The sequence below is a fragment of the Benincasa hispida genome, chromosome 4 (genome assembly GCF_027475165.1).
Source record: "Benincasa hispida cultivar pf3 chromosome 4, pf3_genome.v1.1, whole genome shotgun sequence".
Taxonomy (NCBI): domain Eukaryota; kingdom Viridiplantae; phylum Streptophyta; class Magnoliopsida; order Cucurbitales; family Cucurbitaceae; genus Benincasa; species Benincasa hispida.
The window spans coordinates 64,005,470-64,077,558 of NC_143481.1; the positions used below are offsets into that span (position 1 = coordinate 64,005,470).

Sequence of the window (72,089 nt, forward strand, 5' to 3'; positions counted from 1 at the left end):
TATGATTTATATCAAGTAGAGGAGAAAATACTATAGTAGATATGTGATATCAAACTATATGATAAAAATATAATATGATTATATTTATTAATTAATTAGTTGGTTAATTATATGATAATTAATCCAAAATTCACGTTCGGACGTGGGTTAGTGAGGAAACATCGGTTATTGTAACCGATGAGTTAAAATGAAAATGGTTTTCATTTTGATCGGTTGTCCAAAAGAATTCGTAAGAGCGCGCGCTGGAGAATAGAGAACGATCGCTTAAGAAATTCGAGAGCCTATACGATAGACGCTCTTCATCTAGACAATCGTCTACATCACGCCTAAACGATCGCACACTCTTTCCTACACGATCGAATAGCTTCTCTAAACGATCATATAGTGTGCCGATTTTACTAAACGATCGTATACCTTTTCCTAAACGATCGTTCATTAAATCCTACACGATCGTGTAACTTCTCCTAAATGATAAGCATTTCTGCTATGCGATAGCGGCTTTTTCCCTCCCACTTACTTATCGCCTACACGATTTGTGTTTCCTCCTTCCTCTACCGAATTCACCAAAAACCACCCTTTGGGTTTTCACTCCGAGAATACTCAGGGCTCTTTAGTGGTGGTGTCGTCCCCATGGTGTTCGTGTTTGCGATTGTTCGTGCTACTTTTGTTGAGTCTGCTGATGGGCGCTGGTAGATCGCCTGGAGGGTTTCCACTGCGTTAGAGTTCTGAAGTGTGAAGAACGTCTTCAACTGGTATGGAATTCTTTCCCTTGTTATTTTCTTGTTCAAAGCATGCCGTTAATTAAGATTTATTTGCATGACTGTATGTATTGATTGTATAATATGTATTTCAGTCACGGTGAGATTGAAGCGATTCGAACGCACTCATGGAACTCTTAGATATGAGATCCTTCAAATTTATCCCTCCTCTGATTTGAGACATTCTCAACCAGTCATTAATATCAGAAAAACTCTTGCTCCTATGACGACTAGCCATCATTGATTTGGTTAAGAAATCATTAAGTTACTTAACAATTTCCCGTAAATATGACCCGCCATTTTAGGTCCTAGAGTTCCGCCCCAAGCAGCCAATCCGAAGGTAAAAAATCTGATTGGGGCAAAAACTAAAGTGACCCTATCCATTTCTGGAGTTCACCTTGATATTGACCAACTGCATAAAACCCATCCGAAGGGGGACGCTTCTAGGGCGTCACGAGGGAGTGCAAGAATGATCTCAACGTGCGAACCAATGAAGGAGACCGTAGGACGTGTTGACACACACCCTTTACCCACTTACTATAAATACTCTCTCTGTCCACCTTGATATTGACTCATGCAAACACCATCCGAAGGGGGATACTCCTAGGGCACCACGATGTCAAGCATGAATCTCACGGTGTGAACATTCAGGGAGAAACGTGAGTGGGATCATTGACATAGCATATACATCTCTTCCTCCCACTGAGTATTTTATAACCTAGGGTTTAGTTTACTCAGAAAAAACACGGCTAAGAATTTTAACAAAGTGACTTTTTAGGTTTGCCAAAGAGTAACTTTTACCTTGGATAGTTGAACAACTTTTGATCATCATTCATTAAACTCTTTAACGGAGTCTTTGACCAACTGTCACATGCTTGCAGAAAATCTATCTAATTCACCTTTCTAGGTAGGTTCCCAGGTAAGGGTGTTCCGTTTCCGTCAGCTGTACCCTAACCTAGACAGAACCTACCTTAGACAAAAGGTCCTTTATAGATAGATTTAATACAATTTTAATCTTTTATGACAATCAATTTAATCCTATTAAACCGATTTAAAAGATTAAACTTAGGATGCAAAACCCATTAGAACCTTGAACTTAGGTTTATCTCAATCCAATTTTAAAACCCTTTTGAAACATGAGTTCGCCTAAGTCCACATTCAACTCTTTCTTATCAATTTTAGTTCTAATTGCTATATAACGCTTATAACAGAAACAACCAAAACCATTCACAATGCAAAGCAAACATATAAAAAGCATTCATAACGCTTATAAACAACCTAAGTGTCATGCTCCATGCCTTGTTCATTCATTGCTACGTTTATATAACACTTGTACAAAACAACAACGTACCAAGCAAACATGCTTCCATTCACCCTTATACTATAACACTTATAATATAAAGATGATGCATGAATATGCTTCCTGCATGCATAAATGTAACTCTTATATTTCATAATGCATGTGCATGCTTTCTTGTAATTTCATCATGCTATATTATAACACTTATAATACATGATGCATGAATAATTGCACAACCTAAGGTGGGTTTCAAGACAGCAACACATGAATGCTCTAACATAACGATCGCAACATAGCACGATCAATCAACAACCACGAACTCAACAATTTCCAAGATCATGAACCCAACGAACGGTCTCCAAAACCTCAAACTTAGTCGAGTTGAATAAGACACCACCACAATGGCTACCTTGGTATTCTCGGTATGAGAATCCAGAAGTGGGGGCTCTGTGTAGACTTGTTAGAGGAAGAGACCGGAGGAATAACAATCGTGTAGACGATTGAGCAAGTGGGAGATGAGAATTGTCTATCGTATAGATGAATGCTCAATCGTTTAGAAGAAGGCAAGCTATGTATAGCAAAAGCCCCGCGATCATTTAGCTATGAACAGCTGAGCGCACTATCATATAGTGTCACTCCAGGATCGTTTAGTCTCTTTGTCAGCTATCATTTAGTGAAAACAAATCTCACTTGACAGCGATTCGTGAGTACTTGAATCATTGAGCTACCAAGGGGACCTTATGGACCTGTAGCTGGAAGCTCCAACGGTATGTGAATAACTGACTAAACTCTTTAGTCACTGAATCCACCATCTGTTAACTGCCAGGCATTCCACTAAAGACCAACAGCTACACTCTTCTGACTACATATATATTTTGTGTCCATATCAACCAATCAACAGTGCGATAACCCTCCATAGATCGCTCGTAAGTATAGCTGAGCCAATAACTGTTATGCCCCTGTAGTTACATCTAATTCCTTAAGCACCACTGATCCCTCTAATGAACATAAGTCATAGTTCTAATATGACTGAGTCCTTTCTTCCAAAGAGAAGTTGTGGCCACTATGTTCAAGATCCGGATCAGCCCTTAAGGGAGCAATCTATCTACTAACCCCTACTTTGGGGAAGGAGTGAATTCCATCTTGTGTAATTGAATTCCCAGCTCCCAAATCAGACAAATCCTCAAAAAGGTAGGCATGTTGACTTGACGATCTAGCCACTCTCACCCATACTAATCAAAGGACCGCTCAAAGGCAGGAGTTCCCAGAACACTCAGGATTGAGTTCATGTCACCTATGGTCGTTTAGGTGAGATGTAAGTATCAAGTATCAACGGCGTTATATAAAGAGGCTAGTCATCTCGTGGTCCGGTCTGATACAAAATCTTTGTATAGGATACTCCCGCTCGCATGTCTCTACATGAATGGTCAGGATCTATCATCTGTAGTAGTTTACAACACTTGCAAACCTCTACAAAGCGGGTCATATCTGCAGTGTCACCAGGATCAGGTATCCCTCCTTAATCCTTGTACTACAGACCTATTTAGGTTATCACTTAAGGCATGATCCACTTGTATATGTCATATACATGCTTAAGTTTACATACAATAACCATGGAGTTTTATTTATTGGATATGAGTAAATGCCAAACAAAATAACTCTTATTTTATTTGGCATTTACTACGAGACTCCGAGAGAATTAGGACACCAATCCCAACATATAGGTGACTTGACCTTAATCCAGAGCTTGAACAATGAGGCGACTCACCCTCTCCTGGCCCGAGAGGGTTCGATCATAGGTTGACTATGACTAATTATTCATTAGAGGGATCGTTGGTACTTAAGAAGTTAGATGTAACTATAGAGGTAAAACGATAATTTAACCCAACTATACTTACGAGCAATTTGTGAAGGGTCAACGTGCTATTGGTTGGTTATATCTAATGGACACATAAATATATCTATAGTGCAAAGAATTCAGTTGTCGGTCTTTAGTGGAGTGACCGATAGTTAATGAATGTTGATTAATTTGATTAAAAGAGTTTAATAAATTAATCTTGTATCATCGGAGCTTCAATCTATAGGTCCATAAGGTTCCTCGTTAGCTTAATGAGGACTGATGAGAACCAAATTAATTTTGGTTTAATTTGAATTGTTCAAATTAATTAAAAAGAATTAATTGTATAAGATATAATTAAATTATGTATATTGACACATTATATAATTTTAAGAGAAAAATAAATATTTAAATATGATTCAAATATTAACTATAAAAATATAATTCATATAAAATTTATGCTAAAATTTAATATGAATATGATTCATATTAAATTTATATAGTTTTCTGAGAGAAATAAATTTGAATATGATTCAAATATTAATTATGTGAATATAATTCACATAGAAACTATATGTTATAATTAATATGAATATGATTCATATTAAATTTATATAGTTAGTTCAAAGGAGTTGTTATTTGAATGTGATTCAAATATTAATTTATATGAATATGATTCATATAAAAACTATAGGTTAAAATTAATATGAATGTGATTCATATTAATACCGTAGGTTATTTGAGAGAATAATAAACTATAGTTTATGTTATATGTGATATAACATTAACTATAGGTTATATATGTAATATGTGATATAACATATAGTTTGTATATATATTAAGTGGTTAATATATATATATATATACATATATATTAAATTCAAAATTTTGAATTTGAATTTAATTTTATTATTACTAAAGGGGAGGGAGTTATAACTCCCTATTTCTCTTCCTCTTTCACATAACAAATTGTAGGAGGAGAGAGAAAGGTCTTTCACTCACTCTCTCTCTCTTATTCACCTTCTCTCTGAGTTTTCTGCAGAATAGTTCTGACAAAAAACTCTCTCTCTCTAATTCACCTTCTCTTTGAGTTTTCTGTAGAATGGTTTTGACACAAAACTTTCTCAATCTTCTCCTTCCCTCATGCCAAAATTAAGTGCAAGTCCACACCTTTGCACGATTCTCATCCCTGAGAATAACGAGGAAGACCCCTTAGTGGTGTCCGGTTGCAGTATTTGTGAGATCGGGAGAAGATGACGTGAATTGGAGAGGAATGTGAAGAATTGGTCTTCAAAGGTATGTGGTTCACTTTATATCTTTCTTCTCTATTTGTTTAACACAATAGTTAGCATGCTTAGGTTTATGTTTTTCCATGGTTTCCGTCATTCTGAATTATGTTGTACGTTCTATAAAACGAAATCTAAGGATTGATGCATCTAATTGCTTCTGCTGCGGGGAATTCCAATCTCTTCAACAAGTAAAACTGTATTTAAATCATCAGCATGCGTTCATATTCGACTCTCATTACTTAAAACATACATTGAGACATCAAGATAAAAGTAACTATGCATTGGAAATTCATATGCAAAACACTTAGCAAATATTTTGAAAATTAGTCACTCACTGTCTTTGAGTTATATCGTTAAAGGATTGTAAGCCTCCCCTATACACATCTGCCTTGTAAGAATAATAAGAGCCATTGGTTATTGTTTTTAGTCCCTCTTGATCTTAACTTACTATTCAAGTTGACACATGCTAAGCCTCAAACCTAGTTCAATGCATCATCTCATTCCTTTTCTACTCGATGCATCTTCAGTATATTGGTATTTAATGCATTACCACACTTAACCAAATTTTTATGCGTCTAACTAGTGTGTGGCAGCTCGGACAAGATACTTCTAGGCGTCAAAACGTGCTGGTTTCGCCTATGCGACGGATGCTTGTCCACACTTAGCCTTTGTTGGTCAGCTGCTTGCTTATACGTGGGTTACAATTGCCTGCTTGTTCATCCAACCAAAATTCCAAATTTCACTTTCAGTTTGAATAACTTAAATTCCAAACTTAATCTCATGAAATTTCCTTTTAAGAATTCATTCCTAAACGTCTTAACTAATTTACCTTAAAATCTCATCCTCTGATTCTTCTTCACGAGCTTGGAACTTATCAATCTTTTTTACTTATTCGTGTAACCTAAGATTCTTGAACACTGAAGAATTTCCTCAACTTTCAAACCGATTTCATGGAAATCTTCTCCCAGTAGCCTTAGATTAGCTTCTTCACAGCTCAAGTGTCAATTCGATAGTAACTCACCTTCCTTAGCACGTTAAAAAAAGGCCTAAACTGAGCTTCTTCAACTTCAACTTCCTTTTATACTAAGGTTGCATGCTCATAAAGCTTTCCCAAAGTGACAGTTGGCGCACTAACCCATCTTTATGGCCTCTAAGCATGCCACTTAGCCCACTAATTGAGTGATTAAGCTGAATGCTTAAGTCCTTCATCATTGGCTAGGTTTGCGTCCCATCTTATCTTTCTTCTCGGCCAACGCATACCTCGACTAACGTCGTATTCTCTTGCTCATGCATCACCAACCAACGCATATGCTGGCTTTACCCTTAGATACTCGTGCTTAGGCCTGCTGCTCATAAACGCCTCCTTTAATTTCTAATATGCCTCAGCATCTATCATGCGTTCACTTAGGCAGACTTAATTGTTCGCATACTATCCATCCTAGGCCTTCACTGGCCTCTAAAGGCTCTTGACGCATACCTCATGTTACACTTAGCCAATTTCTACCCTTAGGCTCTTAAGCTTACAGATGCTCATGCATTCCTCACTTCTACGTTTCTAATTCCCTTCTAAGTGCTAGCTCTCTTATCTTGCCCGAGAGCACAACTTTTAGCAGTTAGGCAAATTCATACTTCCCTTTCAACCTAGCATCGTGCCTTCCTTCATCTGCCTTAGTTTTCCCAAATTTTGTCTAAACATTGGTTGCCCTTTGCTACCCGAGAGCATCCTCTTTCAAAACGTAGAATTTTTTTTTCTCATTTCTACCTGACACACATACTCATATAACTTCCATATTGTTTCAGCTATTACAAACATTATAACTACATGCTTATAGAGATTAAAACACATACTAGAGTAATTAAACATGTAATTAAGAGGACTTAAACATGATTAACTAGTAAAATAATTATTGAGAATTCACATGGACATTCATTGAAGAGTCAGAAGATACTTCAATCTGATGATTATCATGTGATGCTTGCTTTCAAGGCTAATTAATAATTAGACCATCACCAGCTAAAGTAGAAATTGAATCACCTGCATTTTTTGAACGAATCCATGATGATATATGTGGACCTATTAATCCACCAAGTGGACAATTTAAATATTTTATGGTATTAATAGGTGCATCAAGTAGATAGTCGCATGTTTGTTTATTAACAAGTTGAAACTTTGCATTTGCAAGATTACTTGCTCAAATTATTAAGTTAAGAGCACATTTTTTTAATTACACAATTATGACCATTCGTCTTGATAATGTTGGTAAATTTACCTCCCAAGTTTTTAATAATTATTATATATCTATTGGAATAAATGTTGAACATCGTGTGGCTCATGTTCATACATAAAATAACTTAGCATAATCATTTATAAAACACTTGCAATTAATTGCTAGATCATTGCTAATGAGAGTTGAGCTTCCTACATCTGTATAGGGTCATCACTTGTGCATATTAGGATATTTTCCATCTGAGAATTTTTAGATGTGCAATATATGTTCCAATTGTTTCACCACAAAGTACTAAAATGTGTCCTCAAAGAAGGTTAGGACGTTGGTTTTGATTTCCCATCAATTGTTAAATATATTGAACCCTTGACATGTATGTATTTATTGCACGATTTGCTGATAGTCACTTGAATGAGATAATTTTTTTTCTAACATTAGGAGAGGAATTAAGAAGTTGGAAAAATAAATTACATGGAATGCATCGTTATTGTCTCACTTAGATCCCTATATAGATCAATGTGAACTTGAAGTTCAAAAAATAATTCGTTTGCAAAATATAACAAACTAGTAACTAGATGCAAAGAAAGTAACTAATTCACATTAGGGGTGTTCAAAAAACCCGATGACCCGAAAAAATCGATCAACCCAACCCAACCCGTGTGGTTTGGGTTGGGTTATCAACTCATTTGGGTTGGGTTTGGTTCAAATAAATGAAAATTTTATGGGTTGGATTGGTTCATGGGTTCACCTAATATAACCCAAACCCGAATTTATTATTAACTTTAAAATATATTTTTTTATTACTTACAACACAATTATTTATACATATATTGATTTTAATTTTATTTAATTTCAATATTTTATTTAATAATTTATTCTTCAACAACTCTCAAAATTAGTTTCTTTACACCTTAGAAAGAAAATTTTCACTATATAAATTCAAATTGAGTTGTTAATCTTAATTCAATATATGAAAATGATTAAATTAGATTTTTAGATATTTACGTTTTGCTTCTTTTTAAAACAAAATTTTAAATAAATGACCCGATTAACCCAAACCAACTCAACCCAAATATTTCATGGTTGGGTTGGGTTGGGTTCATTTTTTAATAAGGGTTATTTGGGTTGAAAAAATTTACAATCCGAACAATTGGATTAGATCTAAAAAATCTTTCAACCCAACCAATGAACGTCCCTAATTCACATATACCAACTACATATTACAAAAAAAAAAAAAAAAATTGATATCCCATTGTCAGTCATTCATGAGTCTGGAATATACCAAATGCGTAGTTGACCAGTAGGTTTCAAAGATAAAAATCCTCAAAAAAGAAAAATAACTAATGGTTAAAAGGATTTGGTTAAGGATATAAATACCCATGAAGAAATCCTTAACATGATTAGTAAAGAAAGTGAAATGCCTAAAGATAATAATGAGATTTCAATAAAGTATGGTCATGATAGAAAAATGATGGAACCAAACTAATGTAGTTATTGACAATATTTTTGCATATAATTGTAACGACTCAACAGTTCGAGACTATTAATAAAGGCCATTACTCATAAATGCATATTTAAAATCCAAACATTTTTCCCTTGAAGAATAATTATTTAAAAGAATATAGACAATTTCCAAAAAAAAATCTATAAATTTAACAAATAAAAACATTTGTTCGAGGCCCGTGAAACAGCTAAGAAAAATAACAATCAAACGGTTAAAAAAAATACCAACATTGAGTTCCAAATCACAACTTTTAAATAACTTGAAAACATAAACTGAGCGGAAGCGATTTTCTTATCCTATATCACATGATCACAGGTCCCGCTTGTCAATCGCCGGTCTGTTCCTGTCCTTACCTAAAAAATATAAAGTAAAAAAGAATGAGAATGAAATATTTGGTAAGTGATCTACTATTAGGTCCTCTAGGTAATCATGTTAACCTTCCTGACTAGGCAATGATGCACAACCTATAGCATATTAGTTGTGGCGACCCAAAAAGATCACAAATTAGTCGTAAACATGATCTTGAAGGAGCACATATCAGTCATAGACGTGTATCCCGAAGGAACACATATTAGTCGTAGGTGCGATCTCGAGGGTATACATATCTGTCGTGGGTGTGTAGTGAAGGAACACAAAACAGTCCAAGGTGTAAACCCAAAACAACATAGAATAGTTATAAAGAGTACACCACCCAATAAGAAGGCTAACATACACCATGAATACTAACATGCATCAGTCAACCAATAAATCTTATATCACAATACGTCACATAAACACATTCATCACATTCAATGAGCAGATAATAAACTTAAGATTCCACATCATGTTCACAACAATATAACCCATAGGTTTCTAGAACACCCTCAACAGTCCATCCATTAACAAACCATAGCAATCATTCAATCACATTAATATCATACCCGCACATATGTTCACAGTCTTAACATTAACTTGGTTAAGACGCCTGATTCAAGGGTGAACCAGTTGTAAACCACTTATCTCAAATATCGTTTTCCAAGCAAAACAATCTTTTAACAAAAGTTCGAATTAGAACCTACAACATAAATCCAAATTTCAAACTCAAACCTTTTGGTCGAATTTCATTCACCAAAAATCAAATAACTCTAAGTAATTTTACCCAAAGCGTGGCTTATTTCGAACCCACCTCCAACCTTCCAATTCAATTTGATTCTAACCGAAACAGAGAATTTCAGGAGTTAGAACTCAAATTACAGTCAACATATTTAAATTCAAAATAATTACCTTTGACAAATTACCTTTTGAAAATAAATTTATAGATGTGGTCGCTGTCAGTTTGGAACGATGTGTACTGAAAACTTTTTATCTAGAAGGGTTTTATTTTGTATTTTTTTTTCCAATTACAAAGGGCATTAATTGTTATTGTATATACATATAGTGTTACACGATTAGGTTTAATGGCTCGTTATATATGTTTTAAAGTTTAATAAACTAAACACAAAAGTAAAAGTATAAAGACCCTAAACACTTATTCCCCCCTTCCCCCCACCAAAAAAAAAAAAAAAAACATTAAACACTTTATATTAAAAACTAAATAGTGAAGTTTATAAACAATATCGGTAACGGTATATGTTATTACTAAACATTTTCCTAAAATTGAGATTAAAAAAAAAACGTGAACTTTATTATTTGTTTATTTTTTTAGGTTAAATTGTTTAGTCCATATAATCTTCCATAAATGTCTAATAAATCTCTAAAAATTCAATTTTATATCTAATAATTTTTTGAAAAATTTAAAAAATTAAATATAAACAATCTATTATAATATGAATTTAAATTTTGTATCTTTTAAAAAAAATGTCAAATGAAAATTAGGTAAATATTGTAAAATTGAGAGTTAAACGAGATATCACGAAAACACGAATAGTGAAAAACTATTATATAAAAAAAAAAAAAAAAAATTGAAACATAAAAAGTGAAAATTATGGAAATTAAAAGTGGATGAAAATTAAAAATTCTCTTTAAAATTTTCATTTTCATCTCTACAAAATTCACAAAAAAAAGTCATTATTTATAGGTAATTTGATAATTATGATGTGAAACCACTCGGATACCAAAAATATGTAATCATAACTCATAAGACACATAAATATTTTAGCATTGGACACATAGACAATATGCATTATTATATTATATGTAAATTTAAAATTTATGTCATTTTTAAAAAATAATAACAAATAAATAAATAAAGTCAAATGAAAATCAGGTAAACACAATTTTCAAAATTTTAAGACTGATTTTGTAATCTAATATATACATTTTTACTGATTATTATTATTTCTAAAATTCTAGATCACAAGAAATGTTTTCTTGCCCTTGGTCAGAGAAATGATACAAAAATTCAAAATCAAAATCAATTCGAAGAAAATCACAAGGGCATTTGAGTGTAGCCGTTAACCCATTTTTATGTGGAAACAGAAAGACCTTGTCCTTGACATTGCCATTTGATGACCGTTGAAATTTCAAAGTCTTCTGCTCTGCTCTGCCCCTTACCCATCAAGATCTATCACTCAAATTTCAAACCATCTCTGCAAAATTCCATCTTCTGCTCAAAAACCCACATGGCAATCTCAAAATTAGAGATGGGTTTTCAAAAGGAAGAGAAATCAACGAAGATTTTGAGAGCTTTGAAGATCCTCTTCTTCTTAATCTCCATCTTCATATCTCTGCTTTTCTTCTCTGCTCCAATTCTTCTCGCCATTGCCGATGCTCTTCTTCCTTCTGCTCTGCTCTCCGCTTTCCTTTATCCCGATTCCCTTTCCTTCAAATCTCTCTCTTCCCATCTCCAAAACTACCGTTTTGCTTCCTCTTTAGTTGACATTCCACTCATCTCCATTTCCAGATCCGCCATTCTCATCTGTAAGACATTTCTCAAGCTTAAAAAAACAGACGAATTGAATTTGAGTTGAAATCGGATGGTTTTAACAGTCCTCTGTTTTTTTTTTTCTAGGTTTTTACAGTTTGTGCAATGGCCCGAAGCTATCTCGAGGGCCATATTTAGCGGCGGTGATGGCTTGTTCTTTGGTGTCGCTGGTTTTTGTTTCAATGAAAGCTTGGTTTGTGTTTGGTGAAATAAGGATAAAGGGAGGAGCGGCCATGGAAATGGCGTTGTTTTCTTGCTCTCTGTTTTTGGGTGTTTCCCATATTGTTGTGGCGTACAGAGCTAGTTGCAGAGAAAGAAGGAAGCTTCGGGTTTATGAAATCGACATTGAAGCTGTAAGAATCTCTATCTCTTGCTTGCAGTTGTGTCTGATTTTGAATTTCTGTCGGTTTAATATTTTTACTTCAATTTTAGTCCTCTGTTACTTTCTAATTTCTAATGTGAAGTATTATTGGGATTATACTAAAAATGGGGATTTAAGCTAACCATGGATGATCCATTTTCAACTCAATGACTCAAAAACCTTAAAAACCTCAGAGCTAGTAGCTTACAATAATTTAAGCGTGTCTGGTAATCCTTTCGTTTTTTTGTTATGAGTTTTTTAAAATTAAACTCCTACAATGTAATCAAACAAAACTTGAAAACTAATTTTAGTTTCTTAGAAATGTATTGAAAAAACTTTAAACAGTTATTGTGTTTAAAAGTACAATGTATTTAATTCCGAGGAATAAATGGCAAATTAATTTTTTAAAGTTAAAATTACATTTGGGTCCTTTTAACTCTTTAAAGTTTGTTTAATTTTAGTGTGTCCAACTTTTAAATCTTAAATTTAGTCATTTGAATTCAATTTTTATTGAATTTGACTAAATAAATACAAATATATATAATATATGAACATGTTTTCAAAATTTTTAGTAAAAATGCATAGCAATAATAATAGTAATTAACAATAAAGTTATAAACTAATAATATGGACTAGATTTAAGATTTATGACAAGACTAAATATAAATGTGTTTTAAAAAAATAAAAATAATTATATTGGGTAGCATTTTTAGGATAAAAAATGTATAGTAACATTTTAAAAGAATTGTAAATATAGCAAAATCTATCGGTAATAGACCTACTAGTAATATAGTCTATCACTGATGATAGATTTCTACTAGCGATATGATTTATTATGGATAGATTTCGAAACCAAAATTTAAATTTTCTTATATCTTTTGCATTGTATTATATTTATAAATATTTTGAGACTAATTATTATATTTGTAACCTTTAACTGTTACTCCTTAAAATGTTACAAAAAAGAGTCATAATTTATTTGTCTTGGAATTTTCTCATTGAAACTTGAATAATGATGTTGTTGCCTTTATCTGTAGGTTTCAGCTTGCCATAAAGGGTTCCTACACTACAAAAAGTTCAGTTTGGAGGCCAAAACTGTACAGTAAATTCATGGAACGCATGTTAATTGATACGTTACTGATGATAGGCTTATTTAAATTTGGGAGAGTTTTGAAAGTTAAATAGGAAAAAGGGGTTTCAAACTTATTTAGGGGAAATGAAGATTTTTTTTGTCCCCATCCGAATGCGTCTCTTCCATTCGGGAATATTTTATTATTTTTTTCCATATTAAATGTATCTCTTCAAGAGACCCATTCGAGAGTATTTTATTTTTTTTCCCACACTGGAGACGCATTCATTAAAAGAAAAAAAATTAAAAAGATGTGTTTCTTGAAGAGTTGCATCCCTAATAATAATAATAATAATAAAATATTTTTGCTATTTTTTTTTTCATTCTTTTAACAACCGAAAACCCAACTCTTTCATTACTTATGTTTTTTTACAGTTAATAATATTTCATTTTTTAAACTCTAAATCATTCTTACCTAAAATCAACTATTTCACTAATCTCGTTTTTTATTTTGATAGTAATATTACTAGTTTTTTAACAGTATAAACAATAATGTTATTTTGAGATTAAAAAATTACTATGATTGATTTGATATACTCAATATTAATTTTTAATTTCAAATTATTGTTTTTGTTTAAAGTTGTTAGAAACGTATGCAAAAATATAGATATTAACTTTCGACTATGTAAATAATATTCAAGGTTCTTTAGGATCTGTTGTAGACTGCAAGTGCATTTTCGTAATTAAATTTCAATAATAAATTTAATCATATGTACAATGTTCTTCATTCACGACTAGAAGAAGATCCTCGATTAAGCGTAGATCGATCATGTTGAGTAACATAGTGTCCACGATCGCCACACCCTCTTACACTTGGTGATTGACTTTCCTCTGCAAAGTGTATACCCTCACTACGTTATCGATATATCACATACTGGTCATGGATATTTGGATGGACATGTGAAGTTTGTCCTTCTTCCATGTTGTACTGAGGGTTGTTGGAAAGAAAATCAAATGTTGAGGGAGAGAAGATCATGGAAGTATGTGTAAAATGATCGAGTGGTGTTGTTGGATATTCATTTCGAACATTAGGTCGAATAGGAACATCCTCATGTCTTGCTGGATTACCTTGTTCTTCCATTGGAACATCACTATCGAAATATCGCACTTGATATATCGAGATGAGTCTACACAAGGCTCTTTGAGCAGATATTGGCAAATTTGGAAGCTCGGCCTGAAAAAAAAAGAATTGAATAACAAGTTAATGACTTTAAAATTTATTTTGGTGTGCAATGGAGAAATAAAATCAAACAATCATAGTAAACAATAAACTCGTACCAACAAGTGATAGGATGCTCCTGCTTTAGTTATGTACCGCCTGCTCACAGTGGAATACCATTCAATATATTCAGGCTCGGTACCTACATCGTTGTTAACAGGAGGACCATTAACAACCAAACTTTGTTAATTTTCCCAGATTGTAATTTGAGGAGAAATATGCAATCCAATCTCGCTCATGCCTGCCCCTTAGATCGTGTGAATGAAGTCAAGTGTTCGTGTTGCAAGGTTGAGGAATTTTTTGCAACATTCCAAATTGATGCATCACACGATCTGGGTGATGCCACTCCACAACGAAGAAGCATATGAGTGAGACATCTGGATGTCCAAATCTCATTACCATCGAGACAGTATGGCGGGAATAGTTGGATAAGATGATTATATAACTCCCAAATAATCTGCATGCATATGTGTCAAAAAATGAATTAACTAGAAGATTGAAACATTATGAATATATGATATATGAATGAATAAAATATTACTTGGTTAGGCATATATGTATCAAGTATGTGTCTATACTGTACTAGAACATGCGTAGGTACTCTAATTACAGAATAGTTGTCATTCCATCTACAACAATCAGAAGTTGAATTTTAGCTATTAGTATTTCATAATGAACACAACAATAATGAGGTAGATATGTTTACCTTACTGCAACTGCAAGTGGTCTGTCACCTAAGTTATTCTCGTATCTATGGAGTCGTCGAGGCGTCAAAAGAAGAAATCGATCCCATGCCCAAATTTGTAGCAATAAAAGTGGGCTTGCAATATCTTTTTCATCTATAACTGCACCCTTACATAGTTGCCTTTACAACCATGCAAGACATCTAGCGCCCCAACTGTAAGTCCTAGCAACATCAAAATCCATCAAGACAGGAAGATACATCAAGTGCACTCTGCTGTTGGATTTGTCAGGAAATACCAATCCTCCAATCAACGTGAGAATATATGCTCGAGCATATCATTGCAGGTCCTGTTCATCTGTATGATCTGGTAGATGGGCGAAGTTGTTAAATTGACCAGCTAACCATGGCAGGCTTAGACGACCTCCCTTAAGAACGGCATCATTCATGGTTATGCCTAAAAGAAGGGCACAAAGTTGTTCCCAGTCATAATTTAGAGACCCAATCAATGGTCTTCCATTAATCGGGAGTCCAAATTGGATGGCTACATCTTGAAGTGTAATTGTACACTCTCCATGCAACATGTGGAAAGTGTGTCTTCTGATGCAATCATTCCACTAATGTCGTTATCAGATGCCAGTTTAGTTGTATAAATTTTATACAAGAGACTCCGTAGAATCCTGCAGCTCGTAGATAGTTCAATATACGAGGGTCTGGATTCTCGTGCCTGCGAATAACAACCTCTCTTCGCGATAATGCATTGTATCGATATGCTCGTCTTCCCAAAAAACCTCGGATCTATGGTTGTATTGTAAGTACAAAACCGAGTCGTTGTATGGTCCTGTGGTAATATCCCCGTCCATCTGATCCCATAAAAACAATATTAAATTTAACTTAAATGTCTAGTAAAAATCAATGTGATTAAAATCAACAAATACAATGTCAATTAATAAAGAATGCACCCTTCATTGTATAAATACAATCAATAAATACAATGACAATTAATAAAGAATACACCCTTCATTGCATAAATACAATCAATTAAATACAATGATAATTAATAAAGAATAAATAAGTAAAAGAAGTTACAATCAATTAAATACAATGACAATTAAAAATAAATAACTAAGTCGCATCACGAGCTCGATTGGGACAATTCTGTCTATTATGCCCTTCTTGTCTGCAAATTGTGCACCGTGTCTTGTAACGTTCCCTCCAATCCATCTCGTTTTGCATGCGAGAAGTACACGATATGCTAACCTTCCTAGCTCGTGATTTGTCTGGATAAATAGTTGGGAAGTTAGGATCAGGCCAACATTTTTTTATCGGGGATGGGCTCGAACTGGGGTGAATAACATGCCAGATAAGTGAGAATTTTGTAATAGTCTTCAATGTAGTAAAAATAATCTACCCCAATGGTCTTACACACAGCCATAGCGTGAGAACAGGGGATTCCAAAACTCTGCCACTTATTGCATGTGCATGTTCTTTCACTTAGTTTTACTCGGTGTGTGTTTCCACCCTTTAGTGTTATTGGATTGATTGAGGTGGTGACTTTACACAACCCTGTTCGATGGTCAAATATATTGACAAAATGTTTGGTTGCACATTGTTTCCAACAAGTTATTTTCTTTACCGTATACCTATGACAAATACGACAATTACTCAGAATATCTCGACAGTCAGTATAAAAATGTGGGCAACTAAGATGTGAATAATTTACCTCGTGAAACACTCTCCCGATTCAAGAGCAGTCTCTATTTCTACACGACGAACAACGAAATAAGAAATAGTTTGATAGAATGTTGCTTGGACTAGTGCAGTGATGGGTAGCTTTCTGGCTCCTTTCAGAACAACATTTGTACTTTCGGCCACATTCGTGGTTAGACATCCATAACGATTACCACCATCATGTGACTGTGTCCATTTCTTAGGATCTATGGAAGCAAAATATCGTAAGCAATTAGAGTTTTCTGTTTGAAGTTCGGCCATACAGTCATTAAACTTCCGAACTTGAAATTTTGATCCTGCATTATATACCAAACTCTTCAATAAACTATTTTTGAACTTGTCGTTAAAATTACTTGCCACATGTCGCAAGCAGAATCTGTGGTGTACTCCAACCCAATCATTGTTAGGGTTTCTGACTACAGATATAATGTCTTTGTGTCTATCTGAAATTAAACACATTTCCTCTCTTCTATGCACCACATGATCTTATAAATTCCTCAAAAACCAGCCCCATGAGTCAACACTTTCCTCTAGTACAATGGCGTATGCAACCAAATAAACGTGACCATTTGCATCAACTGAGGTAGCTATTAACAATGTTCCTTCATACTTCCTATACAAATGGGTTCCGTCAATTTGAAGTAGCGGCCTACAATGCTTGAAACCCTCAATAACAAGTCCAAGCGACCAAAACACGCTACTGAACATTACAATCCTTTCATCACAATCCACCTCATTTAGCCTCCAATGGACGACTGTACCGGGGTTTGTGATTTGTAAGATATTCATCCATTTGGACAACAAATTGTACGATTCGATCCAATCTTCGAATATCTTCGCAATTGTCTTTCTTCTTCTGTCCCACACTTTCCAGTAACTGACGGAATAACCATATTTTTTAAAGATAATATCTTGTAATGTTTTGATATCAACTAATGGATTTTTTTTCACTATGCTGCTTACCTCAGATGCAATTAGATCTGAGTCCAATTGATTGTGATCCTAACTCAATCTTTCATACACACAAGAATGTGGACCATTGTATTGGGTAATTTCAAATCTACCGTGTTTTTTACGGCAAACAACACAAAGTCTCCACGTGCACCCATTGCCATATCTTTTACACCTGACATCCCATGTTGTTTTCTTCGACTCAACAACTTCAAAATTTTGATGTCGAATGATTGAATAGTTTTTAACTGCATTTTTTAAATTCAATTTGGAATTGAATATTATCCCCTTAAGTAATGAATCAGACCCCATATTACTGTCTTCCTCCGTTGTCGAATCGGGTTTAATGGTCATCTCATTCAAGTATTCAGTAAATGTTTCGGGGACTTCATGTATGCCATAAAATTGACCAGGTAGTTGATCTAGATAGATATCATCATCGTCTATTTCAACTTCTTCATTGTTTGTGGCAATAGTTGGATCACAATGCTCATCCTCCACATCATGACTTTCCAACTCAACAGTAGTTTCAACTTCTTCTCTCGTTGATGCTGGACTTGGGACACTGAGTTGGAATATATACAGTTCAACTCTATTTGGAGGGTATGGAGCGTTGCTCATCATGAACCGTACATCAGGAGACGCATTCAGGGGAATTTAATTAGGGAAAGGGGGAGTTAGGTTATTTGGAATACATTTTCAAATGATTAATTTAAAATTTTTGAAAGAAATTAGAACGTTGTTTGGAATACCACTCAGAATAACTTTTCAAGTATATTTTAATTCGTTTTTATCATAAATGTTTAAATAAAAATGAGTTTTTTTTTTAAAAAAAATTCTCAAGTAAATTCAAACACACGATTACTTGATACAAATATAACTAAAATTTTTGGCAATAGGTACACAAGATGTTCAACTAAATTTGCAATTTGTATAACATCTATGTGTAGGAGTGGGTGTTAGGTTTGTATGCAATGACATTTTTAGGCTAAATTATAGACATAGAAATACTACTAAATTTTGAACTTTGTTTAAAAAATACAACTTTCAAAACTTTTAATAATATTTTTTATAAACTTTTTTTAAAAGATAATAATACCTATTAGTTCGGGATGGAAACTTCAAAATGACCAAGACTTTCAAAATCTTAAATAACACCCTTAAGTTTTAAAAAAAAATCCTTTTTAAAAATAATTATCGTTAGTATATGGATGGAAACTTAATACATCATTTTAAAAATACTCTTGAACTTTCAAAAGTTGCATTAATATTCGTAACTTTGAAAAAAAAAATCAACTTTTCAAAAATGTTTTTTTTTTATAGATAAAATTTAAGATTATTATTGAAATTTTTAAAAGTTCATAATTATTGTTGAAACAAATTATAAAGAACAGTAATATTTTATTTATAATTAAGTCTTTTTTATATTGCTAATGTTAATTTCTCTCTCTCTTGTTAAAAGTCAATACTTTATCAACTCTAAAAGAATCAGGGGTAATTGCAAATTTAGAAGGAAAAAAAGAAAGAAAGAAAAACTGACAAAATATCAATGAAATAGTGACTAAATAATTTGAAATATTGAAACGTTAGATTATGAAAATCATTATTATATTTAATTACAATGACTATTTTTTTTCAATCGAGAAAAAAAAAATGACTAATTTAATTATATATTCAATGAATATCTAAATTAATCATCAATTCATTTAAATCAATAACTATTATATAAAATCGATTGTTATTAAACCTCTAACTTGATGGTAGAGAGTATATGTTTGTTATCCCTCCATTTATTTATTGTAAAACTAAAATAATATTATCATTGTGTTAAGTTAACCAATGATTTAGAAATTTAAAAAATAATATATTATTATTAAAATTTAAAATTCTTGTGAAATTTGTAATGGTTGAATTATAAGTTTGATCAGTAAATGAGTGTGACATCAAATATATATATCTATACATTTTAAAGTGTCAAATATAAACTATTAAACTTTATACAACTTAATAGAAATTTTAAGAATTTAGCATCTTATTAGATGCAAAATTTAAAGTATTATCTTTAGAGATTTATTGGACACAAAACTTGAAATATTGGAGACATCTTTTATATTTATTTTTTAAAAAAATTATTAGAGGTAAAATTGAAAGTCTAGAAATAAATTAAAACATTTTAAAGTTTAAGGACATATAAGACAATATTTGAAAACTAAGGCTCCGTTTGATAATTATTTAGTTTTTGTTAATTTTTAGCTTTTAAAAATTAAGTCTATGAACACATCTTCTACCTTTAAATTTATTCCTTCGTGATCTATTTTTTTATTAATATTTTAAAAAACTAAACCACGTTTTAGAATTTGTTTTTGTTTTTTAAATTTGGCTAAAAATTCATTTCTTTTGGTAAAGAAAGATACAAACCATTATAAAAAATGGAGAGAAAATAAATTTAATTTTCAAATATCAATAAAAAAAAAAAAAAAAGACACATGGTTACACAATGCTGCCTAGATTTATAATTAGCCTCCATTAAAAACTAAAGTTACATTTTAAATTTTTTTAAAAAAAGTTGTAAAGGAAAGGACATATTATTATGTTATAAACACACATATATTTGTACAACATTTGAACAATTAACCTCTAATCTTAAAGTTTGTAATATAGACTCATATCTTGGCACATATTAATATTTTCAAATGAAATATACTACCATGCATAACCTATCATCTTTCTTATTGTTATGTCATTATCATTTTTTCTTAGGATAAAAGTAGCTTTGGTTTAATTTTTCAAACGTTTAATTTTAAAAATAAACTATTTTGTAAAAAAATCGAAGTGTTCGATAATCACTAAAAATAACTTCTGAAACACTTATAGAAAGAATTTAAATAAAAATGACTTTCTTAAAAACTTTTTTTCTCTAGTCAATCCAAACATGCCCTAAATTATTAGTTGTATCAACTTTATAGTAAATGATACCCGTAATAATATAACTAACTAGTTTTTTTTTTTTTTTTTTTTTTGTGAGAATATGGAGGACCAAACCACAGAACAAGGGTTAATCGTATAAGTTCATGATCATGTCAGTTGAGTTATGTTATGTTGACCATAATTCATCTAGTTAATATATAGGAAAAAACCTTTTTGGTCCTTAACTTTTGGGTCTAGTTGTTATTTAGTCCTTAGGTTTCGTATTATATTAGGGGTGTTCAAAAAATTCAATGACCCAAAAAACCAAATCAACCCAACCTAACCTTACGTTTTGGATTGAGTTATCAACTCATTTGAGTTAGATTAGATTCAAATAAATGAAAATTTTATAGGTTGAGTTGGTTCATGGGTTCACCTAAAATAACCAAAACTAACCTGAATTTATTATTTAATTTTAAAAAGTATGTTGTTTTTCCTTATGATACAATTATTTTTACATACTTTTATTTTATTTTATTTCATAATTGTTTTGGTTGATTTATTCTCCAATAACTTACAAAAAATTTTTTTAGCAATATCTGGAAGAAAATTTTTATAATATAAATTGAAATTGAGATATTAATCTTAATTCAATATATGAAAATATTTAAATACAATTTTTACATAATAACATATTACTTACTTTTAGAACAAATATTTAAATAAATGATTGGACAAACTCGAACCAACGCAACCCAAATATTTACGGATGAGTTATTTTGGATTCGTTATTAAGAAATTTACCATCCGAATAATTAATTTAGGTCTCAAATGCTTCAACCCGACCCAATTCAACCCACGAACACCCTTATATTACACATTTAGTCTTTAAGTTTTAACCCTATTTCAATTAGTCCATAAGTTTCAAAATGTTACAATTCTACCATTGATATTTGAGTTTGCTTCAATTTGGTCTCTATGTTTCAAGATTTACGCTTTTAATCTCATTATTCATTAAATACTCATTTTCCGTCTTTAGTATTAATTTATGTTAATAAATTAAAACCCATTAAAAGAACTGTAATTATTTAAGTTCATTGTTTTTTTATAACTTTTAAAATTAAAATTAAATTAAGTTCATTGTTTTTTATCACTTTTAAAATTAAAATTAAATTTTTACTTCATAATTATTTTTAATTAATTAATAAAAATTGACATCATTAATTGAAAGTGAGTATTTAATGAAATTTGAGATTATAAATGTAAAATCTTGAAACTAGGGACTAAGTTGAAACAAAATTTAAATCTAAAGGGTAAGATTATGAAACTGAACTCAAAACTTAAATACTAAATGTATAACATTTGAAAACCTAGGAACCAAATAGAAACTAGACCTAAAATCTAAAGACTAAAAAAATATATTTTTTTCTAAAATATATTATATAAAACTAGATTAAGAGTGTGTTTGGTTTAACTTTTCAAATATTTAATTTTGAAAATAAGTTATTTTGAAAGAAAGTTGAAGTGTTCGATAACCACTCAAAATAATTTTTGAAAACTTTCAAAATTTATTTTTAATAGTTTTTATCAAAAGAGTTTAAATAAAAATAACTTCTTTTAATTTTTTTTCTCTAATCAATCCAAATAAACCTTAAATATACAAATTTCCATAAAGGAAATTTAACTAGAGTTAGCATACTTAAGCTTAAAGTGTTTATTTGTAGATCGACTTGAAACCAAGGGCATGGAGTCATTTTGTAGAGTTGGAGATCATCCCCATTCTTCAATTGAACCTATGTGGGACAAATTGCACTTGTAATATTTGGTTAGAAACTCAACCATTTGTTGTGAAACTAAAAAAATGGTTATCATTGTGTTAAGTTAAACAATGATTTATAAACTAAAAAAAATATTATTATTATGAATATTATAATAATAAATAGATGTCCATTGGTTAGTATCTCAAAAGCTATGTGTCACCCTTCATATTGTCTATGTATCTTATAGTATTCATGCTTGGTGTCCATGTAAGTTCACAACCTACTTGCCACTTTTTCTATAAATAATGGCATCTGATGGATCTTAAAGTCACACCCCCATTGATAAGAAATCCATTTCAAATTTCACTAAATTTTCCATTACCCAATTTTATAATTTTAGATATTTCATTATTTTAGTTTTTTTAAAAAAATTATATTATATTATTATTATCATATTATATTTTCTCCATATTTGTGTTCCTGTTGTGTTCCTCAATTTCACAGCACGATATCAATACTAGATCCTGTCGTTTTCTCCACTAATGGTAGGTCCTAGGTTTTTCTCTCTTCGTTATAATTAATAAATTAAATGTGACATCCCAATTTTTTTCTTCTCTTCGTAATTTAAATTCAGTTATTTTGTACTATTTGAGGAAAATTTTGGATTCTTGGAGGTTAAATTGAATTATTGTGAGAAGATAATTCAATTTTAATATTTGATTCAAGGAGAATTTTGGAATTTAAAATTTGATTAGGAAAAAAATTTGAAATTTATGTCAAATAGTTTCAATTTTGATTTAATTTGAGAAATTGAATTAAAATTGGAAAGTTTGGTTTTAATTTAGAATTTTGAAAAGATATTTGGATTTGAAATCCCAAAAAAATTTGGAATTTGAAGAGGAAAAAGGAGAGGGATTAAATATGTTATTTTATATTAAGAGTAAGGGAAGCCAAATAAGCCACTGCACAAATCCCTAGGAGGTCATCTTTTTCCTCTTATCTTTCCCTCAACCGACCCACACTCTTCTTCTCTCTTTCTCACTGTCGACTGCAACCAGGTCACCGTTAGGAGTACCTACCGACGGTCGCGTTCTACTAAGGCGCCGTGCGATCTGCTGTCGTCGACCGTCTACTCATCGGCGCCGCGCATCCAGGTCGAAGAGCGCGTGTCTGCAGCTGGCAGTTGCAGCAGCTGTTCGCCCCTAGTTCGGGTCCTCGCCCAGCGCACCATCACCGTCGAAGGTCTCCCCCCACCAAACTGCTCTTCACCGCTGCTGGACTTCTGCTTTTGCTCGCCGGATTTGTGGGTTTCGTCGGAAAGCTTGGTTTTGGGTAAGATGTTGGTGGGTTTTATGAATTTTCTTGAATGGATCTTGTTTACCCATTTGATTTTGGGTACTTTTGATAAAACCCATTATGTTTGGGTCATAGATTCGAGTTTTAGCTGAGGTTGAAAATTGAAAGCATGTTGTACGATGTTACAAATGTTTGATTTTGGTTTGGTAAATTTTGGTACCTTTGGTCCTTTTGGATTTGGAGTAATTGTTGAAAATTTAGTATTAAATATTGGTTTTATTTATGCTTAGATTGGACATGGACACATAAATTGAGCTTTGGAACTGACTTTGAACCAAATCACAACTTTGTTAAGCTTAATTTGGGGACCTTTGGAGGGATTATGGTCTTCCAATAGTGTTAAAGAATTCATCCCTTGGGTTAATTTTCAGAATTACGATTTGAGGTAAGTAATTTTACTATTGGAACTGTCCACGAGCATGCTAAATGAATGTTATGGTAGAATGACAGCATGATAGACTGATAGTATAATATGACCAAATATGTTCTGGTACGAGATCTGAAATATTTAGTTGTGCACATAGACACTTGAATGAGATGGTATGTGATTCCATATGGTTGTATTTGATTTGATGATGTTGAGGTATACATGTATGTTGTAGAACCATGATGTTGAGGTATATATGTATGTTGTAGAGCCATGAGGTTGAGTTTTATATGTATGTCATAGATTTGTACACTGATGATTATGATGTTGAGACTGTGCAAATGTCCTTACTGATTAGTTAGATGCCCATTAGATTTTGTGTTTCCTTCGGGATTCACCAGTTCTTGTTTCCTTCGGGATTCACCAGTTCTTGTTTCCTTCGGGATTCACCAGTTTGTGTTTTCCTTGGGATTCACCAGTTTGTGTTTCCTTCGGGATTCACCAGTTTTTATTTTCTTTGGGATTCACCAGTTTGTGTTTCCTTCAGAATTCACCAGAGATAGTGGGCATACTTAACTACAGTAGGATAGAACTCAGTCTTCTTTTTGTTTCATGTGTACAATATTAACAGTAACCACCTAGCAAACGGTTACAAGTCTTTTGGTCCTTTAGTGGCAGAGTAGACGTAAAGCTATCTTTAGAGGATTTGACCGCTACCTGTGGGGAAAAAACAAAACATTTGAAAACGGGGTGAGCTTACGCCTAGTGAGTGACCAAGAAAATATAGTAAATTCTCATCCATGATTTCAGTAATGAGTTTTTAACTGAAACATAAACTTTTACAGTACTTGTACTGCATCATAAACATTTTCCAAGCGTAAAACATATAAAGCTATTTTAATCATAAAACAGTAAAATCATTTCTCAATCCAACGTACCCTACTGTGGGTAAAACAATTCCAACATCAACTACTAGTCCAGAGAGAACCATTTCGCTCAATCTTTGACTCTATTCACCTGTGGCCACACTAAGTACCCTCACACATTAGGTACTTTTGCTCAGATACTTTCTCGATGTCCTTCAATATCGAGCTACTAGGATACCTTCTCAAACATCCTTCAGTATCCAGTTGGCTTGGTACTTTCTCAAATGTCCTTCAGTACCAATAGATACCTTCTCAAACGTCCTTCAGTATCTAGTTGGGTGGATACCATCTCAAATGTCGTTCGGTATCGCATTTTAGTAAAACTAGTCATAAACGACTTTTCTCTTTAAAGCATGTAAAGTATAACACATATAAAACATGACTTTAAAGATGTTAATGCATGCTGGATCAAATCAACACATATAAATAGTTTTTCAACAATTTCTCACACATGCATGCGTTCAAAACATAATTCACAACTTGCTGGGAAATCACTTCATAAAACTAGTAGGCATGAGAATATTCTTGAAAACATGCTTTCTATAACACGTTGTAATCAAACAGTTTAAGCAAAATTTTTTAGTCAAAACATTTTAGCCACTCACCTTGATTTCTTAGGAGCTTTTCACTCTAGTGGCTCCTCGGGCTCCTTTTCACCCCTAGAATCAAGATTCAATTTACAGCTTATATTACTCATAGTTCTGAACCTTATTTTGAAATACTTCCTTCTACAAACTTATTCTAAAATGTCTCAGGAAGCTTACCCTAAACTTTCAGCTCAGAATTCTCGTGGTTTGGCCGGAATCACAGAATCTTCAAGACTGGCTCAGACTGATCTGACAGTCTAACCCTTCTGCCTTCTTTCAATCTCCAGCCTGGTTCCTTTGAGTTTTTTCCTCTGGAAGCCCTACTCTAAAAACTAAACTTTCAGAGCTCTCAGATGGCTTTGGAATCACTCTAAACGCATGAATAGATTGGGAGATCTTCTTATCTCAATTTGATGCGTTCTCCTCAACCCTCACTGTCCAATGCGCTTTACTCTCCCTCTCTTTTTACGTAATTTCTGATTTTGTGATTTAAAAATGAAATCCCAAAGCTCTATTTATAGGCATTCAAATCTCTCGAGGTGTTGACAACACCTACTTGGCTGCATGGCCAAATGTTTATTTCTCCTCTTATCAACACAATCTTACATCACCTTGTCCTAAGGTGTTTTCTTCATATGCGTCCACCAAATTTCCTTAGCCCTTAAAAATTTTTCTTATGAAGACACTTAATTTTGGTTGACGTTTTCCCTTGCGTCTTCAACCTTTGTTTGTATTCAATTTTGGGTTTCCAATGTATAATCTACAAGAACGTGGCCAAATTCAACGCATAAATACTTGCTCGGCCGTTCGATGCATAGGTGAGGCCCTTCGATCGCGTGGGCGTGACGTTCGAATGCAGCACCGGACAAAGCGTGGCTGACGCACAGGCTGCTCTCGCCTTCTCCACTCTTGGTGGTGTCGCTCTCTCCCATTTTCTCGCTCATAATCTTGCTCTCTCCAATCTTTGTGGTGTCGCTCTCTCCAACTTTCTCTCCCATTTTCTCTCCAATCTCGCTCTCTCCCAGTTTTTCTCCAATTTTTTCTCCAATCTCGCTCTCTCCCATTTTCTCTCCAACTTTTTCTCCAATCTCGCTCTCTCTTATTTTCTCTCCAATCTTTAGCTACTGTGAACAATATTCTCCGTGTATGTTTGCTCACCACTTTGTGATACTTTTACACAGATTTTCCAAATTTTTCCCAAAGTAATTTCCCATATTTTCCACATTTCACATAAATTCTATATTTTTCTCGGTTCTTCAGCCATAACGCACTTCACCTAATTTCTCCATACTTAGCCGAATTTTTTTCCAAATTTCCCCCAAACTCAATTTCCATATTTTTCTTTTCAAATCCCCATTCCTTCCTCATCATTCCATACTAGCTTCCTCGTCAACCTATACAAATTAACTAGGAAAACACACTTAAGTAGAAAATTAGGGTTCAGGGTTCACATTTACCTCCTCCTTATAAAAATTTCGTCCTCGAAATTTCGCCACAAGTCCGTCAGTCAAACAACTGCAGATACTTATTTCTGATTTGCTCTTCGGCTTCCTATGTTGTTTCTTCCATAGTATGGTTTTGCCATAGCACCTTTACTAATGGGATTGTCTTATTCCTTAAGACCTGTTCTTTTCTGTCAAGAATCTCCACTGGTTCCTCTTCATATGACAAATTCTCTTTCAACTGTAACTGTTGCTCAGATAACACATGGGTAGGATCTGGCACATACTTCCTAAGCATGGCCACATAAAACACGTCATGAATACGAGATAACTCCGAAGGTAAATCCAATCGATATGCCATTAGGCCAACTCTTTCTATTATCTCGTAAGGTCCAATATATCTGGGGCTTAATTTCCCTTTCCTACCGAACCTGAGTATTCCTTTCCTCGGAGCTAACTTTAGAAATACTTTATCCTCAACTTCAAACTCCAATTCTCTTCTCCGCTTATCGACATAACTCTTTTGCCTATCCCGAGCTGTCTTAACATTATCTCTTATAATCTTAACGTTATTTGATGTTTGTTGCATAAGTTCTGGACCTAGTAATTTTCTTTCACCGACTTCATCCCAACATATCGGAGTCCTACATGGTCTTCCGTATAGTGCTTCATACGGTGCCATCCCGATACTCGAATGATAACTGTTGTTATACACAAATTCAATCAACGACAGATGCGTATCCCAACTGCCCTTAAATTCCAATATACATGCTCTCAGCATGTCCTCTAATATTTGAATTGTCCGCTCCAACTGACCATCCGTCTGTAGATGAAAAGTGGTACTAAAAGATAACTTGGTTCCCATAGCTCTTTGTAAACCAGGCCAAAACTTCAATGTAAATCTGGAGTCTCGATCTGATACTATTGAAACTGGAGCTCCAAACTGACTCACAATTCAATCAACATACAACTTAGCTAATTGGCCTAGGGTAAAAGTAACTTTAACAGGTAAAAACTTAGCTGTTTTTGTCAATCTATCCACAATTACCCATATACCATCATTGCTCGCTGGTGTTCTAGGTAATCCATACAGAAAATCCATCGTAATATGCTCCCACTTCCACTCTGGTACTGGGAGTGGATTAAGTAATCCTGCTGGTCTCTGTCTATCCGGTTTAACTTGTTGACATATTAGACACTTGTCAACATACTCTGTTATTTCTCTTTTCATACCAGGCCACCAGTACGATCTCTTTAATGTTTTGTACATCTTCGTACTGCCCGGATGCATAGCATAGGCCGAACTATGTGCCTTTTCTAGAATAGCTTGTTTAAGTGCTAAGTTCTTAGGTACACATACCCTATCTTCTTTTAATAGCACTTTGTCCGCTCTTAATTGGTAGTCCGTCCTTAAACCTTTACCTACTTCTTCAGCTAACTTCTGAAGATCGGAATCCTTTAATTGTTCACGTAGAATATCTTCTACGAGCGTAGGACGTACTTGAAATGAAGCAAGTAACCCTTCTGTTTGACCGATTGATAATGCTGCTTTAGTATTAAACAACTCACGGATCAATGTACCCTTTATTGAATTAACACTAGCTTTAGCTGATCTAGTTTTCGACTTAAAGCATCAGCTACCACATTTGCTTTACCTGGGTGATACTCAATTGTACAGTCATAGTGTTTGATCAAATTGAGCCATCTTCTCTGTCTCAAGTTTAGTTCCTTCTGATCAAAGATATGCTTTAGGCTCTTATGATCCGTAAATATATGACAATGCTCACCAACTAGGTAATGTCTCCACAACTTTAGAGCTAACACAACTGCTGCTAACTCTAAATCGTGTGTAGGGTAGTTACATTCATGCTTCTTTAACTGTCGCGAAGCATAGGCTACTACTTTTCCTTCTTGCATTAGCACACATCCTAAATCTTGTCGGGATGCATCATAATAGACCTCAAACTCTTTATCTAGTGTAGGTAGAGTTAATACTGGTGCAAACACTAACCTCTGTTTCAATACCTAAAAACTATGCTCGCATCCTGGCGACCACTCAAACTTCACATCTTTTCTGGTCAAGTTTGTCAATGGAAGAGCTATCTTAGAAAAGCCCTCTACGAATCTTCTATAGTAACCTGCTAAACCCAGAAAACTGCGTACTTCGGTTACATTCAGGGGTCGTTACCAATTAACTATTGCTTCTATCTTTTTGGGAATCAACGCTAACTTCGTCAGCTGAAACTATATGCCCAAGGAATATGACTTGATTTAACCAAAAATCGCATTTACTAAATTTGGCATATAATTCTTTTTCTCTTAAAATCTGCAATACCATCCTCAAATGTTCTTTGTGTTTTTCCGCATTACTGGAATACACTAGTATGTCATCTATGAACATTATCACAAACTGATCCAGATAAGAATGGAATATCGTATTCATCAAGTCCATAAATACCGCAGGAGCATTTGTCAATCCAAACAGCATTACTAGGAATTCAAAATGTCCATATCTAGTTCTGAATGCAGTCTTTGGAACATCTGTGCCTTTCACCTTCAACTGGTGATAGCCTGGTCTCAAATCTATCTTAGAGAATATTGTGGCCCCCTTTAACTGATCGAAGAGATCATCTATACGAGGCAATGGGTACTTATTTTTAATGGTCACCTTATTTAACTGTCTACAGTCTATGCATAATCTAAGAGTACCGTCTTTCTTCTTAACAAACAAGACTGGTGCTCCCCAAGGTGATATACTAGGTCTAATGTACCCCTTATCCACAAGTTCTTGTAACTGAACTTTTAATTCTTTCAGCTCCGTTGGTGCCATCCTATATGGTGCTTGGGATATAGGTGCGGCACCAGGAATTAACTCAATAGTAAATTCTATTTCCCTATCAGGTGGTAAACCTGGTAACTCTTCAGGGAACATATCTAAAAATTCTTGTACCGCAGGTATATCCTCAGGTTTCAGTTTCTTATCCTATGAAACTGCTACATAGGCTAAATAGGCTTCACATCTTTTACTCAACAACTTCCTAGCCTTCACTGCTGATATTAAACTTCCTGGAAGTATTCTTTTACTTCCCACCAGGGTTATTTCTTTTTCACTTGGTTTCATAAATACTATTTCTCTCTTAAAACAGTCCATAGTGGCATAGTGTTTACTTAGGAATCCATACCTAGGATAACATCAAACTCTAGTAATTCTAATGGAATCAAGTCAACCCAAAAACTGATTTCCAATAGTTACTTCACAATTCCTGTAATACTCTTGTACAACTAGAGTATCTCCTACAGAGATAAACCAATCCTCATTCATATGCTCAGGCACTCTATCTATATGTAATGCACACATGCTAGATATGAATGAGTGCGTAGCACCAGGATCAAATAATGCATAAGAAAATTGATTACATAAAGTTATCGTACCAGTTACGACATCTGGAGCCTCTTCTGCTTCCTGGTGTGTCATAGCATATACTCTACCCTGTTGCTACTGCGGTTGCTGTTGGGGTCGTCCAGCTACCCTTTTCTACTTAGCTACACCGGATCCCTCACCTCTAGTTCCGGTCATTCTAAGTTGGTTTACAGTTTGGGTAACTTCTCTTTGCTCATTCTGTGCTCCATGACCTAGCTGAGGACAATCTCTCCTGAAATGCCCAGCTTGTCCGCACTGGAAACACACATTTCTATTACCATAACATACTCTTGTATGAGGCCTACCACAATTTACACAAAGTGGTTTCCTCCCCATACTAGCTATTGACTTGCTAGCGTGACCTGATACCGATCTACCACTCGGTCCAGCTGCGGGTCTTGAATTCTTATGACTTGAACTTTGTTGGCTCATGCCTCCAAAGCTCCTTATACCCGATTGTCTAGAGAAGGGGGGTCTAAATCTCTAACTTCTCGTTTCTCCAGGCATTCTAAACTATCCTTCACCTGACTGGAGTACATCTTCCCTCGCTACACTCTGCTCTACTCGGATAGCGGTCTCAACTAACTGAGTGAAATTCACCCAATTGGAGTAGAGGTAACGAGTGTATGTATTTTTCTTCTTAGGCCATTCTCAAATCTTCTACACCTTTCCTTTTCTTCCGTGATGATCGGAAGGGCATACTGAGATAACTCAGTAAATCTTTGTTCATACTCAGCAACCATCATTACTCCCTAAGTTAGCCTAAGGAATTCCTCCCTCTTCGCTTCTTTAAAAGAACTAGGGTGGTATTTATCTTCGAATACTTGTCTGAACTCAGACCAAGTCATAGTTTATGAACTACCCCTTCTAGCCTCTATCACTTTCTACCATTTCTCAGCCCTTTTTTGCAGCAAGAATGCCGCTAACTTGACCTTACGGTCCTCAGGGCACCTCATAACCTTAAAACACTTCTCAATCAAATCCAACCAGATCTCAGCATCTAATGGATCTGTGGTTCCATCGAACATCGTGGCTCCTAAAGCTTTCAGCCTCTCAACGCCGAATTTCTTTTCTGGATCGTTTTGAATCGATCCTACACTCGCCGCCAATCTTTGAGTGATTCTATTGAATACTCGATCCTCCATCTGGGGTTCTACATCTACTTTTGGTGTACTAGACTCATTTTCAGAAGTTGCTTCTTGCTCTACTGATTTTATAACTCTTTTCCCCTTCGGATCTGGGTCTCGTCTAACTTCAGGACCTCCGCTGGTAGGGTCAACATTCCTCTCCTCAGTCTGCTTGCTCCGCTTGCCATTTCTCCTCAACATCTTTGCCTAGTTATTAGATACACATGTTAGGGACTTATCTATGGGACTTAATCTAATGCATGAACTCTCTCTTTCACCCAAAACCTTATGCTTTAATACAAGCTAGTTCAAACCTTACTGATTATTATGATGTTGAGACTGTGCAAATGTCCTTACTGATTAGTTAGATGCCCATTAGATTCTGTGTTTCTTTCGGGATTCACCAGTTTGTGTTTCCTTCAGGATTCACCAGAGGTAGTGGGCATACATACCAATTATAATTCATATGCAACGGGACGTCTTTAGGCCCACAATTTATTAACTTAGAAACATAATATGTTTAGAGTCATTACAACACTAGATTTACAAGTCCCAAAACCCACAAACCCTAGTCCCTATATGAATAATAGTAACATATGTACAATATTAACAGTAACCACCTAGCAAACGGTTACAAGTCTTTTGGTCCTTTAGTGGCAGAGTAGACGTAGAGCTATCTTCAGAGGATTTAACCGCTACATGTGGGGGAAAAACAAAACATTTGAAAACGGGGTGAGCTTACGCCCAGTGAGTGACTAAGAAAACATAGTAAATTCTCATGCATGATTTCAGTAATGAGTTTTTAACTGAAACATAAACTTTTACAGTACTTGTACTGCAGCATAAACATTTTTCAAGCGTAAAACATATAAAGCTGTTTTAATCATAAAACAGTAAAATCATTTCTCAATCCAACATACCCTACTGTGGGTAAAACAATTCCAACACCAACTACTAGTCCAGAGAGAACCCTTTCGCTCAATCTTTGACTCTATTCACCTGTGGCCACACTAAGTACCCTCACACATTAGGTACTTTTGCTCAGATACCTTCTCGATGTTCTTTAGTATCGAGCTACTAGGATACCTTCTCAAACATCCTTCAGTATCCAGTTGGCTTGGTACCTTCTCAAACGTCCTTCAGTACCAATAGATACCTTCTTAAACGTCCTTCAGTATCTAGTTGGGTGGATACCATCTCAAATGTCGTTCGGTATCGCATTTTAGTAAAACTAGTCATAAACGGCTTTTCTCTTTAAAGCATGTAAAGTATAACACATATAAAACATGACTTTAAAGATGTTAACGCATGCTGGATCAAATCAACACATATAAATAGTTTTTCAACAATTTCTCACACATGCATGCGTTCAAAATATAATTCACAACTTGCTGGGAAATCACTTCATAAAACTAGTAGGCATGAAAATATTCTTGAAAACATGCTTTCTATAACACGTAATCAAATAGTTTAAGCAAAATGTTTTAGTCAAAACATTTTAGCCACTCACCTTGATTTCTTAGAAGCTTTTCACTCTAGTGGCTCCTTGGGCTCCTTTTTACCCCTAAAATCCATATTCAAATTACAGCTTATATTACTCATAGTTCTGAACCTTATTTTGAAATACTTCCTTCTATAAACTTATTCTAAAATGTCTCAGGAAGCTTACCCTAAAATTTCAGCTTAGAACTTCTCATGGTTTGGCCGGAATCATAGAATCTTCAAGACTGGCTCAGACTGATCCGACAGTCTGACCCTTCTGCCTTCCTTTCAATCTCCAGCTCGGTTCCTTTGAGTTTTTTCCTTCAGAAGCCCTACTCTGAAAACTAGACTTCTAGAGCTCTTAGCTGGATTTGAAATCACTCCAAACTGACAAGTAGATTGGGAGATCGCCTTGTCTCAAATTGATGTGTTCTCATCAACCCTCACTGTCCAATACGCTCTACTCTCCCTCTCTTTTTACATAATTTTTGATTTTTTTATTTGAAAATGAAATCCCAAAGCTCTATTTATAGGCGTTCAAATCTCTCGTGGTCTTGACAGCACCTACTTAGCTGTATGGCCAAATGTTTATTTCTCCTCTTATCAATGCAAGCTTGCATCACCTTGTCCTAAGGTGTTTTCTTCATATACGTCCACCAAATTTCCTTAGCCCTTAAGAATTTTTCTTATGAAGACACTTAATTTTGGTTGATGTTTGCCCTTGCGTCTTTAACCTTTGTTTGTATTCAATTTTGGGTTTCCAATGTATAATCTACAAGAACGCGGCCAAATTCAATGCATAAATACTTGCCCGGTCGTTCGATGCATAGGTGAGGCTCTTCAATCGCGTGGGCGTGGCGTTCGAATGCAGCACCGGACAAGGCATGGTTGACGCACAGGCTGCTCTCGCTCTCTCCACTCTCGGTGTTGTCGCTCTCTCTACTCTTGATGGTGTCGCTCTCTCCCACTTTCTCGCTCATAATCTCGCTCTCTCCAATCTCGGTGGTGTCGCTCTGTCCAACTTTCTCTCCCATTTTCTCTCCAATCTTGCCCTCTCCCAATTTCTCTCCAACTTTCTTTCCAATCTCGATCTCTCCCATTTTCTGTCCATCTTTCTCTCTAATCTCGCTCTCTCCCATTTTCTCTCCAACTTTTTCTCCAATCTCGCTCTCTCCTATTTTCTCTCCAATCTTTAGCTATTGTGAACAATGTTCTCCGTGTCCGTTTTCTCACCACTTTGTGATACTTTTACACTGATTTTCCAAAATTTTCCCAAAGTAATTTCCCATATTTTCCGCATTTCACATAAATTCCATATTTTTCACAGTCCTTTAGCCATAACGCACTTCACCTAATTTGTCCATACTTAACCGAATTTTTTTTTCCAAATTTCCCCCAAACTCAATTTCCATATTTTTCTTTTCAAATCCCCATTCCTTCCTCACCATTCCATACTAGCTTCCTCGTCAACCTATACAACTTAAATAGGAAAACATACTTAAGTAGAAAATTAGGGTTTGGGGTCCACATAGCCTGACCCAAGTAGTGGGTTTACTTACTGAGTGTTTTATACTCATTCTTTATCATGTTGTTGTTGTTTCAGGTAAGGGTAGAGATGCACCGGCGAATTCGTGATCGAGCCACTAGGACTAGTTTTTACATTTTCGCATCATGAAATTTAGAGTTCCTTTTATGTTTCTCTTAACTTTTAGTTTTGATGTTTAAAACTTACTTTTAAGAATCATTTTTCAGACTTATTTACTATCCTTTATGATTTCTGGGTACCATACTATTGTTTTAACATTTGAATTTAATGAAAGTCTTTTGAACTTACCTTATTTAATTAGCATTTATTTTGCCATAACACAGTGTCGTTTTGAGTTCCATGCATGCATGTATTTAGTAACGGCCTAATTTGAGTCCTAGGAGGTCGGGTCGTTACATTAAATATTATTTTGCATATTTAGTACATATTAAATTTCTAACATAAATATAATATTTTGTGATAGTGTTACCATGACAAACTTTACAAAATTAGAATTCGCAGCCCTTGACATTAATGGTAATAATTATTTTTCATGGATGCTCAATGCCGAAATTCATATAGATGCTATGAACTTGGGAGAAACAATTAAAGAAGGAAATATGACATCTAGTCAGAACAAAGCAAAAGCTATGATTTTCCTTCATCTCTATACGAAAGATCAAAAATAGAATATCTTACAATAAAAGATCCCCGTATCTTCTGAAAAATTTTGAAAGAAAGGTATGATCATCAAAAGACAGTTATTCTTTCTAAAATCTGTTATGAATGGATGCATTTGATGCTACAAAATTTTAAATCAATACGTGATTACAATTCTATATTATTTAAAATCAGTTCAAAATTGTTGTTATGCGGAGAAAAAATTACTAATGCTGATATGTTAAAGAAGACATTTTCTACATTTCATGTCATGAATATGCTCTTGCAGTAGCAATATCGAGAGAAAGGTTTTAAACAGTATTCTATATTAATTTCATGTCTCCTCTTGGTCGAACAAAATAACGAGTTATTGATGAAAAATCATTAATCTCGAAAAACTGAAACGACCACATTCCTTGAAGTGAATGCTGTGAATTTTAATAATAATCGTGGTCGCGGTCGAGGCTGTGATCGTGGCAGAGGAAGAAATAATTATTATTTTCATGGTGGTTATTCTAATCATTTAAATTTCAAAAGAACCACACCAAATGATGATCACAAAGGAAAAATGTCACAAGATAAAAGTTCAAAGAGTGTTGAAAATAAATGCTTTCGATGCGGAATGACTGGGCATTGGTCACGTACCTATCATATATCAAAACACTTAGATATGGATAATGATATATTTGAAGGAAAAAGAGAAAAATGTGGAAGCAAATTTTGTATACTAGGATAATGACATATTAGACTCATCCTACATGAAAAATCTAGATGTGACAGACTTCTTTGAATCTTCTGAAGAGAAGATTGGCATAGTTGGTGGCACATCAAGTGTTTCTTTTGACTTTGAGAATATCTAGACTTAATGTTGTTGTTTTCTTTTATCTATCTTCATGTTTTTTTTTTTAGTAACTTTTGTATATTTTAAGTGTTACTTTTCTTATTGTAATTATTTTCTTTTAATGAAGAAACACTGATCATTTTCATATGTTGGGTATTTAAAAAATGAACAAAGAAGATCTATGTCCGGCAGACAGTGCAACTACACATACAATACTTACAAATAAAAAATAATTTTCCAAATTGATAATGTAGAAAGCAAAAGTAAATATAATATCAGCATCTGCAAACTTGATCAAAGGTTTTGGAAAAGCAATTATTATTTTGCCTAGATGAACAAAATTTATAATTGACAATGCTTTGTTCTCTTGTCAATCAAAGAGAAATCTTCTAAGTTTTAAAGATATACATTGCAATGGTTATCATATTGAGACTGATAGTAAGAAAAATGTGGAATATCTATATCCACTGTCTCAAATGAAAAACGTATATTGAAAAAATTTCCTGCTTTATCTCCTTGATTGTATTATACTCATAAACAAGTAATTGAAACATATGCAACAATGAACCTGAAGTTCATGAATCCAGACATATTTACAATTTGGCATGACTAATTGGGTCATCCAGGATTTATAATGATGAGATAAATTATTGAGAATTCAAATGGACACCCATTGAAGGACTAGAAGATTCTTCAATCTAATGAATTATCATGTGATGTTTGCTCTCAAGGCAAATTAATAACTAGACCATCACTAGTTAAAGTGGGAACTGAATCACCTACATTTTTAGAACGAATTCATGGTGATATATGTTGACCTATTAACCACCAAGTTGACCATTTAGATATTTTATGGTATTAATAGATGCATCCAGTAGATGATCACACGTGTGCTTATTATCAAGTCGAAATCTTGCATTTGCAAGATTGCTTGCTCAAATAATTAAGTTAAGAGCACAATTTCCTGATTATACAATTAAGACCATTCATCTTGATAATGTTGGTGAAATTACATCCCAAGCTTTTGATAATTATTGTATGTTAATTAGGATAAGTGTTGAACATCCTGTAGCTCATGTTCATACACAAAATGGTGCAAAATCATTCATAAAACGTTTGCAATTAATTATAAGACCATTACTTATGAGATCTAAGCTTCCTCATATGTATAGGGACATGCTATTGCATACAGCGTCACTTGTACGCATTAGGCCAGTAGCTTATCATAAGTATTCGCCATTACAACTAGCTTATGGTCATGAGCCAAATATTTTCCACTGAGAACTTTTTGGTGTGCAGTATATGTTCCAATTTCTCCACCACAACGCACTAAGATAGGTCCTTAAAAGAGGTTAGGAATATATATTGGATATGATTCCTCATCAATTATCAAATATCTTGAACTCCTGATGGGTGATGTATTTACTGCACGATTTGCTTATTGCCATTTTAATGAGACAAATTTTTCAACATTAAGGGAAGGAATTAATAAGTTGAAAAAATAAATTACATAGAATGCATCGTTATCATCTCAAATAGATCCCCGTACAGATCAATGTGAACTTGAAGTTCAGAAAATAATTCATTTGCAAAATATAGCAAATCAACTACCAGATGCATTTATAGATGTAAATAAAGTAACTAAATCATATATACCATTTGCAAATGTTCCACCGAAAATTGATATTCAAATACAACAAGTTGTCACTAATGAATCTAGAACACGCCAGAAGCGTGGTAGACCAGTGGGTTTCAAAGATAAAAATCCTCGTAAAAGAAAAATAATTAATAGTCAAGAAGACTTGGTTGGGGATATAAATACCCATAAAGAAATCCTTGACATGACTAGTGAGGAAGGTGAAATACCTAAAGATAATAATGAGATTTCAATAAACTATGTCATGATAGGAAAAAGATGGAATCAAACTAATGTAATTATTTACAACTTTTTTTGCGTATAGAAAATGAGGATCCTGAACCAAAATCTGTTGAAGAATGTTGGCATAGAAAAGATTGGCTTCAGTGAAAAGAAGCAATCGAGGAAGAATTAAACTCAGTTTTAAAACGTCAGGTTTTTGGACCAGTAATCCGAACACCAGAAGGTGTTAAACTTGTCGGATACAAATGGGTATTTGTGAGGCAAATAAATGAAAATAATGAGGTCACAAGATATAAAACAAGACTAGTTGTACAAGGCTTTTCACAAAGGCCTGATATTAATTTTGAGGAGGCGTATTCTTCGGTGGTGGATGCAATTACATTAAGATATTTAATTGGCTTGACTGTTATAAAAGTTTGGATATGCATCTTATGGATGTAGCCACAACATATTTATATGGATCTCTTAATAATGATATTTATATGAGAATCCTAGAAGGATTTAAGGTACCTGAAACATATAGATCAAATTCTCAGGAATGGTATTCAATAAAGTTACAGAGATCATTATATGGATTGGAAAATCATGACGGATATGGTACAATCGTCTGAGTGGATATTTATTGAAAGAAGGAAATCAAAATAATCCAATATGTCCATGTATTTTTATAAAGAAATCACAATCAAGATTTTCTATTATAACTGTATATATGTTGATGACTTGAATATAATTAGAACTCCTGAAAAGTTTTCAAAGATAATAGATTATCTTAAGAAAGAATTTGAGATGAAAGATCTCGAAGAACTAAAATTTTGTCTTGGTTTGCAAATTGAGCATTTAGTAGATGAAATATTTCTTTATTAGTCAACTTATACAAAAAAATTTTGAAAATATTTTATATGGACAAAACACATCCATTAAATATTCCAATGGAAGCCCGTTCATTGGATATAAAGAAAGATATATTTTGACATCGAGAAGATAATGAAGAACTTCTTGGTCCTGAAGTACCATATCTTAGTGCAATTGGTGTACTTATGTGTCTTGCTAATAATACAAGACCATATATTACATTTTCAGTAAATTTATTAGCAGGATATAGTTCTTTTGCAACAAAAAGACATTGGAACGGAATTAAGCATATACTCCGTTATCTCCAAGGAGCAATCGATATGGGTTTGTTTTATTCAAATAAATTAAATTTTGATCTAGTTGGTTATGCAGATTCTAGATATTTATCTGATCTACACAAAACTAGATCTCAAACAGGTTATCTGTTCACATGTGGAGGAACTGCTATATCATGACGATCGGTAAAACATACCATAAAGTTCATTTCCTTAAATCATGCTGAAATTCTTGCAATTCACGAGGCTAGTCGAGAATGTGTATGGCTAAGATCAATGACTCAGTACATTCGTGAAACATGTGGCTTGTCTTCTAATAAAAACCCTCAAACAATATTATACGAAAACAACGCAGCTTGCATCGCCCAAATCAAAGGAGGATATATTAAAGAAGATAGAACAAAACATATTTCACTGAAGCTTTTCTACACTCATGATCTTGAAAAAAATGGCGACATCACTGTACAACAAATTTATTTGAAGGATAACCTAGTAGGCTTATTTCCAAAGGCATTACCAACTGAAAATTTTGAAAAATTGGTGCACAACATTGAAATGTGGCGACTCAGAGATCTCAAGTGATGTTTTTCTGAGTTAGAGTAAATATAATTGTATTCTTTTAGGAGTATATATTATGCGAAATATGTACTCTTTTTTCTTCACTAGGGTTTTTTTCCATTGAGTTTTTCTAGTAAGGTTTTAACGAGACATATTTCATATATATATGGCCATCTAACGGGGAGTATTATGAATATTATAATAATAAATAGATGCCCATTGCTTAGTGTCCCAAAACCCATGTGTCACCCTTCATATTATCCATGTGCCTTGTAGATATTCATGCTTGGTGTCCATGTAAGTCCACATTCTATTTGCCACTTTATCTATAAATAGTGGCATTTGGTGAATCTTAAAATCACACCCTCATTGGTAAGAAATCCACTTCAAATTCCACTAAATTTTCTATTATCCAATTTTATAATTTTAGTTATTTCATGATTTTAGTTTTTTTTTAAATTATATTTATTATTATTATTATATTATATTTTCTCCATATCTGTGTTCCAGTCGTGCTCTTGAATTTCACAACAATTATTGATTTGTTAAAATTTTGTGAAATTCGTAAAGATTGAATTATAAATTTAATCTTAAACTAGTGTGACATCTAATATGTCCATAAACTTTAAAGTGTCGAATAGAAACAATTAAACTTTATATTGAAGGAACTCTTATTCAAGAGTACCTATGAGCGGAAGCAAATCTTTACAATTCATTGTGACAGAATTTCCACATATATATTCAAACATACAAATATGAATTGTAAAGCTAAATTACTAGGATGCTTAAAGGATCAATAAATAAGAGACCGAGAGATTATACCAGTTGGAGACTTTTCTTCACAGCAAATCTCGCTTTCGCTGAAACGGAAAGCTATCGTTCAGCAACACCCAATCGTCTACCACAAAACGGGGACGACACCACCACTCAGAGCTCTTAGTATTCTCGGAGTGAGAATCCAAAGGGTGGGCTTTGTTCGGATTTGGTAGAGGGGAGGAGGTAAAGAGATCGTATACAACGATCAAGCAAGTGGGAGAAAGACTCGTTTATTGTATAGATAAAATGCTTGATCATTTAGGTGAAGTATACGATCGTGTAGGAAAAGGTAAGCGATCGTGTAGGAAAAGTTAAGCGATCGTCTATACAATCGTTTAGTAAAGCTCGGGTGCTAAATGATCGTTTAGTAAAAGATAAGCGATCGTTTAGTACAAGGCGTACACGGGTGTAAGTGTTAAGCGATCGTTTAGCACTATCGTATAGACTCTAATTTTACTAAGCGATGACACACATAAACGCTATCTCTTTAATGCTTCACACACCATGAGCTATTTAAGCGTCTTAAAGCGATTATTCATCTTACTTATCCATTACAAAAACAGAAGAGATGCTGACCAATTATCCCATAATTGTCCAATTAAAAAATAATAAATATAATCACATTATATTCATAACCTATGGTTTAATATCATATATTAACCATAATATTTTTCCTCCACTAGATATAAATCATATTTATATCCAATTTTCTCCAAATTAATGTATCTCATACATAAAGTCAATTATATCATATATAATTAACTAATTCAATTATATCATATATAATCGAACTCCCTCTTGTCAATTTGAACATTTCAAACTGATTAATTCTCAACTTGTATCCAAGCTACCAAGAAGACCTTATAGACCTATGGCTCGAAGCTTCAACGGTATGTGAATAACTGACTAAACTCTTTAGCCATGATATCCACTATCCGTTAACTACCAAACATTCCACTAAAGACCGATAGCTGAACTCTTCTTACCATAGATATATTTCTTTGTCCATTGGATATAATCAATCATCAGTACGATGACCTTTCACAAATGCTCGTAATTACAGCTGGGCCAATTTACCGTTTTTCCCCCGTAGTTACATCTTTCTTCTTAAGTACCACTAATCCCTTTAATGAACAATATAATATAGTTCTACTATGTGTGAACACCTCTCGGGCCATGAGAAGGTTTGTGGCGCCACATCGTTCAAGCTCAGGATTAGCCCTTAAGGGAGCAATCTATCTACTTACCCTTGCTTCGGGGAAGGAGTGAACTCCATTTTGTGAAGTTGAGTTCCCAGTTCCCAAGTCAGACGAATCCCCAAAGTGTTAGGTTTGAGTCGGCGCTCTGGCCACTCGCACTCATGCAAATCAAAGGACCACCCTCAATGTCAGGAGTTTCCAGCTCACTCAGGATTGAGGTCATGTTACCTATAGTCATCCCAGTGAAGTGAAGTCTCTGTCATGAACAGAGTTATATGACAAGACGTTACACTTCGTGGTCAGGTCTTATACAAATTCTTTGTATAAGATGCTCCCGCTCGCATGACCCCTACACGAATGATCAGGATCAGATGATCTGTGACAAGTCACAACACTTGTAACTATTCCACAAAGCAGGCTGCGTTCGTAGTGTTACTAGGATAAGGTTTCCCTCCTATATCCATATACTACAAACCATTTTGGTTATCACTTAAGACATGATTCACTTGTATGTCACTATATACATGTTTAAGTTACATAAAGACAACCAAAGATTTTAAGTTTATTGGTTTGTGGTAAAACAAATAAAACATCTAAATGTGCAAAGTCATGAAGTGAAGTAAAATATCATATATTATACATCACAAGCATTCATACAAAATGTGTTTACAAACTAAGGACACGAGACTTTAGGGCACAAACCTTAACATATATATCCTAATAGAAATTTCAAGAATTCAGGTTCTTTTTAGATTTGAAATTTAAAGGTCAATGTTTTTAGAGATTTATTGGACACAAAATTTAAAATATGGGGAAATCTTCTATATTTTAAAAATTAAGAATTTTACTAGATGTAAAATTGAAAGTTTAAAAACGTATTAAAAGTTTTAAGTTTAAGGATATGTAGGACACAACTCTGAATATTTGGAAAATAAGGCCCAATTTGATAACCATTTGATTTTTTATTTTTATTTTTTGAAATTAAGCATATAAACACCTCTTCCAACTCCAATTTTTTTTGCTTTATAATATACATTTTACCAATGTTATAAAAAACCAAGCCAAGTTTTAGAAATTAAAAAAAAGTAGTTTTAAAAAACTTGTTTTTGTTTTTAAAATTTGACAAAATTTTTTTATTCTTTTACTTAAGAAAGATGCAAACCATTGTAAAAACTTGAGAGGAAATAAAATTCTTTTCAAAACCAATAATGAAAAAACTAAGAGGCCTTTTTAAATATAAAAAATATTTAACATTTACATTTTATAGCAAAAAGTTCCAAAAGTACTTCACTTTTGGAACTTTTTGCTATAAAGTATAAATATTTTTGGAATTTTTCTATTTGTAAGAATTTTTCAATATATATATATATATACACACACACTGGTACACATTCTGGCACATATTAGAGTGTGTGTGGTTTAACTTTTCAAGTGTTTTGTTTTGAAAATAAGTCATTTTGAAAAAAAATTAAGTGTGACAATCACTAAAAATAGCTTTTAAAACACTTTCAAAGTATATTTTAAATAGTTTTTATCAAAAGAATTTAGGAAATTGTTTTAAATGGCAAAACTACTTAATTATTTTCAAATATAGCAAAATGTCACAATCTATTATTGATAGACATTGATAGACACTGATAAATGACAATAGTCTATCAATGTCTATCGGTGATAGATGATAGTAGTCTATTAGTGTTTATCACTGATAGACAATGAAATTTTGATATATTTGTAAATATTTTTAGTTTATTTTTAATATTTGAAAACAATCCAAAGATTTTAAATAAAAATCATTTTTCGAAAAGACATTTTTTTTTCCCGGATCAATCTAAGTCTTTAATATTTTCAAATAAAATATACTACCATGCATAACTTACCATTTTTCCTATTGTTATGTCATTATCATTCTTTCTTAGAATAAATTGATAATTGTGTCAACTTTGAAGTAAGTGGTACTCCACTAGTTTTTTGTGTTCATGTCAGCCATAACTTAATGGATTAAAATATAGGTTTAAATGCTACTTTGATCTCTATACTTTTAATTTTAAAATGTTTATTTTGATTCCTATATTTTTAACTTTGGTCAATTTTTGTTCTTGTACTTTTAAAATATTTATTTTGGTTATTATACTTTCAACTTTGGTCCATTTAGTATTTAAAAATTTAAAAAGCAACCATTTTGATCCCCTAAAAATGAAAAAAAAATTGAAAATGAAAGGACTAAAATGGCCACCTTTTGAAAGTATAAAGACAAAAACAAACCAATGTTGAAAGTATAGATATCCAAATGGTCATTTTGTTAAGGTATAAGAAGCAAAACGAACATTTTAAAAATATATGACCAAAAAATAAATTAAAACTCAAAAATCTAAAATATATCCATAAAACTAGGTTAATTATACAAAATTCCACCACTACAATCACCATTAAAATGAACAAAGAATTAATCAATGCCTATTACTATAGGCAACAAAAAAAAAGAAAAAGAAAAAAAAAAGGACCTCGAGCACATGTAAATTATGACAAATACATAAGTGATAAACGAGTAAATTAATAATCCTCAGAAGAACTCCTTTATTTTCATTTGTGAATCCCATCCCATCCCGCGACCACAAATTTGGGTGAAAGTTTAACTTTATTTCTTAAGAAGAAAAAATTAAAGGGAATCAACCTTTGACCACATTAGTAGATTTTGAAAAGAGTCTCTTTTTTGTACTCCAACCTTGGATTATGGGCATGGAGGGAGTGAGAAGATAGATTATTATGGATTCGGTGGAGGCGAGCGTGTGTTTGATTATTTTTCAATAAAAATATATATTTTTTTCATTTTTCATTTTATTTTTTGTTATTTAGTTATTAAAAAGAAATAAAATTGGTTTGGTTGCTTTGCTTCACATTTCTCTTTACTTTCTAAAAATGTCAATTTGTACTCAAAACTAACCCGAATAGGCTTTATGTAGATATTGGCCAAACTATTGTTTAAGTAGGACAAACCAACCGTTTAAACATTGAAATTTTGATCCTATAATATCTTGGCCACTAGAAATTTCATATAATTTCAATACTTGGTGGGCATAGTAGGATCTTGAATTGTGTGCCACATTCAAATTTGGTTCAATTTGTTAGTTAGGGAGGGGTTGATATTGAAAAAGTTATAATTTATTTCAATCTCCATTTCCATTAAAGTATATAGGGGATAATTTCATTAATTATATAAAATAATGAAAATTTATATAATATATTTTAGGTCCAACCAAATAGGTTTACTATTTACAATAATTTTTATGCCTTTAAAATTTTCTTTCATTTTCGTTAATCTCTTTGTCATTATAATTCAATTAGTGCAACTAAGAAGATTTGAACTTTGGAATGCTGAGTTATGCTTATTTTTATCCTTTATTTATTTTTGTTAAGTTAACAAGATACTTTTTTTATTTTTTTATTTTTAAGAATATTCTTCCAGATGAACTATGACTTAAAACTTTAACCAGATAAAATATTCTGTAAAAGGAAAGGAGGTCTTCAATTAAAGATTAAAATATCATTTTGATTTATGTCGTTTAACCCTTGTTTTATTCTAATATACATATTTTCATATGTTCAAATTTAATGGATTGTAACTTTCAATAAACCTTAGAATTCATCATACAGTAATTTATGGTTAACTTTCCCTAAAAGAGATTTAATTTCTATTAGTTTTGTCACTATAAATTTTGAAAACAATCTATTTACATGGTTTTTTTTTTATAAAAAAAATGAAATAATTACCTATATTTTGTCAAATTCAATAAAAATTAACTTCAAACTAACAAATAAGGATTAACATATATATATATATATATATTGTTGACAATACGTAGGGTGGGGGTATCCAACTTTTTGATTTGAAGGTTGATATATAATACAAGTACTATGTCAACTAAACTATGCTAATCAGTTTTGAATTATAAGGACTAATGTTAAGATTTAGGTTAAAATACTATTTTGGTCCCATACTTTGAAATTTAATAAATTTTAGTCTTTATACTCTCAATTGTTCAATTTTAGTCTTTATACTCTCAATTGTTCAATTTTAGTCTCTATACTTTAAATAAATCTTAAATTTAGTCTCTCAAAATTAATTTTTACCGAATCAATTATATAATAATAATTTTCATGCAATAAAATAAAATATGGAATATGCTTTCAAAGTTTATAGTAAAAATGTTATAGAGAATAAAAAAGAGTTTAAAAAATCCAATAATAAACAAATATTGGGACCAAATTTAAGATTTATTGAAAGTACAGACACTAAAATTAGATAAAAAATTGAACAAAGTTTAAAGTATAAAGTATAGGAACCAAAATGATATTTTAACTAACATCTAGATTAAAAATAATTTTATATATTTAATAAAAGAATGACCACAATTAAACAGTTCTAATATTGAAGCGATACTCAAAACAGAGATTAATTAAAGTTAGGAATGATATTTTAATCTAAACTAAACAAATGAAATAACAAAAAAAGAATAATAATATAAAGCAAACGAGGAACTGATTAACTGAATAATTTTATATGGTTCATCCATCATCAACAACACTCTAAAAAAGAAAAAAATAAAATAAATAACGGTCGCGTAATTTCATTCTAGTCTGGACCGTTACATGCAGTATCTGACGTGGAAGGTGAATAAAATCGTATATATAATTAGAAACCTCGGTAACATTTTAATTATCTGAGAGTTCCAAGGTCCTGTCCATTCCCGCTTTCATTGTCGGAAAAATGCAATCTCTTATTAACGTCTCTCACGGCAACTTTCTCGTTCCCTCCGGCCACCAGCGCCGTCATCAGCTTGCTTCTGTCAACAGCTTTTCCAGCCAGAGTGGTGGCGGTTTCTTTCGATGCCGTCGCGAATCTCCACCGTCGCTTTGCCGGTCAACGTCATCGGTCAAGAGTTTCCCAACCTTCACCTGTTCTGCTCTCCCGACCGCAACTTCCAACTCTTTAGGTAATTACTCTTCGTTGTTTCTGTTTCTATTTCTATTTTTTTTTGTTCTTTATTTATTTGTTGGATTAGGAATTTAGTACTTTTTTTTTTATAACTTTTAAAATAATGTTTAATATTTTTCTTTTTTTTTTTTTATTTTAAATTTTGTGTTTTATAAATTCCTAAACCTTGAAAATATCTAATAAAATTAGAACAATTCAGTATTTTTAAAAATTAATAAGTATTTTTTAGAAATTAAGTCAAATTTTATGTTTAATAGGATTTTAAACTTTAAATCTTATAAGAGATTTGTGGGTTGATGATTTATTCAACAAGAATATTGAAAGTAGAGAAATTGTTACACACCAAACAAAAAATAAGTTAGGGTCCAATTTGATATTATTTTAAAGTTTATAAAATTGACACTTTTTTTTAATTAAAGATATTAATTAATAGCATACAAATATAAGTTCAGGGTAACACTTGTGATGTAATCTTAGTTTCAACTTCATGGTGTTAGAAATACCAATGAAATGCTTAAATAAAATATGAAGATAATAATGGCTATGAATTATAAAAAAAAAAAAAAAATTTGTCAGGTTAAAAATATCAATTGGCATGACATCAGATATCCTCATCTGACCTTGTTTCAAGTTTGTTAAATTGTTATACTAAAAAAAAGAATTTAAAAATGGTAATTTTTATGTTGAGAAAATTTTAAAATGGTAATTTTATGAAGGTGTACTCATTTTGCCAATATTTTAATAGAAACATAATTTAATTATCAAGTACTAAGTCATATAGAATGAGCTAATTTTGACTTTATAAGAGAATCAATATGTTTCCCATTAATAAAGTTTGTGTTGACTTACTGAAAAAAATCAAAACATAAAGAAATTATAAATTGAAATTTTTGAAAGTCGCATAGCAAACAAGTAAAGACATATACATCGCTATTTTTGTTTTTTGTTTTTTTTAATAATATATACTATTATCCGAGAAGTTAGTAATTCAAATTTTCAATGGAAGTCTAACATTAATGGTGTATTTAATTTTGAAAATAAGTCATTTTAGAAAAAATTGATCTTATCGATAATCATTCAAAATAGCTTTTAAAACATTCTCGAAAACCTTTTTCTCATGGAGATTTCTAGAGTTTTTTTTTTTAAATATATTTTTTTCTCTAGTCAATTCATATAAAACCTAAACTGGACATAATTTTCATGTGAGAGAAAGTTGATCATAGCTCAAAAGAAAGAGAAAGGTATAATCAAGGTTTAAAATGTCGAGCCAACGAGAATTTAAACTCAATTATCTGTATGTGCTAAGGACCAAGAGATGTGTGATTCCAATCCTCCACTCTATTTGTACTAAAATAAAAGTTTAAAATGTATGGAGAATTTAATTTTACACATATTTCTAGAAAAATTATAAAAATAAAAATTCAAAAAATAAATCTAAATTAGTAAATAATTTTTTATGATTTTCAAACAAGTTAACATGTCTATTATTTATATTAATAAAATTTTGATGTTTATTTTTTGTGTTTCGTGTATTTTTGTTACGATATAATGAAAATATCGATTCACTCTTCATGTTAACGTAGAAACGTAGATATCGATGAAAATATTTGACATGTTGATGAAAATTTAACAGTAGGAGTATAATTTCATTAAACTGAAAAATTCTCAAGCGATTTCTTGTGTTGTTTAGGTGTTAATGCAGCAGAGTTTATAGAAGCATCAAAACATGGAAATTTGGTGCCGCTTTCTCGTTGCATTTTTGGCGATCAACTTGACCCAGTTCTAGCATATCGGTGTCTAGTCAAAGAAAATGATTGGGATTCGCCAAGCTTTCTTTTCGAGTCCGTCGAGCCTAATTCTCAGGTTCGTTTCCACTTTTACATTGCTTTTCCACTAATTCCCTTTTCTATGAACTTAACTTCCATTTTCATTCTCTAGATTTTCATCCCATTTTTTCTCTATCACAGGGTCGTTTTAGTGTAGTGGGAGCTCAGCCAACAATGGAAATAGTGGCAAAGGAGAATAAAATCACTATTTTGGATCACAAGAAAGGACGATTAACTGAAGAATTTGTAGATGATCCATTCATGGTTCCGATCAAAATCTCAGAGAAATGGAAACCTAAATCCATTGGTGGACTTCCAGACACATTTTGTGGTAAAATTTATCTCTGTCCGTTTCTTTTTAGTTCAATAATGCATGTCTGTTAAGTATATAGAAGAAGATTTTGGTTAATAAAAGGGTATTTCAGTTGATATAAGTATGTTGTACTTGTTAGGGACAACAGACTTTCAAATATCTCCACAATGGTATAATATTGTCCACTTTAGGCATAAACTTTTATGATTTTGCTTTTAGTTTTATCCGGAAGGTCTTGTACTATTAAAGATAGTTGTCCTTCCTAATAAACTCATGATCATCTTCTTATCTTGCCAAACCATCATGAATTAATTTAGTGATAAATAGAGGATATGACCTTGATAAAGGACTAAGAGATTATGGGTTCAATTTATGGTGGCCATTTACTTATAATTTAATATCTTACAAGTTTTCTCGACACATAAAATATTGTAAGATCAAGCGGGAGTATTCCAAACAGTACTCGTATCTTAAGAGTATGGTTTGAGGTATTTGTTTGCTCGCAAATTTATGATATTGTAAAAATCATTGAAATCCAACAAGTAGAAATAAATGTTAGTTAGGAGGTAATGACATTAGAGGGGTTTGAACTCTATATATTTTACTATGATACCACGTTAAATCAACAATCAACTCATAAACTTAAGTGGATGGGTTACGATTAATTAATTATATCATTGCTTTAATAGACACGTGATTAAATATTGATAGATAATTGAACACTTTTGGTGTTGGTGTATGAATAGGTGGATGGGTAGGTTATTTCTCGTACGATACAATGCGATATGTGGAGAGCAAAAAACTACCATTCTCAGGGGCTCCAAAGGATGACAGAAATCTTGCTGACTTTCACCTAGGTCTCTATGATGAGGTGGTTGTATTTGATCATGTTGAAAAGGTGCATATTTCTTTCTTCTAAACAGACACACACATATATATAACAAAATTTTCACATACTACTCACTATGATTATGGACATTTGCATTTATTTGATGTCCATCCATCAATGCATGTCTAATTGATGTGAATGAAGTTTCTATACTCTATTTCTGATTTGAAGTTTTGAAAATCAGAAAGTCTATATAATACTTTGGGTGGAGCTTGATGGATATTTATCAGTGGAGAATGCTTATGAAGATGGTGTAAAACGTTTGGACATCCTGGCTAAAAAATTTCAAGATGGTGACCAGTGAGTATATATTATGCTTTAATTTTAGATCACTGCTGAAACATTTATCATCAATTAATTTGATTTTTCATTGTCAGTCCAAGGCTGAGTTCAGGTTTTGTCAACTTGAATACTCGCCAGTTTGGTCCGTCTTTAAAGAAATCAAACATGACAAGTGACTCGTACAAAGAGGCTGTGGTTCGGGCAAAAGAACATATTCTTGCAGGAGATATTTTCCAGATAGTTCTAAGTCAACGTTTCGAGTATCGAACTTTTGCCAATCCTTTTGAAATTTATAGAGCATTGAGAATTGTCAATCCGAGTCCGTATATGGCTTATTTGCAAGTAAAGTTATCTCTTACTTTCTAACTATGATGGCGGTTCCCCTTAAATAGTTTACATTTTTTATTTTTAATTCAAACATGTTCTTACCAAGCTATTACGTTATACATTCTTGTTCAGGCTAGAGGTTGCACATTGGTTGGTTCTAGTCCTGAAATTCTTACTCGTGTCAAAAAGGTAACAGATTGTTGTTTTTCTTTTACTAAGCTGGTTAGTATGAAAAATTATAACAAATCTTGTTTGCAATAGAATAAGATAGTAAATCGCCCATTGGCTGGAACGGTTCGACGAGGGAAGACAGAAAAAGAAGATGAAATGTTGGAGAAGCAGTTACTGAATGATGAAAAACAGTGTGCAGAACACATCATGCTGGTTGATTTAGCTCGGAATGACGTCGGCAAGGTTTCATTTTATTATTCAAAGTTTGCTTTTATGGCTTCTTTTGTATTGCTTCTATTCATCATTAAAGCGTTTTGAAAATTTGAAGATATGAAACAAGGAAGAAGAAACAAATTGTCTTCAAAGTTCATATATAATTATGAAAGCCAAATGGAAGCTTATCTCTTCTCCATTCATCATCTTATATTTCATTACATTAATTTCGGTGTTGGTAACATAAATTGGTGATGGTGATGTAGGTGTCAACAAATAGCACGGTGAAGGTAGAAAAACTTATGAATATCGAGCGATATTCGCACGTAATGCACATAAGCTCCACTGTAAGAATGTGGTACTTTCCAATGTAGATGAGAGAAGGGAACAACAAATTACACATTAAAGTGATGCAACTATGATTCCTTTGTGTAGGTAACAGGAGAGTTACATGAGCATCTAACTAGCTGGGATGCCTTGCAAGCTGCATTACCTGTCGGCACCGTTAGCGGAGCACCCAAGGTTTCTTGATTACTCTTTTCAATTACCGTTTGTTTTATAAGTCGCTTTAGCAACCATTATAGATATGTCTAGTGGTGTCATTGAGTAAGAAAGAAGGTAAAGGGTTTAGAGAGAATGAGTTTAAACTACAGTAGCATCATCTACCTAAGATTTAATATCTCACGAATTTTTTTAGCAATTAAGTGTTATAGGAACACCCTAATAGATCCTCCCTTATGTTTATCGCTTTACCTGTTATTGTTATATAGGTAAAGGCCATGGAGTTGATTGATGAATTGGAGACAACAAGACGAGGCCCGTATAGCGGTGGATTCGGTACCGTGTCTTTTAATGGTGACATGGACATAGCACTCGCTCTTCGGACTATCATATTTCCAACATCAGCTCGTTACGACACTATGTACTCGTACAAGGATGTGAACCAGCGGCGGGAATGGATTGCTCATCTACAAGCTGGTGCTGGGATAGTGGCTGATAGTAGTCCTGATGATGAACATCAAGAATGCCAAAACAAAGCTGCTGCTCTTGCTCGTGCCATTGCCTTGGCAGAGTCCGCTTTTGTTAATAAAAATGACCACCCTTGAGCTTGCTCTTTTCTAATTACCCAAAGAATTTTGGTATAAGAGATAGTAAATAAAGTGGTTCTTTATGCTACAAAACCATAATCATAATTATGTTATGAAACAGAGTTTGAAGTAATCTTAAACTTTTTTATACAAGCAATCTCAACCTCTGTACAATTATTCAAACTACTGTAAACAAGCTTACCCTTCCAACTACTGTAAGGAGATCAAACCTGTTCAGTTCATTATATCCGTATTTCTTTCTCTGCAACAAAACTAATATAAGTTTGTTAGTTTGCTGATGTGACCAAACTTCAGAATAAAACTGTAAAAGGATTTTAAATTTTTGCATAACTTTCAATCTTCCTTGCATAAAAAGGGATACAAATGTATGGTATTGCATATCTATCTCATCTATACCTGGTTTATCTAAGAAAAATTCAAAGTCGAGTGAGACAACGGCATAAGTCTACTAAAAATCATTAACAAAATACAATATCAGGACATGATTTTGTAGAAGCTAATGATTAGCGGGCTTGACAGTCTGCTCATCTTTGCCTAAGTTATTATGCTCGGAATGAAGGATCAAATCTCACCGCAGAAGTGAGTGATGGCTTTTGTTTCGATTTTGGAAAGGTGAAAATTACAGAAAACCAATCAAAAATTACAGAACCACTTGCTGTAAACAATTTAGGCTAAGCATGAAAAGGAAGAAAGAAAGAAAGAAAAAAAAAAAACCCTTTGTAGAACTCTTCACTTTACATCAATTTCTCCTCTTTCAAATCGACTTCTAAAAAGTCTTCTCGACTATTCTTATTCTCTCACAAGGGAATGACTTGTGGGATCCTCCTCCTTGAAAGAGAAATGGAGTTTTGCAGAGAACGGAAAATAATTGTAGAAGGAAGAATCTTGAGAGAGGTGGGGAGTTTTTCTTTTTTCCTGAGCAAAAAATGAATCAACCTCCTACAAAATGCAAGAGAAGTTTATTTAACGAAAGAGAGGAGTTGTAACTCGCTCTCTTCCATTCCCCCACTCCTCTTCATTAAGTTGAGTGATTTTACTAAATTAAATTAAATAATTAACATTAATATGAGCGTAACTCAATTAGCATAGTGCTTGTATATTGATCTCGAGGTTAGAGGTTCGATGCTCCCACCTCACTTTAATTACAATACCTTTGCAAAAAAAAAAAAAAATAATAATTAATTAATTAAAAAAAAATTAAATATCTAATATTTAATCAAATATTTGAATTATTGTCAAATCTACATATCTCATAACCTATAATTTTAATATGAATCTCATTTATATTAATTTAATATTTGAATCATATCCAAATACATTAAATCTCCTATATTATATAGTTTTATTCAAAATTTTAACTATACGTTATAATGTATCTATATACATTATATTAACCATTTACAATTAACATATACTCCCTAAATTAATTTGAACATTTCAAAATATTCTTTCAAAACATTGGTCCTTATTAATCCGTTGTGAGCTAACAGTGGGACCTAATAAACTTGCAAAGTATATTTGAGGTTAATTGATTAAATTAATCAACATTAATTATCTATGGGGCAAACCATTATAGATCCATGGTTGCACTCTTATGCACTGTAGGACATGTTGCATCCATAGATATGACCATTAGACGTAAGTCAATCCTTCATGAACAATTATTATACGTAAGCCAATCCTTCACGAATTGTTCATAATTATAGCTAGATAAAATGTCTGTTTTACCTCTATATCCTTAAGTACTACTGATCCTCTAATAAACAATTTGTTTATGGTCTAATCATAAACCAAGTTCCTCTCAAGCCAAGGAGAGGGTGGGGTCCTATTTTTCAAGTCTTGGTATCAACACTTAAGGGAATTACTCATCTAATTTCTTTATATGTGAAGGAGTGAGCTTCATCATGTGAAATTACGTTTTCCAGCTCCCTATTCGGTCAAGTCCCGAAAATGGTAGGCATATTGAGTCGTGATTCAGGGCACTCTCTCCCATGCAAATCAAAGGACGAGCCCTAATAGATAGAAGTTCATAACTCACTCATAATTAAAATCGAGTTACATATGATCATCCTAAGAAATATTAATCTCTTCAATTAACGGAGTGATAGAGAAAGCTTAATGATTACGCGGTCCAGTCTTATACAAACTCATTGTATAGGATACCGCCACTCACATGTCTCCACATGAACGGCCTGGATCATATTATTTGTAACAATTACAAAATAGGTCATATCCATAGTGTTACTAGGACAAGGCACTCGACCTTATCCATATTTTATAGACTCTTTAGGTCATTATTTGAACAATGAACAAGATCCACCTGTATGTCAACTACATATTATTCAAGTTTCAATTAATAACCTTAGATTTTTACTGTAATTGATAATCATTATTACATATTTAATAATTAAATCAAATAGTATATTAAATAACTAATGGAAAACTTTCATAGGTAGAACAAATGTCAAACTATTTATAGAAATAGCAAAAAAAAGTTAATAGATACTGATAGACTTCTATTAACGTCTATTAGTGATAGTGTCTATCAGTGATAGACTATCAATTTTTATCACTATAGTATCAATGATAGACATCTATCAATTTCTGTGATAGACTTCTACTGGCCTCTATCAATGATAGACTTCTATCAATTTCTATCACAGATAGACACTGATAGACTTCTATTAGCGTTTATCAGCGTTAGATTTATATCAGTATCACTGATAGTATCAATGATAGACTTCTATCGGTTTCTATCAATTATAGACACTGATAGACTTCTATCAGTCTCTATCAATGATAGACTTGTATCAATTTCTATCACAAATAGACATTGATAGAAGTCTATCAATGTCTATCAGTGATAGACTTGTATCAGTTTCTATCACTGGTAGTATCAGTGATAGAATTCTATCAGTTTCTATCACTGAAAGAAATTGATAGGCTTCTATCAGTCTCTATCAATGATAGACTTGTATCAGTTTCTATCACTGATAGACAATGATAGATTTCTATTAGTGTCTATCTGTGATAGACATTGATCACAACTATCTAAAAGCAATAAAACTCAAATCTAATATCCAATTTCATGGGTAAATCGATTTTAAACCCAAAACTTAATGGATGTTCAAGAAACAAACAAAATTAACCTAAAACGTCCAAAATCTTAACCCTAACAACAAAAAATCAGTCTCTCTCTCTAACTCATGCACTATAACATCCAGCAGCCACCGCACTCATGCCCAACCGTCTATCCACCATCGTTTGGGTCTACATCGTAGATTTGGTTGTACGTCGCTGTCTAGCGTGAAGAAGAAGAAGAAGGATGCAGTAAAACCGGTGAGACATGTACCCTAGGATATACTTTATACCGAACACATTTCTCCCCTTTTCAACCTAGAAAAACTCTCCAATTCCCCTTTTTCTCAATTCTCAAACCTAAATTTATGGGACTTAACGGGTAAAAAAAACAAATATCCATTCTATTTCTATTTTCAATCTTTCTTCGTGATGTGAATTGTGATAAAATCATCTAAAAGTCAATTAAGAAGGTTCTTACGCACTACTACTATCTACAAAATTTGGAGATTGTAGGAATTTGAAGATTTTTTCTTTCCAATTTGTGATCTTGAAGGAAAATGATTTTCCTCTTTTTTTCTAAAAAAAAATTAAATTTGCTGGTAGGTTTATGGACTTGTTTTTTATTTTTTGGTATTGAAATTTATCAATATCCTCATATTTTATTTGTGTGATGATTTTTAATTGAAGATTAATTTTTTAATTAAAAGATAAAATGGATGGCTAAGGCTCTTGAAGTTTTTGGATCTTTGATTGATTGATGACTAATGTTTCAAACAATTATTTTCCAGGTTCTTTTTATCCTTTTGTTTTTCATTCTCTTGCTTGCTGATAAAAAAAACTCATGAAACTAACTAGTACTTCATGAATACTAAATTTTGTAATCCATGAATCTTTTGTTTGGATCCTCTACATTTGAAGCTTACATGAGGTTGAAGAAAGTGTGTACGCGGAGATTATAGCTACATAAATGCTAGCATTAAATGTATCAATGAACGCTTTCCACATGTAAGAGAAAACTTCCAAATTGGCAATCCATTCCACATTTTCAGTTTCGACATCATGAGCGTATATAATTGATCGACTTGCGGTGTATGAAGGATAAAAATAAAGATAGATGAGGTCTAACTGTAAGCATACACTACTGCTTGTGGAGTATTCCAAGTGTTGAATCTCACAGGACTAGATTGATTTTTTAAGTTGATTATAACTATGGACCAATGAAACCAAGGTAATCAATGAAAATTTTATACTGTGGTGGGTGAGGAAAAGCTTAAAATTACAATAAACAACGATGATAATGTTTCAACCCTTCGAGTGCTAGGCCTTAAGTGATGTGGCCACTGTTAGGGTTGATACTCTAAATCTCATAGTTTTTTAGTTTTATGCTTGTACAAACGTATTATTTATTTAATAAAATAAGTTGTATTTTATTTGACATTTAGTTGCATTAACCTTAAAACCAATAAACTAAGATGAAAGGTTATTAGATGTAACTTAAACATGTATGTGGAGACATACAGGTGGATCATGTTTAAGTGATAACCTGAAAGGTCTGTAGTGGATGGATAAGGCCGGGTACCTTATCTTGGTGACACTACGTATATAGCCCATTTTGTAGATGGATCATATGGAGACATGTGAGCAGGGGTATCCTATACAAAGAGTTTGTATAAGACCGAACCACGAAATGCAATCTCTCTTTATAACACCATTGCTAGAAGAGACTTACATTTCACTAGGATGACTATAGGTGACTTGATTAATTGTTCACTAGAGGGATTAGTGATATTTAAGGACTTAGATGTAACTATAGGGGTAAAACAGTAATTTTGACCCAGTTGTACTTATGAGCAATATGTGAAGGGTCAATGCACTTTTGTTTGGTTATATACAATGGTCACAAAAATATATATATAGTGTGAAGAGTGCAGTTGTCAGTCTTTACTCGAGTGACCGACAGTTAATGAAAGATGATTAATTTAATTAAAGAGTTTACTTAATTAATCAAGTATCATTGGAGCTTCAATTTATACGTCCATAAGGTCCCCTTGTTAGCTCAATAAGGATGAATGAGAATTAAATTAATTTTGGATGAATTTGAATTGTTCAAATTAATTAAAGGTAACTAATTATATAAAACATAATTAATATAATATATATAATACATTATAATATAAAGTTTTAATGAAGGAAGTAAATATTTGAATATGACTCAAATTTTAATTATATGAATGTAATTCATATAAAAACTATAGGTTAAGATTAATATGAATATGATTCATATTAATACTCTAGGTTATATGAGAGAACAATAAATTATAGGCTATATTATATGTGATATGATATAAACTATATGTTATATGTTATATATGAACAAGTAGGTGAATACTCGCAACGAAAAGATTAGAGAAATTTTAATTCTATCTAAACATGTAGAGGACGAAAACATAGGTATAACATTCTAATTAAGCATGCATTTTACAGAATACTGAGAGGAAATAAAGGATAAAGGCAACTTACCCTAAAAGACCAAAACTCTTCACGTAAATCCTCTCCGATCATGAACAATTCATACAATCTCCTTCCCCCTCAAATTCACGATCACAACAACCAAATAAGACACCACCACAATGATTTCCCGTTATTCTTAAGGTAGAGAATCACTTGAATTTTGTGGGCTTCAGTATTAATTTTGGAAGGGATGGAGATATATATATATATATTTTGAGAGCTATTATTCACAGAGAATAAAATTATTAGAGATTCTCTTCTATGAGTACAGGAAGTAGAAGAGGATCTATATCCCTCATCTACCTTAACGCCATGGTTAACAAGAGAAAGGGGGGACAAGTGGTTAGACAATAATTCCTCTCCTAAAACTTAATTTAAATTAAAAATAATTTTAAATATATATATCTGTATGTATGTATGTATGTATATATGTATATATGTATATGTATATATATTAGACCATATGTTATATCTAATACAACACATAACCTATAGTTTATATTATATCACATATAATATAACCTATAATTTATAATATGAATCTCATTAATATTTGAATCAATTTCTCTCAAACAAAACTTTATATTATAATGTATCACATAAATTATGTTAATTATATATCATATAATTAATTTTATATTATAATATATCACATACATTAACTTAATTATATCTTATATAATTAGTTCTCTTTATTAATTTGAACAATTAAAATTAATAAAAAAAAATTAATTCAATTCTCACTAATCCCAATTAAGCTAATGAGGGGACTTTATTGACCTATAGATTAAAACTCCAATGACACTTAATTAATAAATTAAACTCTTTAATTAAATTAATCAACTCTCAATAACTGCGGGTTACTCCACTAAAGATCGACAGCTGCATTCTTCGCACTATAGATATATTTTTGTGTCTATTGGATATAACCAATCAATGGTGCGTTGATCCTTCACAAATTGCTCGTAAGTATAGCTAGGCCAAAATTATCGTTTTGTCCCTATAGTTACATCTAACTCCTTAAGTACCACTGATCCATTTAATGAACAATTAGTTATAGTTCAACTATATCGAACCCTTCTTGGGCCAGGAGAGGGTGTGACGACACATTGTTCAAGCCCTGGAATCAGTCCTTAAGGGAGCAATTTATCTACTTGCCCTTACAGTAGGGAAAAAATGAATTCATTCTTATGTAGCTGTATTTCCAACTTCTAATCAGTCGAATCCCCAAAATGGTAGGCATATTGAGTTGGAAAAACTGACCACTCTCACCCATGTAGATTAAAGGATTGTTTTCATAGGCAGGAGTTCACAACTCACTCAAGATTTAGGTAAAGTCATCTATGGTTATCCTCCTGAAATGTAAGTATCTTTTAGCAATGGTGTTATATAGAGAGACTATTCATTTCATGGTCCGCTCTTAAACAAACCCTTTGTATAGAATACCCTCACTCATATATCTCTACATGAATGATCAGGATTAGATCATTTGTAGCACTTTATAACAATTGTAACAACTACAAAGCGAGTCGTATTCATAGTGTCACTAGGATAAGGTACCTAGCCTTATCCATCTACTCCAAACCGTTTAGGTTGTCACTTAAACATGATCCACCTATATGTCTCCACATGCATGTTTAAGTTACAGAAGATAAACTTGAATCCTAATTTATTGGTTTTTGTGGGTTAATGTAACTAAATGTCGAATAAAATACCTCTTATTTGATTTGATAAATAAAATGTTTGTACAATATAATTACAAACTACAAGGCTGCGAGATTTAGGACATCAACTCCAACAATCTCTCACTTGTCTTATAGCTAGTTAGGTGTACATAACAAAAGTAAAAACAAGTACAACAGTACAAAAAAACAAGAAACGAAGGCATACAATATATGCCTAGTAAAATCTCCACTTGCCCTAGACTCTCTAAGGGACCCTCAAACACCTTAGCCGTGAGGTCCTTTGTAAACAGATTAGAAACGTTGTGCTCTGAAGCAATCTTCTTGACGATCATGTCCCCTCGATGCACAATCTCCTTAATCAGGTGATACTTGCGCTCAATATGCTTTCCACACTTATGGTTTCTAGGCTTCTGGAATTAGCCATAGCACCACTATTATCACAATAAAGGGTGTGTTGGGGTTGATGCCCTAAATCTGTAGGGTCTATAGTTTGTAAACATCTGTATGAACATACATTTTTGTGATTTATAATATGTAATATTTTATTCACTTCAGTCTATAAAGTATGAGATATTTTAGTTGCATTAACCACAAACCAATAAACTAAGATCCATGGTTATTGTTGTAACTTAAGCATGTATGTGGAGACATACAAGTGGATCGTGCTTTAAGTGATAACCTAAATGGTCTATAGTATATGGATAAAGGAGGGATACCTTATACTGGTGACAGTAAAAGTGTGGCCCGCTTTGTAGGTGTTACAAATGTTGTAAAGTTCTACAAATGATCTGATCCTGGTCATTCGTGTATTAGACATGCAAGTGGGAATACTCTATACAAAGGAGTTTCTATAAGACTAGACCATGAAATGTTTAGTTTCGTTATATAACGCCGTTCATAATTGAGACTTTCATTTCACTAGGATGACCATAGGTAACATGACCTTAATCCTGAGTGAGTTGTGAACTCCTGTCTATGAGGGTAGTCCTTTGATTTGCATAGGTGAGAGTGATCAGATCGCCGACCTACCACTTTGGGGATTCGTCTGATTGGGGAGCTAGGAACTCAGCTACACATGTCTCCATTCTAGATTCGCTTCTTCTTTCGCGCAAGCGCTTGGTTTGCCCGGCCACGGTAGCCCCATCTTTCACCCATTTCTCAATAAGCATAGTTAGGGAAAAATCATTGAAGATTTGGGCTCAGATTCATGAAACTGATCATTTGACCAGAAAAGGATCAATTTAGATAGTCCTTTGTGGCTCACCTTTGCGTGCATATGTAACTTATGTCAAAGTGATGGGCCAATGTCTACGCCTTCTCTTTTTTCTAGTCAAGTGAAGTGCCATTTGATGAGTAACTGAGAACAAGGGAGAACGAGGAGAGGGCCCAGCAATCATACCACCGCGGTCGAAAAAACGTGTTCCCTTCAGATAACACGAGTAAGCCTGCAAGTAGTCTTTATTAAGCTGTAAGCCCTAGAGCTCGAAGCTCGAGATTGGTTGGCTTCTAGCTAGTTCAATGGATAAGATGGTTGCACTCCAGCTCACTTAAGAATGGGACGGCAATGGTCCGCTAAGGCATGTAATGCCAACGAACTTGGGTGGCTACCTAAGGAAACTCTGATTCGATCTGCCCCCCAGCTGGCTCACATTCATTAAGAAAATGGGTGGATACCTCGGTGAGTTTTTTGGGACCATGTCCCGAAAGTAAACTTTGAATTGGGAACGTCCCACTGTGGATTCATAGACTGACGAGAATCGAGGAATGACAAAGTACTCCTTTCTCCTCTTACTGAGACTACAGAATATTCTTGTAAATTATGGCCAAGGATCGAACCATGGGAACGAATCTACAGGGCTATCACCTTCTTTGGCCAGATCTTCCAACCTTTTCACAATTAAAGTTCACTGCGCCCTTTACCTCGTAAACTCGGTAAAGCGGCTTGCTGGATGGAATTCACCCCTTCCCTGAAGTAGGGGTAAGTAGATAAATTGCTCCCTTAAGGACTGATTCTGGGGCTTGAATAATGTGGCACCACACTTTCTTTTGGCCCGAGAAAGGTTTAGTCATAATGGGACTATGATCTATTTTTCATTAGAGGAATCAATGGTACTTAAGAATTTAGATGTAACTACAGGGGAAAAATCGTAAATTGGTCTAGTTGTACGTACGAGCGATTTGTGAAAGGTCATCGTACTATTGATTGGTTATATCCAATGGACACATAAATATATCTGTAGTACGAATAATGCAACTGTCGGTCTTTAGTTGAGTGCCCGACAGTTAATGGATGGTGGATATCGTGATTAAAGAGTTTAGTCAGTTATTCACGTACCGTTGGAGCTTCAAGCTACAGGTCCATAAGGTCCTCTTGGTAGCTCAATGGATTCAAGTTGAGAATTAGTTTTTGGGTTAGTTTGAAATGTTCAAATTAATAAGAGGGATTTTGATTATATATGATATAATTAAATTAATTCAATTATATATGATATAATTGATTTAATGTATTTGATATATTATTTGATTGGAGGAATTAATAAAAATATAATTTAGATTAAATGCCATAAAATAGAAAAAGAACTATAGTTTATATGTTGCATATGATGCAATATTAAAACTATAGGTTATAAATATAATATGATAAGTTAGTTATTGTATTTATTTATAATTTATTAATTATGAGATAATTGATAATTCTTTTTCTCAAATAACCGACTTAGTGGGTGGTTACTCAGTTATTATCGAAACCGTGAGATAAAAAGAAATTGAGTTTCAAAATCTCATAAGGTAATAGTTATCAGATAACTTTCGAGAGAGAAAACGATCACATCGAGTTCACTATACGATAGTGCATATTACTACACAATTGAGGGTCGAGTCTATGCAATAGACTTATATCTTCTACACGATTGTTCTGTCCAATACTCGATCGTTTACTCCTTAACTTCCTCTATCCCTCTATCTAAATTCATACAGAGCCCATAACTTCTGGATTCTCACACCAAGAATACCAAGGTAATCTTATGGTGGTGTCGAGTTTTATTCAAGGATCGAGGATCAAGTTGTACTCGCTGGTGATTCAAGGATTTTCCAATAGCTCGTTGCGTTTGTGCTGTTTGCTGAGTTGTTAAACGATCGAGGGAAATACGTGAAGAAAGGGTTCTTCAAAGGTATTATCACTCGATCCCTTGTATTTACTTTGAAGCATGTTGTAATGTATCATTTAATGCATAACTGTTTCTGTATGATTGTAAATGTTTATGTTCTTTCACAATGGAGTTTGGAATGATCCACTTCCGCTCACTGATTCTGTAGTTTTAGAGTTCATTCAATTGGTATCAAAGTCAGGTTGTTCTGATATTCCAAATTCCATTGATGTATTGAATTTCATTTACAATCTTGATGGGTTTTATGATTTCTGCAACACATTTAAGTGTTAGATGTGGTTGTGGATTTGGTTGATGGAAAATTTTAAGATAATTTCCTCTGTTAAAGCCTTCATTTACTTTACAAAGTTAATTTGTAAGGGCCCCTGTGTTTTTGGGAATAATTAACTTGCTATCGAGTATGTATTCAAGTTTTTGTTTGTTTGGGTCATTCGTGATGAAGCTTCAAACGCATGGAGATGTTGCTTGCTTCTAGGAAGAAGACCAATCGTTGTTCGCATCGTGTAGCCTAGGCTAAACGATTTTTTAGATTTGGCTATGCGATCGGTTAGAAACGTTCTACTCGATCGTGTAGTATTTGCTAAACGATCACATAACTAATGCTAAGCGATCGAGTAAAGAGATTACTCGATCGGGTTGCATTGGCTATTCGATCGCATAGATGCTTGGGGTAAACGATCACTGAGTATATGATACTCGACGTAAGGCGTGCGCACTAAATAATCGTGTAGGTCAGCATGCTCATCGCATAGTCACTGGTTACTCAATCACTCGGTATACGATACTTGACACTTGCTCCTCGATTGTTTAGACACTCATGCTCATCACATAGTTGTTGTCTACTTGATCGCATGGCATGCATTACTCGATGTGCACTGCACAATTGCATGACCTTCATGCTCATCGCATAGTCCAAAGGCACGCGATCAACGCTACTCGATCGTTTATACTCGATAGGCATTACTCGAAGATCTGAAGGAGATGCTACACGATCAAGTGACGAGGCTTTGCCCGGACAGTTCAAGACCCAGTTCGCCTGTTTGAACCAGTTTACTCGATGCTTTTTGTAATAATTAGCTTTATTTTTTCGATTTTGAGGCTAATTATCCTGGTCCATCAATTTTTTAATGAATGTACATGTGATGTATATTTAGTTATATGCCATAATGTATGTCATATTGTTTTAAAACCCACCATAGGTTATGCATTTATTCATGCATCATTTTTATATTATAAGTGTTATAATATAGTAGTTTGCATGATTAAATTACATTACAGCATGCTCATGCATCATATAATATAAGAGTTATAATATATGCATGCATTAAGCATAAGTGTTATAATATAAAGGTGTATGTTAGAATGTATGCTTAATTCGTTACAAGTTATATAAAAGTTATATATAGTAATGAATGAACATTGCATGAAGCATGACACTTAGGTTTATTTATAAAAGTTATAAATGCCTTGTGGATGTCTAGCTTAGCAATGTGGTTGGTTTTGATTGTCTTATTCTTTATAAGATTTATAATTAATGACATTAGAATTAAAATCAATAAGAAAGACATGCATACAAACTTAGGCTTTAATCATGTTTTAAAAGAGTTTTAAAATTTGATTGAGATAGATCTAAGATTAGGTTCTAATGAGATTAGATACCTAAGTTTAATCTTTTAATTCGGTTTAATAGAATTAAATTAACTAATAAAAGATTAAATATGTACTAAATTTATTTATAAGGGACCTTTTGACTAAGGCTGGTTCTGACTAGGCTAGGGTACTTAAGTCGATGGAAACGAAACAGCCCTACCTGGGAACCTACTTGAAAAGGTGAATTAGATAGATTTTTTGCATGCATGCAAATTTAATGAAAGTCTGTTAAAGTGTTTAATAAGACTTGATTCAAACTTTTTTAATAATTAAAAGCAAGTGTTATTTTTTAGCAAATTAAACATCCACTTAGTTAAAATCAGTAGCCGGATTGATTAAGTTAATGAATCTCTAGGTAGAACATTTAGTGGGAGATAATTGGGGTATATGATACTTCATTTTACCTCTACACGTTTCTCCCTAAAAGTTCACACCGTGAGATCTATCTTCGGTCTTGAGGCACCCTGGGAGTATCCCTTTATAGGATGGCATTTGGGTAGGTTAATACTAAGGTGAATGGAGAGAATGTTCATAGTAAGTGGGAGCGGGATGTGTGATAACATATCCCTCGGTCTTTCTCATTAGGTTGGATAACGTTTTCGTGTATCACCTCGAGGCACCCTCAGAGTGTCCCCCTAAAGGATGGTTGTATTTGCAAAACTCTTTATCTGATCTCCAGAAATGGATAGGGTTGTTTTAGTCTCTTGTTCTAATCTGCTTTTTCTCTACGGTGGGCGCATTAGGGCGGGACTCTAGGGCCTAAAATGAGGGGTTACACTTACACGAAATTGTTAAGGATGTTAACAAATTCTAGATCGAAAAAAGGTGAATGTTAGATTCAGTTACAAGGAGTTATTTCTGTCTAATGGTTGAGATTGTCCCATTCGAGTGAAAAGGAAGTTGATCAACCCAACGGTGACTTTTATTCTTCTTCACTGAGGCATCATTGCAAAATAGATGTCACTTAGGGTACAATATAACTATTTTGCTAAAACTTAATTGGTGTTAAAAGTTGTAATGCAAGTAGACTCATTAAGTTTGTTCTTTTTTCAGCAATTTTTAAAATGGCTACCGTTTCTCTTGCTCTTTTAGCCGCTGACAAGTTGACTGGCGAGAACTATGCTAGTTGGAAAAATAGGATAAACACAATACAAATCATCGATGACCTTAAGTTCATCCTTATAGAGGATTGTCCTCCTATTCCACCTCCCAACGCTGCTCGAAATGTTTGAGAGGGATATGAGAAATGGACACGGGTGAACGAGAAGGCTCGAACATATATCTTGCCAGCCTTAACGATGTTTTGGCCAAGAAGCATGAGCCCATGTTCACTGCATGCAAGATCATGGAGTCCCTAAGGGGAATGTTAGGACAACCGTCCGCACAGCTCAAGCACGACGCTCTTAAGTTCATCTTCAACTCTAAGATGAAGGAGGGTACATCTGTTCGTGAACATGTTTTGAACATGATGGTCCATTTTAATATGGCGGAGATGAACGGGTCTAGCATTGATGAGGCCAGCCAATAGCATAATTCTAGAGTCGTTACCAGAAAGCTTCCTTCACTTTGTAAGCAACGCTGTTTTGAACAGGGTTGATTACAACCTTACAACTCTACTCAACGAGTAGTAGATGTTCCAACCCTTACTAAAAAGTAAGGAGAAGAAGGTTAGTGAGGCAAATGTTACTTCATCTTCTAAGAATTTCTACCGAAGTTCCACCTCAGGAACTAAGTCTGCACTTTCTTCTTCCGGCACCAGCAAGTGGAAGAAGAAGAAGGTGTTTGGATTAGTGTCCTAATTCTCCCGAAGTCTCATAGTTTGTAAACTATACACATTGTTATGAATAAAATAAAAGTTATTTTATTTGGCATTTACTCATATCTAATAAACAAAGCTCCATGGTTATTGTATGTAAACTCAAGCATGTATATGAGATATACAAGTGGATCATGCATTATGTGATAACCTAAAAAGGTCTGTAGTATAAGAATTAAGGAGGGATACCTGTTCATGGTGACACTACAGATACGACCTGCTTTGTAGAGGTTTACATGTTGTGAACTACTATAGATGGTAGATTCTGACCATTCATGTGGAGACATGCGAGTGGGGGTGTCCTATACAAAGAGTTTGTATAAGACTGGACCACGAGATGATTTGTCTCTTTATTAACGTTGTTGATACTTGAGACTTACATCTCACATAAACGACCATAGGTGACATGACCTCAATCCTGAGTCTTTTGGGAACTCCTGCCTTTGAGGGCGGTCCTTTGATTAGTATGGGTGAGAGTGGCCAGATTGCCAACTCAACATGCCTACCTTTTTGAGGATTTGTCTGATTTGGGAGCTAGGAACTCAGTTACACAAGATGGAATTCACTCATTCCCTGAAGCAAGGGTAAGTAGATAGATTGCTCCCTTAAGGACTGATTCCGGGTCTTGAACATAGTGGCCACAACTTCTCTTTGGAAGAGAGGACTCAGTCATAATAGAACTATGACTTATGTTCATTAGAGGGATCAGTGGTACTTAAGAAGTTAGATGTAACTATAGGGGCATAACGATTATTGGCCCATCTGTACTTACGAGCGATCTGTGAAGGGTTATCGCACTGTTGATTGGTTGATATGGACATAAAATATATCTGTTGTAAGAAGAGTGTAATTGTCGGTCTTTAGTGGAGTGTCTAGCAGTTAACGGATGGTGGATCCTGTGACTAAAGAGTTTAATCAGTTATTCACGTACCATTGGAGCTTCAAACTATAGGTCCACAAGGTCCCCTTGGTAGCTCAATGGATTCAAGTTGAGAATCAGTTCTTGGTGTTGATTTGAAATGTTCAAATTGACAAGAGGAAATTTGATTATATATGATATGATCGGTGTGATATATGAGATATATCAAGTGGATGATTAATTTAAATGAGATTTATATTAAGTACCATGAAAAAGAAAAAGAACTATGGTTTATATAATTCTTAAGATGAAATATTAAAACTATAGGTTATAAATATAATATGGTAAGTTGGTTATCATATATATTTATAATAATATTAATTATTAGATAATTATATCTTTTTCTCTAATAACCAATTGAGTAGGAGGTTATTGGTGGTTTCATGGTAACTGTGAGATAAAAGGAATTTTTTTTTCCTAAATTTAGTAGATTTGAGAAAGAGTTTCTATTCTCGGAAAAAGACTCACGAGTTGTTGTCAAGTGAATTGGATTCACTAAACGATAGCTAAAGAGAGACTAAACGATCGTGGAGTGACACTACACGATAGTTCACTCAATTGGTCGTAGCTAAACAATCGCGAGGCTTTTGCAATACGATAGCTTACCATCTTCTAAACGATTGAGCATTCATTTATACGATAGACTACTGTCACCCACTTGCCCAATCATCTACACAATTGTTATTCCTTCGTCTCTTCCTCTAACCAAGTCCACAGAGCTCACACTTTTAGATTCTCACACCGAGAATACCAAGGAAGCCATTGTGGTGGTATCTTATTCAACTCGACTAAGTCCGAGGTTTTGGAGGCCATTCATTTTGTTCACGGTGTTTGTGTGGTGGTTGCTGATTGATCGTGCTGTGTTGTGGTCGTTGTGTTCGAGTGTTCGTGTGTTTTTGGCTTGGAGTCTGAACGAGCGTTCGTGATCGAAGGAGTTTGAAGATGAGTCTTAAAAGGTATGTTTAATCTTTCCCTTGATTATCTTGTTAAGCATGTTGTAATTTTGTTTTGTACATGACCTATAAGTTTCGGTTTCTTGACTGTAATTGTTAGTGTTCAATTTCGAATGGAATTTGGAACGATCATTCCGTTGCTCATGGAAATACTCATGTATGATTTCCTTCAGAAGGGTAGTAAGGGGAAGGGGAAGGCACCTGCTAACCCATAACCTACCGCTCTATGGGGTAGGCGACCAGTGCCGGTTGACAAAGGAAAGTGTTTCCACTGCAACCAGGATGGGCACTGGAAGCGGAACTACCCACGTTACTTGGCTGAGAAGAAGAAGTCCAAACAAGGTAAATACAATTTACTGGTTTTGGAGACTTGTTTAGTAGAGAATGATGATTATGTCTGGATTATAGACTATGGGGCTTCTAACCATGTTTGATCTTCATTTCAGGGAATTAGTTCCTAGCAGTAGATTAAGGCTGGTAATATGACTATTCAAGTTGGAACCAGGCACGTCGTCTCAACTGTGGTAGTGGGAGGTCTCCGGTTAACTTTCCAGAATAGGTTTATCATTTTGAATGATGTGTATGTAGTTTCCAAGTTAAAGAGGTACTTAATTTCTGTAAAGTCGTTGCTTAAATGTAAATACATCTTGAATTGTTCAGTATATAAAGTTTTTTATTTCGAAAGATGGTGTTGATATATGTTTAACCCAACTAGAAAACAATTTGTATGTGCTAAGGCCGTTAGCAACAAATTCCCTCCATAACATAGAGATGTTTAAAACTTTCGTAACTCAAAACAAACGACTTAAAGTTTCTCCTAAAGAAAATGCCAACTTTGACACCTTCGTTTGAGGCACATTAATCTCAATAAGATTGAAAGGTTGGTGAAGAATGGACTTCTAAGCGAGTTAGAAGAAAATTCTTTATCTATGTAGGAGTCATGCCTTGAGGGCAAAATGACTAAAAGATCTTTTACTGGAAAAGGTTATAGGGCCAAAGAGCCTCTTGAGTTAGTACATTTAGACCTTTGTGGTCATATGAATGTGCGAGCTAAGGGAGGCTACGAGTATTTCATCACTTTTACTGATGATTATTCGAGGTATGAGTACGTTTATTTCATGTAACATAAGTCTGAATCATTTGAAAAGTTCAAAGAATTCAAGGTTGAAGTTGAAAACGCATTAAGTAAAACAATTAAAACACTTCGATCTGATCGAGGTGGAGAGTTTTTGGATTCTGAGTTCTAGAACTATATGATAAAACTTGGAATCGTTTTCCAACTCTCAGCACTTGGTACACCTCAGCAAAATGGTGTATCGGAGAGGAGAAACGTTAATTTAACTAATCTCCTTCAAAATGACATTAATTCCTGACATCAATTTCCAACTTTAAATAATTCAATTTCAACTGTTACACTTAAAAGTCCAAGATTCTAAAAATGTCCTTAATTAAAGGAAATTAATGAAATTACATTACTACAAAATTTTGGGTGTTACATATTTAGTCATTTATTTCCGATTTTTGAGATTATCTATCCCAGTCCATCAACTTTAGTTAAATATACATGTGATGTATGTTTATTTAATATGCCATTATGTATGTCATATAGCTTTAAAACCCACCATAGGTTATGCATTTATTTTTCATGCATCATTTTATATTATAAGTGTTATAATATATTAGTATGCATGATTTAAATTTCATAAAGCATGCTCATGCATCATATAATATAAGAGTTACACTATATGTATGCATGCATTATAGCATATCCATGCATCATTTATATTATGAATGTTATAATATAAGGTTGAATGGTTGTATGGAATGTATGTTATAGCCTAGTTCATTACTTAGTTATATAAAAGTTATATATTAGTAATGAATGAACATTGCATGAAACATGACACTACCTTAGGTTACTTTATAATTGTTATAAATAACTTATGTATGTCTAGCTTGCAATGTTGGTCGGTTTAATTATTTCATTTATTTATAAGTGTTATAATAAATGAAATTAGAATTAAAATCAACAATAAAGAGTTGCATGCAAACCTTAGACTTTAATCATTTTCTAAAAATGTTTTAGAATTTGATTGAGATAGACCTAAGATCAAGTTTCTAATGAAATTAGAAATTTAAGTTTAATCTTTCAAATCAGTTTAATAGGATTAAATTGATTCCTGATAGAAGATTAAATATGTAACAAATGTATCTATAAGGGACCTTTTGTTTAAGGTTGATTCTGGCTAGGCTGAGGTACTAAAGCTGATAGAAACGTCACACCCCTACCTGGGAACCTACCTGGAAAGGTGAATTAGATAGATCTGTTACATGCATGCAAATTTGATGAATGTTAGTTAAAGAGTTTAATAATACTTGAATCAAAATTGTTTAATCATCAAAGATAAGAGTTTTCTTTTAGCAAATTAAGCAATCATTTAGATAAAATCAGTAGTCGGATTTTCTAATTTAATGAACCCTAGGTAGAACACTCAGTGGGAGGAAAATGGGGTATATTGAATGGTGTTGATATAAGTTAATGAAATATTCATAACCTCCTCTAGCTCTTACCCCATTTGTTGCTAACGGCCTTAGCACATACAAATTATTTTCCAGTTTAGTAGAACATATATCAACACCATTCTTAGTAACAAACGCTTTATTATAAGAAAAGTTAATTTGATAATGTTGTTCTAATAGACACTTTATAGAAAATAAGCTCCTTTTTAAATCAGGAACAACAAATACATCATTCAAAATGAGAAATTTGTTATGTAAAGATAACCGGAGACCTCCCACTACCACTATTGAGATGACGTGCCCAGTTCCAAATCGCATCATCATCTCTCCAACATCAAGTTGCCACCAGGAACTAATTCCCTGAAATGAAGTACAAACATGGTTAGTGAGCCCAGAGTCAATAATTCACGAAGAATTTGAAGGATCTCATACCGAGAGTTCCATGAGCGGGCTTAGATCGCTCCGATTTCAGAGTGACCGAAACATAAACGATATACATTCCATACAAACAATTATGCATATTAAACTCATAATCGGCATGCTCAGAATACAAACATTAACAAGGAAAAAGGTTCATACCAAATGAAGACTGTCTTCGTATGTGTGAACCCAAAGCAGCGGAAAACCTCCCACTGATCTACCAGCACCCGGCGAGTCTGTCGACTATAACAACACGATCCGAACGTACACGAACAATGCCGCAGGGACGACGCCACCACAAGAGAAACCCGGGTATTCTCGACGTAAAAAACTCAAAGAGTGGGCTCTGGTGAGTTTGGTAGAGGACGGAGGAGAAGACGTCGTGTAGATGATAAGCAAGTGGGAAATGAACTCTGCTATCGTATAGCGAAAATGCTTATCATATAGTAGAGCTACACGATCGTTTAGGAAAAATCAAACGATCGTTTAGGAAAGGTGTATACGATCGTTTAGAGAACGCGTGAACTAGACGATTGTTTAGACAAATGAGCTTCTATCGTATAGGCTCTCGCGATCGCTCTTTCATAGATTCTTTTTGGGCGTGGGCGATACGAATGCGACTGAATCATTATCAAATGAAAACAATTTTCATAGCTTTAACCCGCTGGTTACCATAACCTTTGCAGCCCCAACTTCCCACGTCCGAACGTGGATTAATCGGTTAATTACCAAATAATTAATCAATTAATTTAATTAATAAATATAATCATATTATATTTATATCCTATAGTTTGATATCATATATCTACTATAGTATTTTCTCTACTTGATATAAATCATATTTATATCTAATTTCCTCCAAAATAATGTATCTCATATATTTAGCCAATTATATCATATATAATTAACCAGTCCAATTATATCCTATATAATTGAACTTCCTCTTATCAATTTGAACATTTCAAATTAACCCAAACACTGGTTCTCGACTTTATCCAAGCTACCTAGGTGACCTAATGGACTTGTGGCTCGAAGCTCCAACAGTATGTGAATAGCTGACTAAACTCTTTAGCCACGAGATTCACCATCTGTTAACTGTCAGTGATTCCACTAAAGACCAACAGCTGAACTCTTCTTACCACAGATATATTTTTGTGTCCATCGGATATAACCAATCATGAGTACGATGACCCTTCACAGATGCTCATAAGTACAGCTAGGCCAATTTACCGTTTTGCCCCTATAGTTACATCTCACTCCTTAAGTACCACTGATTCCTTTAATGAACAGTACAACATAGTCCAACTATGTGTGAACACCTCTCAGGCCAAGAGAAGGTGTGTGGCGCCCCATCGTTCAAGCCCCGGAATTAGCCC

General features: G+C 33.4%; 2 protein-coding genes and 2 long non-coding RNA genes across 4 annotated transcripts; 3 read left to right on the plus strand and 1 right to left on the minus strand.

Annotated features, from left to right (window-relative positions):
• The first annotated feature begins 11,359 nt into the window (after nt 1-11,359).
• On the plus strand, nt 11,360-13,499 carry LOC120076428 (uncharacterized). The gene is made up of 3 exons (XM_039030250.2): nt 11,360-11,811; nt 11,903-12,168; nt 13,214-13,499. The coding sequence occupies exons 1-3, from the start codon at nt 11,400-11,402 to the stop codon at nt 13,280-13,282; spliced, it is 747 nt and encodes a 248-aa protein (XP_038886178.1). The 5' UTR covers nt 11,360-11,399; the 3' UTR covers nt 13,283-13,499.
• Nucleotides 13,500-23,411: 9,912 nt separating this feature from the next.
• On the plus strand, nt 23,412-35,101 carry LOC150036885 (uncharacterized). The gene is made up of 3 exons (XR_016529214.1): nt 23,412-23,887; nt 24,142-24,296; nt 34,867-35,101. It is a non-coding gene; the product is annotated as an uncharacterized LOC150036885 (long non-coding RNA).
• Nucleotides 35,102-46,577: 11,476 nt separating this feature from the next.
• ASA1 (anthranilate synthase alpha subunit 1) lies at nt 46,578-52,217 on the plus strand. The gene is made up of 11 exons (XM_039028603.2): nt 46,578-46,859; nt 48,552-48,724; nt 48,829-49,018; nt 49,747-49,898; nt 50,074-50,189; nt 50,267-50,513; nt 50,631-50,687; nt 50,760-50,912; nt 51,149-51,229; nt 51,318-51,404; nt 51,653-52,217. Exons 1-11 carry the CDS (start codon nt 46,634-46,636, stop codon nt 51,986-51,988), a joined length of 1,818 nt encoding a protein of 605 aa, XP_038884531.1. The 5' UTR covers nt 46,578-46,633; the 3' UTR covers nt 51,989-52,217.
• Nucleotides 51,278-52,749, minus strand: LOC150036886 (uncharacterized). The gene is made up of 3 exons (XR_016529215.1): nt 52,388-52,749; nt 52,173-52,232; nt 51,278-52,000 (listed from the first exon to the last, which is right to left on the minus strand). It is a non-coding gene; the product is annotated as an uncharacterized LOC150036886 (long non-coding RNA).
• Between the last annotated feature and the right edge of the window lie 19,340 nt (nt 52,750-72,089).

Bases quoted from the DNA above. Each gene is read 5' to 3' on its own strand.
- LOC120076428 (XM_039030250.2), top strand. From the start codon at position 11,400: ATGACCGTTGAAATTTCAAAGTCTTCTGCTCTGCTCTGCCCCTTACCC. The intron at 11,812-11,902 runs GTAAGACATTTC...TTTTTTTTCTAG, and splicing joins CAGATCCGCCATTCTCATCT to GTTTTTACAGTTTGTGCAAT. The intron at 12,169-13,213 runs GTAAGAATCTCT...CTTTATCTGTAG, and splicing joins ATGAAATCGACATTGAAGCT to GTTTCAGCTTGCCATAAAGG.
- ASA1 (XM_039028603.2), top strand. From the start codon at position 46,634: ATGCAATCTCTTATTAACGTCTCTCACGGCAACTTTCTCGTTCCCTCC. The intron at 48,725-48,828 runs GTTCGTTTCCAC...TCTCTATCACAG, and splicing joins CCGTCGAGCCTAATTCTCAG to GGTCGTTTTAGTGTAGTGGG. The intron at 51,405-51,652 runs GTTTCTTGATTA...ATTGTTATATAG, and splicing joins CCGTTAGCGGAGCACCCAAG to GTAAAGGCCATGGAGTTGAT.